This window comes from Nicotiana tabacum, chromosome 19 (genome assembly GCF_000715075.1).
Source record: "Nicotiana tabacum cultivar K326 chromosome 19, ASM71507v2, whole genome shotgun sequence".
NCBI classification, from domain to species: Eukaryota; Viridiplantae; Streptophyta; class Magnoliopsida; order Solanales; family Solanaceae; genus Nicotiana; species Nicotiana tabacum.
Window position 1 is genome coordinate 75,252,355 of NC_134098.1, and position 72,089 is coordinate 75,324,443.

General features: G+C 38.2%; 4 protein-coding genes across 5 annotated transcripts; 2 read left to right on the plus strand and 2 right to left on the minus strand.

Moving 5' to 3' along the window:
• Window positions 1-1,675: 1,675 nt before the first annotated feature.
• On the plus strand, window positions 1,676-3,636 carry LOC107784554 (scopoletin glucosyltransferase-like). Its single transcript, XM_016605700.2, has one exon. It carries the CDS (start codon window positions 2,043-2,045, stop codon window positions 3,471-3,473), a length of 1,431 nt encoding a protein of 476 aa, XP_016461186.1. The 5' UTR covers window positions 1,676-2,042; the 3' UTR covers window positions 3,474-3,636.
• A 113-nt stretch (window positions 3,637-3,749) lies between these two features.
• On the minus strand, window positions 3,750-10,593 carry LOC107784555 (CBS domain-containing protein CBSX1, chloroplastic). Its single transcript, XM_016605701.2, has 8 exons — window positions 10,175-10,593; window positions 9,721-9,808; window positions 9,531-9,595; window positions 7,190-7,238; window positions 5,541-5,593; window positions 4,816-4,931; window positions 4,474-4,531; window positions 3,750-4,380 (listed from the first exon to the last, which is right to left on the minus strand). Exons 1-8 carry the CDS (start codon window positions 10,394-10,396, stop codon window positions 4,309-4,311), a joined length of 723 nt encoding a protein of 240 aa, XP_016461187.1. The 5' UTR covers window positions 10,397-10,593; the 3' UTR covers window positions 3,750-4,308.
• A 28,710-nt stretch (window positions 10,594-39,303) lies between these two features.
• Window positions 39,304-46,859, plus strand: LOC107784553 (polyadenylate-binding protein 8-like; the record flags this gene model as incomplete). The annotated part of the gene is given in 9 exon segments (NM_001325380.1): window positions 39,304-39,672; window positions 41,104-41,222; window positions 41,339-41,995; window positions 42,101-42,178; window positions 42,270-42,359; window positions 42,874-43,011; window positions 44,237-44,416; window positions 44,489-44,692; window positions 46,369-46,859. Coding segments are annotated over 9 exon segments (1,950 nt in total). The 3' UTR covers window positions 46,612-46,859.
• Window positions 46,860-47,750: 891 nt separating this feature from the next.
• On the minus strand, window positions 47,751-56,989 carry LOC107784552 (putative E3 ubiquitin ligase SUD1). 2 transcript variants are annotated; one of them, XM_075238015.1, is made up of 9 exons: window positions 56,467-56,989; window positions 53,055-53,744; window positions 52,053-52,820; window positions 51,753-51,964; window positions 51,279-51,632; window positions 50,038-50,195; window positions 49,787-49,950; window positions 49,555-49,701; window positions 47,751-48,558 (listed from the first exon to the last, which is right to left on the minus strand). In XM_075238015.1, the coding sequence occupies exons 1-9, from the start codon at window positions 56,800-56,802 to the stop codon at window positions 48,064-48,066; spliced, it is 3,324 nt and encodes a 1,107-aa protein (XP_075094116.1). In that variant the 5' UTR covers window positions 56,803-56,989; the 3' UTR covers window positions 47,751-48,063. The 2 variants fall into 2 exon arrangements, with proteins under 2 accessions (XP_075094116.1, XP_075094115.1); XM_075238014.1 differs by having other exon boundaries at window positions 50,038-50,198.
• Window positions 56,990-72,089: the final 15,100 nt, after the last annotated feature.

Genomic DNA, 72,089 nt, shown 5'->3' on the forward strand with positions numbered 1-72,089 from the left:
TGGGTCCGATCTCATTTTTTGTGGCCACTTTACCTTTGGTCCGAGTTTCTCCAAGGCGTAGACGATCTCTGTAGGTGATACACAAAAATTGTGAGTGGATAGTAAATGGGGCATAGCTCTCTCATTTCGGTGAGTCCCTGTTCTTGATCGGAGTGGGATCTCTTCTGACATCATTTCTCTGATTTTTTCTGGATTCTGCTTGCACTAATATGAGTCGAAGAGTCGACCTATTGAGGTCATTTTTGTCTGCTCGGACTTCAGCACAGTATGCATTATGTATTTCGTCCCAAGTTGTAAGGGGATATTTCATAAGCTGACTTAATAATTTTCTTGTCGCCCTTGAACCATTTCTACTCATCCCGTTTTGAAAAGCAGCTACCGCCATTCCTTTTGATACGTTGGGCAAAGTCATTCTTACTCGGTTAAAATGGACGAGGAAGTCCCGCAGTCCTTCTCCCGGGGACTATGTGATAGCAAAGATGTCATTCACTCTTGCCTCGGCCTTGTTGGCCCCGGCATGGGCTGTCACGAACTTATCAGCCATTTCCTCAAAGGTTTCGATGGAACGTGCCGGCAGTTGTGAGTACCAGGTTAATGCACCTCCCGTGAGGGTTTCGCATTTCTTTAGCAGAATGGAGGATACTTGTTCCTTGGCTAGGTCATTGCCTTTCATGGTGGTGACGTAATGGGTCACATGATCCTCGGGGTCGGCTGTGCCATCGTATATTTTTAGATAAGACGGCATTTTAAAGGTCTTTGGTATTGCATGTGGGGCAGCGCTATCACTGTATTACTGCTCGACTAACCGACCGGCATCTCTCTTCGGCAATAACTTAGGAGTGCCCGGGATTTTATCGACCCTTTCTTGGTGTTCTCTCATTTGGTCCCGAAGTGCCTTGTTCTCGTTTTCCATTTCTTCCATCCTTTTCAGAACGGTTGTGATAGCGTCGTTGCCTGCATTGTTAACAACATTGTGAGTAATACCTGTTGTTGTGGGTGAAGGAGAAGGTTGATCATGTTGCTCGCCCGCTGATGGTGCAACACAAGTTCTCGCATTTACTGCGGCAGCGTCCTGAACGGGTTTATGGAGGACACTGGTTAGTGTATCAGTTAGCCAGGCCTCTAGGAGCTTCTTTATTGCTGGTGGTGTCTCCTCTCCCACGGATATTGAGGCTGTCTTGCCAAGGGATTTTGTGATGCTGCTGTGGGGAGGGGTGATCCACCTCGCCTAGGAGAGGCATTGGGCGTTGTTTCCTCGTCCATTGCTTCGGAGCCTTCGTGGATGATGTCCATGAGGTTTGTTGGGAGGTCACTCATTATTCTCGTTCTTCCTTCTTCGTTACCTTCCATGTCAGATCTACATGCAGAACAAGATATTCTTGTTTATATATATATATATATATATATATATATATATATATATATATATATATATATATATATATAAGCATGAAGGGAAGTAGGCACTAACATATGTAGCTGCTAATGACAAAATGTTTACAGGAATTTTTCAATTGCATGGCCTAGGACACGAAGGCACAGTTGAATTGCAAGTTCAAACCTTTTTACAGAGATTTTCGTGTTTGAATAAAACGAGTGTCCCAATGGTGAAAGACCATCTGCATCATTTTTGGTGCTTTATTAGCAACTTTATCTGACTTGTCTTTTTACAATGCAATGAAAGTTGCATCTCAAGAAACTCCACTCTCCACCACTGGCCCTCCTTAGCCCATTTATGCTGATTGCATGTGCCTATTCGACCCCCCTACCTGTACTCTGCTTCCCCTTAACTAATTGATTAGTTCTTTTCCTGAAGATCAGTCTTGTCTCATAATGTTTCAAAAGGAAAGTTGAAAAGTAGTGTCCAAATTCAACTTCTCCAGTCTCCACAAATCCCACATGCATATAATAAGCAGTGAAAATCCACTAGGTGCATCAGTAACTCTTATAGTCTTCAGATAAAAGATTGAAAAGAACCAGATAGGTTTACTCTGCTCTCTGTGTTTTGCTGCAACAACTTTCTTTCGTCCAAAAATTTCAACATGAGTCATCGCCATTTTTTCTTCTTTCCTCTGATGGCTCATGGCCACATGATTCCTACGCTTGATATGGCCAAGCTCGTCGCTTCTCGTGGTGTTAAGGCCACCATAATCACCACACCTCTCAATGAATCAGTTTTCTCCAACTCTATTCAAAGAAGCAAGCAAGTGGGAATTGAAATTGACATCCGTTTGATCAAATTTCAAGCTGTTGAGAACGGCTTGCCTGAAGGATGTGAGCGCCTTGATCTCATCCCTTCCGATGACTTGCTAAATAACTTCTCCACGGCTACAACTATGATGCAAGAACCATTTGAGCAGCTTCTTCAAGAATGCCGCCCCAATTGTCTTGTTTCTGATATGTTCCTTCCTTGGACTGCTGACAGTGCAGACAAATTTAACATTCCAAGATTGGTTTTTCATGGCACAAGCTACTTTGCACTTTGTGTCGCTGATAGCATCAGGCATTATACGCCTTTCAAGAATGTCTCCTCTGATTCCGAAACTTTTGCTGTACCGAATTTGCCTAACCAGATCAAGCTGACTAGAACACAGTTATCCCCATTTGATCGAATCGAGGAAGAGGAAAGTATGTCCCCAGTGATAAAAGCACTCAGAGATTCTGGCTTGAAGGGCCACGGAATTGTCTTCAACAGCTTCTATGAGCTTGAACCAGATTATGCTGAACATTACACCAAGGTTCTGGGTAGAAAAACATGGGCTATTGGCCCACTTTCTCTGTGCAACAGGGACAGTGATGATAAAGCTGAAAGAGGGAAGAAATCCTCTATTGACAAACACGAGTGCATGAAATGGCTTGATTCGAAAAAATCAAGTTCCGTTGTTTACATTTGTTTCGGAAGCGTAGCAATTTTCACTGCAACACAAATGCGTGAACTAGCTATGGGAATTGAAGCTTCTGGACAAGAATTCATTTGGGTTGTTAGAATAGAACTAGACAACGAAGATTGGTTGCCCGAAGGATTCGAGGAAAGAATAAAAGAAAAAGGTTTAATCATAAGAGGATGGGCACCCCAATTGTTAATTCTTGATCACAAAGCTGTGGGAGCTTTTGTTACGCATTGCGGATGGAATTCAACGCTGGAAGGAATATCGGCAGGGGTGCCAGTGGTGACATGGCCTGTGTTTGGGGAGCAATTCTTCAATGAAAAGTTAGTGACTGAGGTTTTGAGAACTGGGGTTGGTGTTGGTTCGGTTCAATGGAAGAGAATAGCTAGCGAGGGAGTGAAAAGAGAAGCAATATCTAAGGCAATAAAACAGGTCATGGAAAGTGAAGAAGCAGAGGGATTCAGAAACAGAGCCGAAGAGTACAAGGAGATGGCTAGGCAGGCAGTTGAAGAAGGAGGATCATCTTACTCTGGATTAACTAGTTTGCTACAAGACATAAGTACATATAGTTCGACAAGTAATTAAGTAACGATTTATTCCTATCACTCCACTAGTACAAGTCCAAATAGATATGACCACCAATCAAGAGCCAAAAAAGAAAATATGCATAGGATGTATATCATCTTTGTAATTTTTGGTGCACTCTTTCTATATGCTTATTTAATCGTTATCGTTTCCCTTCATTTAATCGTTATCTCACTCTTTCTATATGCTTATTCAATCGGATAAACCTTCAGGTTCTACATGATTTGTGATCATATCTTGATGAACATAAACATTATGGGAAGAAGAAACATCAGATTTGAGAAGCCTTACGTGTTACATATATTTATATTATGTTATGTGTACAATAAGTGGAAGTATCTTCACAACAAATCAAACCATAAACTCTAATTTTACCACTATGGGAGGTCGAGTTGTCAAACTATTGTGTTTGTATTACATTACGTAGAATATTGTTGAAGTTCTCATACTACTACAAGCTTGAAAACTAACAAATGGTACATAGAGCATCGGGGCACCATCCATATGGAAGCCCCACCTTATAGCAAACGTTCGCTACACAGGGGGAATTCAGACTCTGTAAGGGAAGCTCGATTTGGTGAAACCCACAGAAATAACCAGATATGAACAAGAATTCCAGACAGATGTCTTTCTTCGATTTTGAGCTCACGAGCATCATGTTCTTACTTACCAGCAAGTACTCGGGCAAAGTAATCCCCTGCTTCCCCCTTCTCCCGATGATGCCACACTCGGCACAGTAGGAAGCCAAGGACGATAAAATGGAAGAGAACATATATTAATATGGTAGCTTCATGACTTGACATGAACAAACAACTTTCGCGCTGGAACCCAGGCGTCATTGTGTATCAACAGTACGTTTTATTTGTAGAGCAGCTCTAACAACATTGCCCCTTGTGATAATCCCAACCTTCACATTTCAGTAAACATGGCTTCATCAGAAATTAAAAGCTGCTGGCAGCTGCACTAAAAATCCAATAAAGAGAACAAGAAGGCAAATTACCAGTTTGCCATCAACATCAACAACAGGCAGCCGCCGGTACTTCGTTTGGAGCAACAACCTAAAATCAGCAGGAATTTATCTCATGATGTCAACTTTACAGTTAAATCGCTAAATGAATAATCCAGATTCTCATTTAGTGATTAGCAAGAATACTATAGTCGAGCGGAAGGAGAAAAGATTAGCAATAATCCTCTGCCTTAAATTACATGTCTCTTGCAGCCTTCCCAAATAGAATAGGTATAAAAAAGAAAAAGGCATTAAAAGGAATTTGACTAACCAATTGCACTAACTAATTGGAACCTTATTACAGCTTAATGAAAATACAAAAGCTTGTTCAATTACCTCGCAGCATCTTCAAGGTTGGTGTTTTCACGGACAGACAATGGAGTTGGTGTCATGACATCGCCAACAACTTTTCCATTAGTTTTGCTCAGTAGCTTCTGAACCTCATTAAACGTCTACAGAATCACAGAATCAAAGCAAGAAACTCAACAAGATAAAGAAGGAGCTAAAACATTATTCATGGATTCAGAATTTCCTTGTACGCTACATACTGACACCTACTTATAGTAATCTCTAGAAAACCTTTTTTTTCCTGTCACCGGTGAGAGAGAATAATCTCTAGAAAGCTCTAACTGGATGTAATTCTAACTCCACCCACAGAATGAGAGCCAACCTCACAAGTAAAATCTGGTCTAAATACTTGTAATACCTTGCACTCGCCAAAACTATTTCCTAGCATGATGACTTAATTCTTCAGGTCCTATTAACAATCCGTGAACGTGGTGGCATGCAGAGTCAAATTAAACTAGGAATGTGCTTAATCTAAGAAGATGATTCACTGATGTTTCAGCTAACTTTTTCAAAGAAAAAAAGGAATCACTATATATGATCATAGAGCATTCTTCACATCAAAACTATGTCCTAAACTATTATCTCAGCTCAGAGCCGAAACAAAAATATAAAATAGAAGTGCAAACATGAAACCATATTACAAACCACAACAAGTATAATTATTCGGTAATGAAAAATGTTATCTACTATTAGAACGAAAGATTATTACATACCGTCCAAGTACTGTCAACATCAGGAAACAGATTTGTATCAGCTTGGCCAGTTCCTATGATAAACATTTAAAAAAATTGAAAAACAAAAGAAGAAGAAGAAGAAGAAGAAGCAGTAAGAGAAATTGCAGGAAAACAGTGTCACTTCTATTAATGGATGGAAACTGATATTTTTAACAATGGTTCAACTTAAGGAAGCACACAAAGAAACAGTAACCACACATTCATCAAAAGTCAAATTGGTTACTATATCTCACTCATCATAGGAAAAAATTTACATGCATGATCTCAAAGTTCTTAAGTAGTCAAAGTAGAATAAATCACGAAATAGGGACCGCAAGCCTGATCTTTTCTCCTTCTCTTAGCTCCCCTCACCTCTCCCTCTCTTCTTCTTCTTTTTTCCTTCTAAAGGGAGAAACCTCGCTCTCCTCTAGCTGATAAAGAATTATTGGATACCTCATTGCCAGCTCAGCCACTATAGACTTGCTGCCCTAATCATAGGTATTCCAGCATGCACTTTTCACTGCATATCTGAAGAGTGTGTTATGTCCTTCAATTTTTTTTCTTTAATATATAGTCGGCTGAATTTTAAAGGTTTAGCTCAGTAAGATTACGAACAATGTTCAATCTAAACTTCAATCATCATTAAAGCAAGTCTCATCTGATTAAGGTAAACATCTGCTGATGAATTCAATGAAGAACTAATGCTAAAGGACATTTTAGAAGTTAGATTACAAAAGCCTCCTGCTATACGGAGCTATTGCTGAGCTATCTCTCGAATACTTAGTCAATAAAAGGTAAGTAGTGTGTTTAAAATTTAAATAATGTTTCTATTAGTAGAAATTGTCCAGACAAAAAAGAAGTTTCATGTTAGCTATATGGACGAGGGAATTCCAGTCGTACAGTAGAATGCCCCAGCATGCAGGAGAGATCCTATAGGTTTGCTTCTTTATTAAACAACCTTTGATTTTGTTTACTCCTTGACTGTTGTAGTTTCGAAGCACTATATAAATGTTACTTATGTCAACCCCTTCCCCCAGGACTCCGATCATATTTTCACCAACAAAACCTGAAAAACTCAAGCGCCAAAAGACCTGTCTGGATCTGTCCAGGTTTAGATTCCCCATTAAACGAGAGGAAGAAACCTTCGCTTGTTTAACATTACAAGCCTCGTTAAAAATTCAGAAGTCATATACCATCCATGCAGTCTCAGCAGTATGTTATGTGACCCTACCAGAATAGGAATATCATTCTTGACAAGCTTATGGATTCCTAGCTCCGTTTAAGACTCAATATTTTTATTCATAATAGTGAACAACTCATTGAGAACTTTGGACAGCTTGCTTTTTGAATATAATGACGTGCAAGTATATCTTTTCTTATTTCTTATAAGAGTAATGGAGTACAAATATTATCCTTGATATTTAATTTTTTTCCTTGATATTGTAAGAATAAGATAAATGTGATGTTTAGATATTTACCGATTCAGTAGTTTCCGCTGTCAGGAAAACTACCCAATCATAGCTACTCTATTATTGCTCATGAGCATCACTTAAACACGCTCAGCACCAGAATACAGCATTTAGAGAAAGTTCCCAGACGAGTAATAAGGTTGCAAAAGCATAAATTTGTTCACAGACGCTCAATGATACCTGATATAGAGTCAAGTGCCAGTAGGTCATAATCAGAAACAACGCCAACCTGCAGCAGAGTGTCATCTTCTGTCACTGCATTTTATAACTTGATCTAAAAGAAAGCATTATTATTAAAAGAGAGAGAGAGAGAGAGAGAGAGAGAGAGAGAGAGAGAGAGAGAGGGGGGGGAGGGATGGGGATGGAAGAGTTCATATTCAAAGAAAAGATTTAGGATAGCTGTCACAAGCAAGACAAGCTGTCCTATACATACAGGGTCAGAGAAATCATACAACAACTACTACTATGCCTCAATCCTAAATTAGCTGAAATCTGCTATATGAGTCCTCATCATCCATTTTGCTCCATTTAAACACGTCTCAATTCAATATTCAAAATTTAGATTCTCTAAATTAGAAGTTCTCTATATTTGCTACTGGCAAGTAAATCTCTGACAAAATTGAAAGACTCCAAGCCCATATTGGACCTAGTAAGCATTCCAACATGACTAAACCTTAAATCCAAACTAGTTATTATCGTCCATATGGATCTATTGTGCTATTCTTCGCTAAGTCTTGCATGAATTCCAGGAAAAAATAATTTTTTTCTTTGCAATATTGTATATGATTACTTACTTCTTATGCATTGAAGCGACGAGGACCTGAATTTCAATGGAACATAGTCGCAACACCACTATGTCACTTACAAACTATCTTGCTCGGACTCTCCAAAAGTGTTGCCGCACCCGTGTCGGATCCTCCAAAAATGTACTAAATTTGGAGGATCCGACACGCTCCGAGTAACATAGCTTACAAATGCCTTGTCGTGTATTTAAGTTGTCTCCAAATAAAATTTCACCTGCAGCTCAACGAAAATTGTATTTCAAGGCGGCCAACGCGACACTTCCGCTTCAATGACTTGGACAATAACATGTACTCTTGAGGCCAGAGGTCCATACTATGGGTAAGCAAGTGGACGGCAAGCGCATACATCGCACCTGAACTCTGACTTAGAGGAATTCAGTCATAATCCAACATGCGGTAGCTTTGCAGCAGTAGCTTGTCAACCAAGCGCGATGACCAATTTGTGTGAATCAATGGTGCCTCTCGTACTAGCTTAAATTACTATAGAGAGACAGTCATTGGTAGGTAAGACTAACATGTCTCACCAAAAAGTATTTTTGTTATAACGCGGATATTTTCTCCAAGCCCACAAAGAAGAAAAGGATACATACTATAACTCTTGCCTTTCTACCAATCCACCACGCCAACTTCTCTACCCCCAACCCCACCTCTGTCCTGATCCAGTTATTGCAACAAGATATGCGCGAGCCAAATTGAGAAGTTAGCTAGTCTAACATCTCTGAATTGCTTTGCTGATCATAATTCTGTCATGGTAGTCTCAATCAGCAATAGGGTTGCATATACCATGAAAGCTCCCCTTTCAAAGGGAACAAGGAGAAGTGGAGAGCCCAGGTCAGAATACTATGGTGATAAATGAAGCGTCTTTCATATGGGAGCCTCCAGACATCTCTAGCCTTTTATCTGAGGATTAAGTTGCTTAAACAGTTTGAAAAATACCAAGTCAGATTAGAGAAGTCAACAGAACTCCTATTGGACTAGCCAGTAACTCTCCTTCCTAGTTCTAAGAAAATACCTGTGAATTAATTGACTAGCCACAAAAAAAAATTCAAGAAGAAAAGATGATAGAAGATATGACATGTCTTTGGATTCACTGATCAGGAAAGCTGCCCACAACCTCTCAGCTCATTGTTTCTATACTGCCGTGGCTAACATGAAACTGCATGTTGGAAATTGTTAACATTCAGCTTACACTTAACCTAGTGAAGAGGCACCCTGGCACAAGGTATCATCTCGATTACAGGAATAAACTTCCCTCTCATCTGTTCATGGAAGAAGCCAACTATGTGAGGATGATTGCCGCCACCTATGCCCCACAATAAGGACAAAAAATGAAGGAGAAACCTTTCACATATTAGTGTCCCTTGCTTATACTTTTCACCCACAGAAGATCAAACTGTCCTTGTTTGCATTTTAATGAGAATATCTAACGCAGGCAAAAAGGAAAATTGACATCTTCCCAGCACTTATGGAGGAACCACTTTACAAGCATTACAAGAATATCTTTTTTATAAGGTAAATGATTTTATTAACAATGGGGAAACCCCAACATTGCAAGAATATGATCTCTTTATCAGAGCACAACTTAAAACGGAAAGATAAGAGAAGAAATATGCAGTGAAATAAAATGGAAATACTGATCATCCGGAAAATACTAGATTATGTTGGCCATTAACATTAATCTTTCCAAGAAATGATGGAAGTCAACTAAGAGGAATTACCAAATTCCAGTCATCGTCAATTACAGGAAGCCCAGTAACTCTCTTTTCCACAAGCATCTCAAGGGCTGCAGGATCAAAATGCAGAAATAAAGGAAAACAGAATTATTAGCATGTTTACGCTTTAATTTATCAAAATATATATGTGTATATACGTTTAGACTTTATACTGGGGAAGCAAATCCAGAAGTACCTTCACCAACTTTAGTTGTAGGTTTTACTACATGTAAATCTTCTTTCCCAGTCATAAAGTCACCAACTGTGTAATGTCCATCTCTTGGCTGAGAAATGAAAAGTAACTCATTAGGTTGACCAAGTCACAATGGAGAATTACTCCTACCAACCAAACTAGCAAAATAAAGAAACTCAGCCATGAATTTTTTTTCTAATATAATTTTCTTAAGAAGAAAAACTAAGACCTATTTCTCTCGAAACCAGGTACCGTAACAGAGAGCTAGCTCACCTTAAACGGATCAGCATAATCAAGAAATATTCATTTCACTATGGTTAATGTTTGTCGATACGGTACAATAAATGAGTGCAATATGGCCGTTAGTGACCTAAACGGAGAGCTTCCGTGTGTAAATCCGAAACATAACTAACGAAAATGAAAACACTAAACAACGAATAGCAAAGGGGACACTTACAGGCTGAGAATTCGAAGTAGCAGCAGCATTAGCAGCGGAAGAAGAAAGAGACGCCGGCCGGAGAGATGGAGAAAGTTTCGCTTGAGGTAAACATCGACGAAATTTAGCAACGGATGGATCTCCTGTATGGGGACGGGTGGAAGAAGAGAGCATATACGGCAAAAAAGGAGAATTGAGGACAAAAGTCGGAGAAATTGAGCTAAATTTGAGAATGGACTCCATTGGAATTGAAGGATGTGGAAAAATGTTAAGTTTTGGTTGAATTGAGTTGATCTGATTCAAAGAAACCACATTGCGCGGTTCCAGTTGTATGTTTGGTATGCTTGATTTAGAGAATTGTGAGGGAAAGAGAAGAAGAGTCGCTTTTTGACGACGGAATAAAAAGCGTGGCGTGTGAGAGTTTCTTTTTTTGCTTTTTTTCCTCAATCACGCCGTTAGTCCGTGACCGTGAGAGTTGAGACACACAACCCGCCAAGTGGGTCGGTGGGAAGTAGGAACACTGGATAGTTACTCCGCCCGACCCGCCCGCAGTCCTGGAATGCTAAATCACGTGCCCCGCTCTTTTTAGTACTAGTTTCTCGGCGAGTCATGTATTACATAACTTTATTGAATAATATCAATATTATCCAAACAAAGATTTTAAAAAATGCACATGAAAGAATAAGTACTATATAAATTTATTTGGATGATCGATATGGCTCATTGTATGAGATAATTGAATATCATCTAAATCTATAAAGATAAATTCAAAGTTTAATTAAATACATATGATTTTTCAGCAAAATCTCCCCATAAAGTAACAATTGATGATCATACCTAATTTTTAACATAATAGTTTTTTACATTAATTTATCTATATTGTATATTAAATGAACATTTTTCATAAACTTATTAATTTTAACTTACCTTTCATTTGTAAATATTATCGCTCTTCGCATGTTTTGTTCTTCTCCAATAAGTGATTTCACTATTACTAACATGCAAATTGTATCTGAAAAATATAGTTTAAAATTAGCAATAAGTATCAAGTAGTAATGTACAAAAATAATTCATAAATTCCTATGAAGAATTACCAAAGACAGTGCCATCACTAAATTTTTCCTCCTCTTCCAATAGTACAAATTTGTTAAAATTTTAAAGTGGGAATGTCATCATCATATTCCTTTAAAATTAATTTGTTAGTAAAAATTATTTCAACTTCTTTGTACACTAAAGAGTGATTATCTTAACACGATCTAATAAGTTATTAACAATATAATATCTCTTATTTTATTCAAAGAAGTCCTTCCACTTTAATTTTCAACATAATTATTTGAAAAATGATCACTCAAATCTTTGTCTCCTATTAAGGATTTATCCAGTAGATGATGTCATTAATAAAAGCAATATAAATAAGTCAAGAATATAATATAAATTAAAAATGGTTTTACCTCTTCATTACCTAATATTATAGACCTAAAAATACCTTCATGTTTTTATATATGTATTATTTATTGAATCTCTTCGAGTTATTAATACTTTTATCACTCATTCTACTCAATAGTTTTGTAGCTTGTTATTAGGTACACATTATTTCTATAATTTTTATTATGATTATAAAATAGGCTATAATAGTATAAAATAAGTTCTATAATTTTTATTATGATTAACGTTCTTGTTTGAAATAGATATGATTCAAAATAATTTTATAAAATATTCTATCTACTTTTAATTATTTCAATATACTTTTGTGTATTCAGTTGTTGTTTGACTTTACTTAAGAACTGCATATGCACTAAATGTTTATCTTCCTTTTAACTGTGCCTCTGACTATCACCCTTATACATATTCATTATAGACTTGACTACTGGATTAAAATATACCGAAAAATCAATAGCCATGACCTTTGAGAGTCGATTGTTGGCACTTGGCACCACTCACTCATTTGTTACAATTGCCACCACTTCATAACTCAAACCCTTATTTTTGTACTCAAGTCAGTAAAATCATGAATTTAAAGAAACTATTTAGATACTATGTGTCTGTGCCAAAACCTTTAGCAACCTGCATCGGCTCATTTTGGCTTAAAAGTCCTTGTGAAAACGTTGTATCGAATTACTGCCGCCGGATATCTACAGTAATTTCTATACCCGAAATGAGTAGTCCGTTTGGATACAGCCTTAAAATAATCATATTTTTTCTTTCACTTTAAGGGTTCCAGAAAGGTTGTTCAACATTTTAAAACTTAGCGTATAATATCTTAATTTTACGAAAATGAGCAAGTAGCAGAATCTTCATTTAGTAGTGATTCTTTTTCGAAGAGAAGTAACCACATGTAAATACAAGAATACTAATCGTCAATTATAATCAGTCTAACTTTTGGTTCTGCCGCTTCTAATAAGTAACAACATCAAAAAATTTGATATATCAAGTTCTTCATTCCAAATGGACAACCTATCCTGCAACTACTCACACCCTGCCACCCCTCTGTTTCTTTGGAGAATCATTACTCTTTTATACTTTTAATTAATTAATTTTTGTTTATTTTAGACATGTTAGATTTTTTTTGATGTTTTCTTATTGGTTTTAATGAATAAATCTCGATAAACATCTCTGACAACACACATAGAGATTATTTTCAATCAGAGAAATGCAAAACATCTTCAAGCAACCAGAAGAAACTAAATCAACAAACACCCACAAATAGATCGTAACAACATAAGCCAATAAAGAAGAAAAAAGAATACGATTTTGACTTACTTTTCACTTCATGAAATTTTAAAATTGACAGTGAGTTCTCTTGGGAAAAAAGATCGAGATTAGAGTTATATGTTTGGCCACTGGATAAATTTAGTGAAAGTTGGAGGAAAGAAAATGAGGTTAAATGGCAAAGAAAATCAGTAGAAATAGAAAGATAAAAATAAATGAAGAAGGGACGCAATGGTATATGAAATATGAGTCAAAACAAAATTTTGAAGTGGTGGCTGTTCATTTCAAGAGTACAATCGCATAGCATAAGAAATGTTTTTTTTTTTTTGAAAGTAGGATGTTTAGATTATTATTAGCAGGATATTTTTGTAATTTAACTTTTAACTTAAAGCCTTCCCACTTTTAATATAGTACTAGTAATAAGGTACGCGCGTCGCGAGTGTATCTATATCAAGAAAGTTAAACTTTTTAAAATAATATAAAATAGTATATTCATAACATATATTTATGATATAAAATAAAAATTAATAAAAAATTACAAGTTCTTAAAAATAATAAATATTAATCATATTTAGGACTTGATATTAATCTACTTATCAATGAAAATAAACTTTTTTAATATTTTTAATAATATTTAAAATTTGTGATTGAGTTATAAACTAAAAATTAACAACAGATAAGTTCCTAAACTAATAAATGTTGATTGTTATAAATCTGTATTGTTGTAATAAACAATTAAACTTTCTGAAATATATAAACAAAACAGAAAGTTAGTAATACTTGTTTGACGAAATAAATTCTGAAAAAACAATATATGAATAAATCGAGTCCGAATACACAGTGTGTCCTTAAAAAAATTATTTCCCTCAAGTACCCGAGGTGCTGGAATATATCCTCCCAGGATAGAACGATTTAACTCACCGGAGTGTTGGTACCAAATGCCGGTGAACAGCGAGTCACTCGAAGGCTGTAAAACACACTGGATTTTTTGTGCAGAAGAAGAAGAAGAAGAAGCTCAGAAAATTTCGTAAGGAAAGATTCTGGGATTCAAATTCTATTTATAGAGTTGCTGGCATTGTTTCTGAAAAGGTTTGCAACCTTTCAGAAACAGCCATGGCTGTTGGAACAGGATTGTTTGAAATATTGCGGAAAAATAGATTTAAAATAATCCGGAAAAGAAAACGGGCCTGACTGGACCGGATCGCGGGTCATGGGTTATTCCGGATTGAATTTTTTGTTAATTATTTATTTAATTAATTAATTAATTGAAAGGAATTTTGTCCAAAAAAATTAATCAATCAATCTTTGACCAAATCCGAAGTCGAAGCCGAGCGAGCGAGCGAGCGACGACGCGAGGCTTGCCTTCTTCTTAACTCTTTAAGAGGTAGAAGAAGAGCAATTATATATATACCCATCAAAAGCCTTTTCTTCCTCCAATATGGGACAATGTTCCTTTCCTAAGGAGGGAAACTCAAATATTTCATTTTTCCCTCCATTTCTCATTCACCCTCTCTAAGCTACACAAACTTAAAATCCCAACAATTCCCCACATGAATGGGGAATGGCTAAAAAATAAAGGAATGCACGGATGCGTGTGTGTTTTACATGCAAGAATTAATTGCATCTGGATAAGTAGGTTTCCCTTTGAACTTTTCGTAGTGAACTTATATCGGATATACTCGGTCAATCGGTAGATTTGATATCTTTGAACCGTCGAGCTTTGTTGTATACCTAGATAACATAAGTCACACAATCAATTCTTAACCATCTATGGTTCTCACGGTTATGTTCGTTTCAGCCATGAACACCGCCTGGTTTCATGAGTGCTTAGAGAATGGGCCTTTACTTTCATTCCCCTTGAAGCGGCTTACACTTCACACTCACATAGGTGATTTCTAAACGTGTAATCCTATAGACATACTATCTGGTCATTTCCTGCCACACTTAGCAAATCATTAAAAAACCTTTAAACTTTGTTGACTCATCAAAAAGCCTTAATGCTTTACCTAGATTTCTGAACATTGTCTTCATCACGAGAATGTGTTGAGTTATTTGACAATGTTGAACTGTCATTCATAATTCTATTTGATCTCTTTAAACCTAGCTCGTGGGATCTCCAGTCTGCTAGGTAGAGTTACCGCCATGATGACTTGTCCTAGACCTTAACCCCATTCCCTTTGATGATCTTTCAACTGCCTATCTAGATAGGCCTTTTGTAAGTGGATCCGATACGTTATCTCTTGACTTTACGTAGTCAATTGTGATAATACCACTAGAGAGTAGTTGTCTAACGGTATTGTGTCTCCGTCGTATATGACGAGATTTTTCGTTATACATAACGCTCCCTTCCCTGCCTATTGTCGCTTGACTATTACAATGTATACAAATAGGTGCCAAAGGTTTGGGCCAAAATGGAATATCTTCCAAGAAATTCCGGAGCCATTCAGCTTCTTCACCGGCCTTTTCTTATGAATTCAGACTCTATTGTAGAACGGGCGATGCATGTTTGTTTGGATGATTTTCAAGACACTGCTCCACCCCTAATTGTGAAAATATATTCACTCGTGGTTTTAACTTCAGATGATCTAGTGATCCAATTTGCATCACTATATCCCTCGATCACGGAGGGATATTTGTTATAATGCAAAGCATAATTTTGGGTATATTTGAGATACCCCAAAACTCGCTTCATTGCCATTCAATGTATGTGATTAAGATTACTTGTAAACCGACTCAGTTTACTAATAGCACATGCTATATCTGGTCGCGTACAATTCATGATATACATCAAACTTCCCAATACTCTTGCATAATCCAGTTGTGAGTCACGTTCACCTTCATTCTTTTGAAGTGCATAACTCATGTCAATTGGAGTCTTGGCAATTTTGAAATCCAAATACTTGAACTTGTCAAGTACCTTTTCAATGTAGTGAAACTTTGATAATGCTAGACCTTGTGGAGTCTTGTGAATTCTGATTCCTAAGATAACATCAGCAACTCCTAAGTCCTTCATATCGAATTTGGTAGCCAACATGCACTTAGTAGCATTTATATCTGTCATGTTTTTGCTCATTATCAACATGTCATCAACATATAAACAAACAATGATTTCATGACCTGGAGTGTTTTTAATGTAAACACATTTGTCGCACTCGTTGATTTTAAACCCACTTGCCAACATTGTTTGGTCAAATTTGGCATGCCATTATTTGGGTGCTTGTTTAAATCCATAAAGCGATTTAACAAGTTTGCACACTTTCTTTTCTTTACCAGTTACCACAAAATCCTCAGGTTGTTCCATGTAAATCTCTTCCTCTAATTCTCTATTTAAGAAAGTTGTTTTAACATCCATTTGATGGATTTCAAGACCATACACGGCGGCTAGTGCCACTAACACCCTAATAGATGTTATCCTCGTTACTGGCGAGTAAGTGTCAAAGTAATCAAGGCCTTCCTTTGACCGAAACCGAAGCCGAGCGAGCGACGACGACGGCGCGAGGCTTGCCTTCTTCTTAACTCTTTAAGAGCTAGAAGAAGAGCAATTATATATATACCCATCAAAAGCCTTTTCTTCTTCCAATATGGGTCAATATCCCTTTGCCAAGGAGGGAAACTCAAATATTTTATTTTTCTCTCCATTTCTCATTCACCCTCTTTAAGCTACACAATCTTAAAATCATGATAGGATTTTGGATCACTCAAGTGATTTTTCATCCACTTTGCTCCCATTACTTAATTTTGTCAAATAAGTTCTTATCTTACATATTTTTAGTTTTATTCTTTCATTTTTTAAGTTCTTATTTTGGCAAATAAGTTTTATATGAGATTAACAGTATTTAAATTCTAGAAAAAAACTTCTTGTTGATAGAAAATACTATTATTTTTGGTTCTTTTTCCTGGTTGATTGTGTTAACTACTGAGTCAAATGATCGGCATTGGGCAATCTGGAAAAAAAAATCCTATTTTTTTTTAAAAAAAAATAACAATTAATAAGTATAAACATTGAATAGAAGAAATAGTCCACCTGATTGAGTGTCAATGATTCAAAAATTTATTTTGAGTGAAAAAATAAAATTTTAAAATGATTGAATAAAATTTAGTGTACAGGGAAAATCTCAAAACAATAGAAAAATATTTAATAATAAAAGAAGATGAACAAACGAGAATTAATAATAATAAATTACAATCCTGAATAGACTTTCAATTTAGATAAGATGTCTCTCCTAATATTTTATAATAAATTAGTTAATATATAAAAAACAATATGGAGTCATATGTTGGAAGGGGTGAAAAATGAAAGAAAATAATTAAATACAACTTATTTAGAATACATGTTGTCTTATGTCTCATCCACATTCCTTCAAGCACAAAACTATTCAACTTGAAGCAATAAGGGTTAAAGATAAGTTGATTTCAAACTTCGAAACAATAGGCATAATTAATTAAAATACTATGATTTTGAAATCATTCAAAACTATAAATCTTGTTGAAGTCTAAAATGCATATTAATACCTCTTAATTCTGTCTAGAACACCTTTTTATTAAAAAAATTTAAATTAACATACAACTTTTTTGTTTTTATAATGAGTATTATGCATATTGGTGTCTCTTTGTTTTTTCTCTTAAATTTATTCTTTCTTTCTTTCTTTCCCTTTTATGAGAACATAACCTTATTGTTAGATAATTGAAAGAAGAAAATTTAGAATTTAAAACACATATATTATATAAATAAATGAAAAGTCAGTGAAATAATATAGGAATAAGAATTTTTTTGGTCAAATCTTTCTAAGATTTTGTTTATAAGAATAATCATTTCCTATAAGTTATCGGAAGCTTCAAAGTAATTAGCTCGTTCGGAACTTAAGTTTTTCCTTTTCGTTTATTAGGATTATTTTAGGTTTATGTTGTCTTTCAAGTATAACTTTTTCTAAGTTAATAGTATTTTTATCTTTTTTGCTTATACATTTTTACTGGAGTTTAAAGTCAGAAATATTTATAATTCTTATATAATTCAAATATAAAAAAGATTTAATGACTAAATATTAGAGATTTAATCAAATGACTATTTTATAATAGTAAAAAATTAATCAAATGGCTATTTCTAGATATTAATAAATAATTAAATAACTATTTCATCCAATGTCATATTTATTTTAATAAATTTTAGCTCACAAGTCTTTATGGATGGGAATACTAAATCGAAAAGAAAAGAAGATGAGTGAATCCTAATCCCACACAAAAACTAAAATCAACCGAAACCTATTGTTGCATGATATGACATAACATTTAATTAAGAAAATCTAAAAATACATAGTCACATCAACTTAAATTGGACCATTACGATAAATAATTTTTACATCTCATGAAACTTAAACTCTTTCTTAAATAATAATAATAATAGAACGTTACTTTCTTATGACTCCAATTAGTATCACTATTATCAATGATCTAAACGATCATTTATTCAATTACATATAGTCAAAACTATGCATGCGATAATTTTGAATAATTCACCTTTCCTTTTCCATGATGAACTATTATAACGCACGAATATTTCAATGACTACTAATTAATCACTAAATTTAAATAGGACTGAATTGTTAATGTTGCAGCACATCTCAGTAATAATGATTTAATTAGGATATGCTAGGTTTGTTAAATCGCACAGATAATTCAAGAAGTCTTTCAAATATAGACAAAATTAAATAATTACATTCCATTAATAAATTATCTATAAATATTAGTCAAGAATTTATAGAAATAAAATCTTACTTGATTTTAAGTTCTTAAATATTAGGAGTTTTTACCTAATTCAAACAAGGAAAAATTTAGTAGTAAATTTTTAATTAATTTCAATGTCCTAAATAGTAGGAATATAATTAAATGACTATTTTGTACGGTGTGAACTCTATTTTTAAATGGTAAAAAAGGCGAACGATATTTCGCTAAGAGCCTTCGTACTTTTAATATAACTAATCTTAGTGTACACGTGTTGCGCGTGTTTCCATCTCAATAGTAATTTCTCTCAAAAAAATATAAAATTATATTTGAGTTATAAAATAAAGCACTATAAGCTTCTGAAATTGATAAATATTGATCCTATATAGCTAACTCAATAAAAGAAAAAAATTTGTTCATAAAAGTCCACATTAATTATTCAATGTATTCACCTTAAATTATTTTCTAATTTTCTAATTTTATTAGTTAAATCATAAGTTATCGTGCTTCCTTTAATTTCAGTAAAAACACATAGTTCTTGAAGATTTAGGATTTAAGATTTTTTTTGAAACACATAGTCTTTTATTACGATTCTTTAAAGATCTATCAAATAATATAAATTAAAAAATTGAATCATATGTCTTCTGAGTTTATATTCCTTCCAAGGTTTCAATATTACCCTTGTAGTGAGGTTTTAGTTGTTGAAATAAGAAAATAATATGATTTACATAACGTTGTCTAAATGTGTGTGGGGAAAGAAAATATTACTAAAATATAAAAATTTAATAGGACGAACGAATTAGTATAAAAAGTTATTGAATTTATGTAACGACTCGACCGGTTGTTTTGAGAGTAATAACCCGATCCCCTATTTACTGTTTTCCCGTACCTTTTTCTGCTTAGGTGACTTGCCGGAAGGTTTTGTTTTTGATTTCATAGTATTTTGGGACACTTAGTCCCTAAATGGAGGTTTAAGCCTTAGGTGATTTTGGATTTAGGGACATGTCCAGATTGTGCTTTGGAGGTCCGTAGCTCATTTAGCCTTGAAATGACGAAAATCGAATTTTTGGACTTTTGGACCGGTAGTAGAATTTTTGATATCGGAGTCATTTTCCGATTTCAGAAGTTGGAATAGGTCCGTAATGTTGAATATGACTTGTGTGCAAAATTTGGGGTCAATCGGACGTGGTTTGGTTGGTTTCGGCGTCGGTTGCCGAATTTGGAAGTTTCAAGTTCTTTAAATTTGAATCGGAGGATGAATTATGATTTTAGCGTTAGCTGATATGATTTGAGGACTCAACTTAGTTCGTATGGTATTTTATGATTGGTTGGTATATTTGGTCGAGGTCCCGGGGGCCTCGGGCGTGTTTCAGATGCTCAACAGGTCATTTTTGGACTTAAGGAGTTGACAGTTTTTGCTGGTGTTCTGCAGTTAGTTTCCTTCATCGCGATCGCGTGATAAGGCTCGCGATCGTGTAGAGTAATTGGGAGACTAGCTGGTTTATCTCTTCGTGCTCGCCAAGAATGGGACGCGATCGCGTAGGTTCGTCAAGTTATGCATCGCGAATGCGTGAGCTAGGCCGCGTTCGCGAAGAAGAAATAAGACAGCAGTGGAATTGGGTATTGTTCTTCGCGATAGCGTGAGGTCAATCGCGGTCGCGTAAGTCTGAGGAGCTATTTCATCGCGTTTGCGTGGAGAGTTACGCGTTCGTATAGAGTAAAATAATGGGGCAGCGAAGTTGTTCTTCGCGATCGCGAGGGTGTTTCCGCGATCGCGATTAAAGAATCACTGGGCAGTGTTAAAGTCTCCAAAAAAATGGGGTTTTGCCATTTTATCAAAAACTTGAGTTGGGAGCTCGAATTTTGGACGAGGTATTGAGGAATTTTCAGAGATATCGATTGGGTAACGATTCTTAACTCCTTTATGATTATATTCCACTAATCTATGGTTGATTTCATCATTTAATTTCGAATTTTTGGGGTTGAAATTGGGAAAATTTTGGAAGAACTTCTTCAATAAAGATTTCGAGTTTTGAAGGGGATTTGTGGTCAGATTTGAGTAAATTTTATATGGTTAGACTCGTGAGCGAATGGGCGTTCGTATTTTGTGACTTTTATCCGATTCCGAGATGTGGGCCCCACGGGCAATTTTTGAGTTAATTTCGAAATTTTTGTTAAAAATGTTGATTTCGTTAATTAGATGAGTCTATTATTGTTGTATTTATATTACATAATTGCTTTTGGCTAGATTTGGGCCATTCAGAGCTGGATATTCGTGGGAAAGGCATTGTGACCGATTAATTGAGCTTGACTCGAGGTAAGTGGCTTGCCTAACTTTGTGTGAGGAAAATCCCCTTAAGATTTGGAACAATTGTGATATGTGAGCGTCGTGTACGTGAGGTGACGAGTACGTACACGGGCTAGTTGTGGTAAAACCTGATTTTCTTACTGAGCAACAACATGTTTTCCTGTTACTTTGAGATATACCATTTTAATGAGTACTAATCTATTTTTATTCTTAATTGAGTTATTCCAATATGTGTAGCTATCATGTTTAGTCTAATACAACATGTCTACGTGTCTTAATTGTTTATGTGAATTCTGTGCAACATGCTTAGTGAATTCCCTGTTTCTTCCCTGACTAGTACTTAGTCTAAATCGTAAGAATTTCGTGATATAGTTGCATTTCTATCGTTCGCACTGCATATTTACTTTGGGACTACGGAACGGTAATCCGGGAGATCCCCCTTGTACTGCATATTTACTTTGGGACTACGGAATGGTATTTCGGGAGATCCCCCTGTACTGCATATTTACTTTGGGACTACAGAACGATATTTCGGGAGATCCCCTTGTCTTGCATATTTACTTTGGGACTACGGAACGGTATTCCGGGAGATCCCCCTGCACATTTATGTTTGGGACTACGAGACGGTATATCGGGAGATTCCCTGTTGTGTTTCTGTGTACTGATATGTTACCTTCTATGAATTCTTTCTTGTTAAATTTCAGTTTTTATTTTACTGCGATATTTCATTCTTGCCTTGCCTTATTATTATATATACCAGTAGGGTCCTGACCTGACCTCGTCACTACTCGACCGAGGTTAGGCTTGGCACTTACTGGGTACCGATTGTGGTGTACTCATGCTACTCTCTGCACATATTTTTCGTGTGCAGATCCATGTGCACCTTATCATCCGCACTATTAGTGAGTCGGGACAGCCTTGGAGACTTCAAGGTATATCTGCCGCGTCTGCAGACCTCTAAGTCCCCTTCTACTCTTTCTCATGTCCATTATCTTCTATATTTTTCCTTGTTAGACTCTGAAATATAGAGACACTAGATTTTTCTTTTTGTAGTTTGTGATTCACGATGTTCCGGGTTTTGGGATTTGTTGTGTATTTTTAAATAGTCGGTTAAATTTATATTTGTATTTTATTATTTCGCAAAATATTAGGCTTACCTAGTTGTAGAGATTATGTGTCGTCACGATGTCACACAGAGGAGAAATTGGATCGTGACAATTTACTAAGTATGTATATATATATATAGTGAATTTTTAAATCTTAAATAATAATAAAATATTTGCACTACATATTTATTCACTACAAAAATTAATTTTAAAAGATAAAAAGTCAACGAACATTCGTGTTGATGTTTTTATAATATAAATTTAGGCTTGTACGATTTAGTATGATTAAATATGGTATCAAATAATTATTTTGTATGCTTAATTGAACATGGATTAACTATTTTGTATGATTAAAATAAGAACTTTTAAAATGCATATTTAATTGTTCCGCGTTGCAATAATTTTAATTTAAATATTAAATATATTAAATAATTTTAATTTAATATGTTATGTCCCCATATTTCAACTTCTTATTTACAAATCAATTGTATTATGTCGCGCATACCATTGTACAAAGGATAACTTGGATTGGTGTGATTCATATGAGATAAAATATTTATTAATTTTATATTCCTAAATATTAGGATTTCTACCTATTTTAATAAGGAAATATTTAATATATAAAACTTTAATTGATACCAAAGTCCTAAATATTAGGAAAATAACTTAAATTATAATTTTGTCCATTATGAAAGCTGTTTTTAAAGGATAAAAAAGGCGAGCTACATTTCGCTAAGGGTCTTCGTACTTTTAATATAGTATAGATAGATAGATATAGATAGATAGATAGATAGATATAGATATAGATTAAAAAAATAGTTTGTATTTGTTTATTTACTCGAAAAGTCATTTCGAGCGTCAAATTATTAACCAAAAAAAAATGATATGCAAAAGTCAAAATCACAAAGTAGAGAGATGGAGCAGAATTACGAGACTTTGATCATACAGAATAAATGAGGTTAGTTTCCGTTCATATTGTGAGAAATAATTCTAAGAATACAGTAGGCCTTGGACATCAATTTTGTTTTTCTTCTTTACGAGTAGTATTTGGAGTTAAAGCTGAAAAATAACATTTGAAATTTGAAATTATATTTGGACATGCATTTCACTTAAAAAACTGTTATAGTTATTTGACCCTAAATTTAGATATAGGGTTAAACAATTAGATTTTCTTAACCATATAGGATTATTCTTAGCCAATAATAATACCCATTAGCTTATTTAATTAGTGTCGTGACAAGATGTTACCAGATCTGTGGTAACAATGATAAATATATAATAATGGATAACACTTAATGGCACAAATAGCAATAAATAATATATAATGGTATTTATGTAAATATATGTAACAGAGATGATCGAAAAAGAATAGGTCGTATAATATTCTTTCTAACAATGATAAATGATTGATAAGCCTTGAATATTCGGACTTCCTTGGATCGTGGGAGAAAAGTTAGACATGGATCTCAAGAAAAATGTGCCTTTTGTATGTATGTAATAAAGTAAAAATCTCAAAGAATGTTAAAACGTTCTTTTACAAATGAGTGTCCAATCCCCTCTATAACTACGTCTCTTTCTATTTAAAAGGGGATATGTGCCACAAAACTCAAAAAGTACGGATCCAGAGAATATTCACTGAAATATTACTCCGTTATTTTAAGATCTTATCTTAAAACTAGTCGTTATTACACCGTTTAAGCAGAGAGTGCTTATCCTCGACCGTGATGTCTGCTGACTCCTCGACCTAGCCCTTAATCTTTTGTCAGATCACTTCAACCTTGAATCTTTCGTTGGTTGAAGTCATATTGTTGACACGTAGCAATCCTCGAAGGCACTCTTAATACTGATGTGGTCTAAATATAATTAAGATATACAGTTAGTCCCTCCGCTTGTTGAGGTCGTCTTCGTGGGAAAGTTCAATAAACGAGTGACATTTGGTTCAAGAGAGGGAGTGATGTCATGACGTCATGCGTCATGATGATGCTTGTTCCCAACGCACCGCGTCGATTTGCGTGTGACCTTTGATTGGACCTGTCGTTTCGATTCCGGTGCTAATTATGATGAACCGTTTCTGGTTTGGTGCTCATTATGACAAGTTGTTTCGAGTTTGGTGCCTCAATCTCTATAAATAGGGATGGCCAAACTTAAACTAGGAACTTTTATTCTCCAAAAATTTGAGACCTCAAACTCTTCTCTCTGAACCTCTCCTCTCAACTTCGTTGTTGTTTACTGTATCTTAGGCTTTCTTCCTAGTATTCTTTTTTACTTTCTCATAAACATGTTGAATCTACCATCTGATGTTGGTGAAGGGGGGTCACGACATTCCGTTGGCGGTGGTGTTCCCTGCTCGCGGAGAGAATGCAGTTGCCACCGCGGAAGATGAAACTTTTTCATCGGTGGAGGAAATCATCCCCCGCAACCCTGAAGCAGGTTCGATTTCCAACGATCGCCGGGCGCGGTGCCTGGAAAATTCCTGTCGACAATGGGCCCAAGCAGTTGGCTAAATTTAAAGTCAAGTTTGGCCTTCCCGACCATATCAAACTGATCCCCGCTGATGGGGAAGAAGTACATGTTCATCGCCCCGGGTATTGCGCTCTATACGCTTACCCGTTCATTATCGGCTACTCTTTTCCTCTTCTCCCATTGGTGGAGGAATTTTTTCACTACTACGGCATCCGCCCCGCTCAGCTCACCCCTTACGTTTACAAGGTCATCAGGATATTGACCAAATTTGTCGAGCTTGTCGGGGTCGAGGTAACAGTGCAGCATTTGATGCACCTCTTCGCCCATTGCTTCTATAGGGGGCGATGTTAAATCTTCATCACTGTAGAGGAAAGTGCTTGGTGGTGAAGATAGATGACAAGGCCAGTCGCCAATTCTGGCTTGATTTATTTTATGTCAGGACCGAGGACGTCGTGGCTAGCGTTGACGGCTTCCCCGAGGCTTGGATTCATACACGTAAGTTTCCCATTTCCTTTTTCCTCTTTGCATTTTTTGCCTATTTTGGGTTAATTAAGTGATTTTTCCTTCCTTGCAGCCAACAACTGTCCTCCCCCTTTAGCCGTACGCATCGCAGGCTGGGTCGGGCTAATTCTCCCCCACGCTGTGGGGATTCGCGACTGGCCGAGTTTTTTTAAGAAGTTCAGACTTGCTCTCCCCTCCACAGGTAACTTCTCTTTTTTGCCTTGATCGTCGCGTTTCTTTGTTGTATGTTGGCTTGCTTTTTTAACTTCTTTTTTTTCCCAAGTCCAGTTAGAGGGTCTTCTTGAAGGAGCCGGGCACCTGTGCTCTCTTTTAGGAGGAGGGCTGCTATGCCTTCAGCTTCTGCTCCCGTCGTGGCTGCCGAGCCTCCTGTGTCTGCCCCCCGTCCTGGCTGCTGCAGCCCAAGAATCTACCCTCGTCACGGTTGTTGCCTCTACTCCTCAGTTATTTTCGATGATTGATGAGGACGACGAAGCCTACCCTAGTGATTGGGATCTAAGGCGTCGCAAGAGGACAGCCGTTGATGCCGGAGGGGAAATCCCGGTTGCCGTCGACTCAATAGAGAATGACTTGGTTCTTAGATAGACGATGACGATCCATATTGAGGATGATGTTGGGGTAAGCACCGAGGACCCCCAACGGGAAGAGGTGGTTGTTGACGTGCTAGTGCGTCATGAGGGGGACGGCAGTGGCAGGGACAGTTGATGGCGACCGCATACTTTCAAGGCAAGAGAAGGCCTCATCCTCCAAGGGTGGCAATGGATGTTTCTTCGTCAGCCGATGATAAAGGAAAAGTCATCGCTGAAGATTACGTCAGATCTGATCCCGACATGGACCTGGACGAGTTGAGAATGATCGACGAGGGCCTCACCCAACTCGAGGTGAGGATGGATGGGGGTTCTAGGACCATCATCCCAATGGACCGTGATACCGAGGAGGTAGTCCCTCTCTCGATCCTCTCTGTTATGAAGCCAAGGGTGAGACCCTCAAGAAGATAACTAACAGTACTTTGTCCAAGAATATCGTCAGTCTCGCTCTCAGGGTAAGTCATTTCATTCGCCTTTCTCCTTATGCCTTAGCTTATTTTTAGGTTCTAACTTCTTTTCTTTGTTTTACAGACTGTCATACTAGAAATCGAGAGCGCTCGGAGCGAGAAGATACGTAAAGAAATTTACGTGAAGTTGAAAGGAAAGTATACAACGTGCCGGGAGAGGTACCTGGAGCTTCGAGAGCGGCTTCGTAAGGGAGGCGATGTGCTGGCCTTAAGAGAGGATTTTAAGAAGAAAGCCGAAGAGCTGATAGCAGTCGTGGAAAAGTTCAACGTCCTCGTGGGAACGTTGAAGACAAAGGAAGAGGAGCTGGAGCTTAGTAAAGGTGTGGAGGCCTAATGCAGCGACCTTCAAGCTCAAGTAGTCCAGTTGCAAGGCTAGTTAGACGAGTGCCAATTGCAGATAGAGGCTCTTAGGGGTGAGATTGTCGTGAAGCAAAAGGAGCTCGAGAAGGCAGAGTTTTCTCGGTTGGATGCTCGGAGGAAGGTAGAGATCCTCGAGCTGGCAAACAGAACCCTTTGATCTGAGCGAGAGACTGACCTGTCAACGGCAAGGGCTAAGGAGGACAGTTTGAAGATAGGATCGGGGAGCTGGACAAGGAAACCTCTGAGCTTTATGATCGATTCGCCGCTCTGGAGCCCGAGAAAACCCAACTGCTTACGCGACCTTCTTCGTCTAATGCTTCTGATTTCCCCAACGTCCCTCGGTAGTTGTATGAAAAGCGGATCCATGTTGAAGCTCGACTGGATGTGTTTCGTGACTTGCATGTGATGGGCTCCGTTTCTGAGGTGACTTTTGAGGATGCTTGAGTTAAGGCTCGCGAGGATGAGGAAGAGGGCATAGATCGGCTCGAGGACCATGCATGATATGATTCTGTCTACCCTCAAGGTGAGGATGCTGGAGGTCGAGATGGTAAGGGTGTTGAGGTATATGATGGTGATGTGTAGTAGTTTTCTTTTAACTTTTTTTTGTGTATTTTTGTTGGCGTCTCTAAGTGCCTTTGTAAAAAACTCTTTATCTATGAATATCAAAGTTGTTCCTTATACTTTTTTTTCAGTCATGCGATTTATTTCTATACTTGTATATTTTTATTTATGTTGTTTGTATGTTTCGCTTTTGTCCTTTTTATTGTTGTCCCCTTCTAGTTGATTATAGCCTTTTGAGTCTAATAACAGTGAATCATATAGACCCTAAACATATAGGTTCTTTCTTAATCGAGATGTGGCCGAGAGCCGATAGTTTTTGTTCGAACTTGGTTGAATAAGTCGTGGCCGAGGGCCGATAGGTATTTGTTCGAGTTGAGTCAAACTTAACCTTTCATTAAGTCGCGACCGAGGGCCAGTAGGTGTTGTTCAAACTTAGTCGGGCTTACCCTTTTATTAAGTCGTGGCCGAGGGCCAATAGGTGTTGTTCGAGCTTGGTCGAACTCTACCTTTTGTTAAGTCATGATCGAGGGCCGGTATGTGTTATTCGAGCTTGGTCGAACTTTACCTTTTGTTAAGTTATGGCTGAGGACCGGTAGGTGTTGTTCGAGCTTGATGAATTTAAGCTTTACTTAAGTCGCAGTCGAGGGACTAAAGGTTTTGTTCAAACTTGGTCGAACGTAATTTTTTATTAAGTCACGGTCGAGGGCCGGTAGGTGTTGTTCGAACTAGGTCGAACTTAACCTTTTGTTAGAGCAGTTTCGCTAAGTGTGAATTTCTATTACTTTGACATTGTTGTTCTGATTATATTGTTTTGCCCTTGGATATTTTTTGGAGAGAATTACAAATTTTGGGCATTGGCTGGCATTCCAATCCAGTCCTGGTATATTTAGTCCCTTCATTATTCGACTTGGAGAATCTTGAGTAGTCGGGCAATGAAAAAAAAAGAAATCAGTATGTTCTTCATATACTATGACTCTCGTCGCCTCATTAAAAACCTCCTTGAGAAAACCCTAATGGGACAAAACTCAAGTGAGGAAAAAAAGAGTACGACTTGGGGGCACTTCTTATTTTCTAGAAGTTGAAATATTTGAGGCGGCTGATATTCCAATTATTTGGTAATTGTTTTCCCTCCACTGTCTCTAGTTGGAACGAACCCTTGTTCGCTTTGCCTGTAATTTTGTATGGTTCGTTCCAGTTGGTTCCTAGTTTTCCTTCTCGTGGATCTCTGTTTGCTTGGGTTTTGGCTTTGAGTACGTAGTCCCCGATTTTGAGTGGTCGGACCTTTGCCTTTTTGTTGTAGTACCGTTCCGCCTGCTATTTTTGGGCGACCATCCTTATGTATGTCATATCTCTCCATTCGTAGACCGCATCTAGCTCTTGTCTCCTACTCTCGTCGTTGCTGGTACCGCTTTCATGGGAGTATCTTAGGATGGGTTCTCCGACCTCAACCGGTATGACTACTTCTGTTCGTAGACTAGGGAATACGGTGTCTCTCCTTTTCTCGTCTTCGGGGTGGTTTTGTGCGCCCAAAATACTTCTGGGAGTATTTTTGGCCACAATCCCTTGGTTTCTTCAAGATTCTTCTTCATGGTGTTTAATATGGACTTATTGGAGGATTCTGCATGCCCGTTGCCCGATGGGTGATAAGAAGTTAAAAGTATCCTCTTAATGTGACATTTCTCAAAGAATTCAGTGATTTTCTTTCCCATGAACTGGGTCCCGTTGTCGCAGCTTATCTCCTTGGGTAGGCCGAACCAACAGATGATGTTTTTCCATATGAAGGCGATTACCTCTTGTTCGCGCACTTGGGTGAACGCTCCTGCTTCCACTCATTTAGAGAAATAGTCAGTTAAAACTAAAAGAAATCGTACATTACCTCGCCCCGGTGGGAGTGGACCCACGATGTCCATTCCCCATTTGATAAATGGCCATGGAGAGGTGACCGAATGGAGGTGTTCGCCTGCTTGGTGAATTAGTGTGGCATATTTATGATATTGCTCGCATATCTTCACAAATTCTGAGGCATCTTCTTCATGGTAGGACAGTAGTACCCAGCCTGTATGATACACCTGACGAGTTCTCGATCGCCAGAATGAGCGTTGCATCGGCCTTCATGGACTTCCTCGAGAATGCGCTGGGTTTGATTTGGACTAAACACTTCGCCAGAGGGCCGTCATATGTTCTATTGTACAAGCCGTTATGAAGAAGGTTGTATCTGGCCGCTTGCATTCTTAGTTTTTTAGCTTTTTTTTTTGTCGCTCGTGAGGGTGCCATCCTGCAAGTAGATAATAATACAATTGCGCCAGTCACAAGTCAAACTTACAGATTTTACCTCGATTTGGTCCAGTTACGAGTTGAGGAGATAGATTACGCTTTTATTCCCGGGCGTAATGCTTCTAGTGACGGCGGCCAATTTGGCGAGGCTATCTGCTTTGATGTTCTGAGCTAGCAGGATCTGGTTGAGCTGACATTCGTCAAAATTGGGCAGCAGCCTATAAATCTCGGCTTGATATTTTTTGCAACCTTTGTTTCTTGATTTGGAAAGTCCCTGTAACTTGGTTGACCACGAGCTGAGAATTACAACGGAGTTTCAGTCGCTTTGCCCTATATTTGAGTGCTAGACTCAACCATGCGATTACGACCTCATACTATAGACTAGCGAATTACTTCGTCGTTAAGTACCTCTAGTACGAGTCCCAAAAGCATTAGATGCGCCATCGATGTACAGGACCTAGAGATCTTGCGTTTGAAGAGAAACTTGAGCGGCTTCCTTCTCGACCTCGGGCATTACCTTTTGCGCTAAAGTGTGAGACAAAGTCGACGAGCACTTGCAACTTTATCGTTGTTCGAGGTGGTATGTGATGTCGTGCTCGCATAGCTCGATGGCCCATTTGGCCAGCCTCCCCGACATCTCGGTTTTATGTAAAATTCTTCTTAAAGGGAAAGTGGTAACGACCGAGATAGGGTGACACTAGAAATATGGTCTAAGCTTTCATGAAGCTACGGCCAATGCCATGGCTAATTTATCGAGGTGTGGGTACCTCGTCTCGGCATCGACAAGTGCTTTACTGATATAATAAATGGGAGATTGTGTACCTTTGCTTTCTCGAACCAGGACCGCACTTACTTCTACTTCGGAGATAGCGAGATAGACGAGAAGGTGTTCCTCGGGTTCAGGCTTCGAGAGTAAAGGTGGTGATGACAGATACGCCTTCAGTTCTCGTAGTGCTTGTATTCACTTGGTCATCCACTCGAGGCCGTTATCCTTTTTTTTACGCCGAAAAATTTATGACATCTATCGGACGACCGTGAGATAAATCTCGATAAGGCAGCGATTCGACCAGTCAATCTTTGAACTTGCTTCTTAGTAGTCAGTTGTTCAAGTATCCCATCGATAGCCTTGATTTGATATGGGTTGACTTCAATTCCTCGATGTGATACTAAGAAACCCAAAATATTTCCCGAGTCTACACCAAACGCGTATTTCTCGGGATTTAGTTTCATCCCGTACTATCTTAATATGTCGAAAGCTTCCTTCAAGTGGTCGATATGGTCTTTTGCCCTCATGGATTTGACCAGCATGCCGTCAATGAATACCACCATAGTCTTGCCGAGTTGATCTTTGAACATTTTCGTGACCAACCTCTGATAGGTGGACCCTGCATTATTCAAACTAAACAGCATGACCCTATAAAAATATGTTCCCATATGGGTGACGAACGTGGTTTTCTATTGGTCCTCTTCTTTCATGAGTATTTGGTTATAACCCGAATATGTGTCTAGAAAGCTTAGCAGCTCGTGCTCGTCTGTTACGTCAATGAGTTGGTCAATATATGGCAATAGGAACGAATCTTTCGGGCATGCTTTGTTTAGGTCCGTGAAGTCTACACACATCCTCCATTCCCCATTTTTCTTTTTGACTATCACCACGTTGGCTATCCATTTGGGGTACTTCGACTCCATGATGAAGCCATTTGCTAATAGCTTCTCCACTTCCTCGTGAACGGCAACGTTGATGGTGGGGTTGAACTTTCGTCGGACCTTCCTTACCGGAGGATATAAGGGGTCGACGTTCAATTTGTGTATGGCGATCTCTTTGGGGATGCCTGACATATCTGCATAACTGAAAGCAAACAAATCTGCGTTAGTTATTAAGAATTGACTAAATTTACCTAGTTCTCGGAGTTTACAATCGATGTAGGCCTTTTTGTTGGGATCACAGTGGTCTAATTGAACGGTGTCGAGGCCCTTTATAGTTTATTCTGAAGCTTCGACCATTTCGGGGTCCATAATGACTTCCCTAACTCCTTCCTGTGGTGACCTTGACCTTGCTGATTGCTATGCTTCTTTTTCCTTATCTTTCTTTTGTTGAGTTGTCGTGTTGTCCATGGCGATGCAATAGCATTCCCGGGATATGCGTTGTTCCCCTCGTATGCTGAATATTCCCCGAGATGTTGGGAACTTTATCACTTGGTATAAGCTGTAGGGGACGACTTTCATAGGATGTATCTATGGTCGTCCCACTATGGCATTGTATGCAGTGGCCTGGTCCATGATATGGAACGTTGTCTCTAGAGTTATGCCACCGGTAAGGAAGGGGAGTGTAATTTCTCCCGAGGTCCGCTCAACTGCATTGTTAAAACAGGTTAGTGTGATGCAATGTGGCACTATCTTATCATCGAGTCTCATCTAGGCGAGGACTCGGGGATGGATGATACACGCTCCACTCCCATCATCTACCATGATAAGTTTAACTTCAGTATCTAAAATTCGTAAAGTAATGACTAAAGCATCATTGTGAGGGAAAGTCAAACCGTCGGCATCTGACTCGTCGAAGATATCCGTCATACTATTCGCATGTGATCGATCTTTTGAGTTTGTGGGTGGCATTGAACTTGATTCCATTGATAGAGGTGTCATCGCTACCTCCAATGATCATATTGATGGTTCGAGCTGGTGACGGCGGCTTCGGCGTGCCTTGAAGTTCCCGACCCCTAGAAAAAGGTGCTCATTCCTTTGTCGCTCAACAGCTCTTTAAGGTGCCCTTGCTGCAATATGTTTGCTACCTCTTGCCTTAGGGCGATGCAATCTTCTGTTTTGTGTTCGCGTTCCAGGTGGAATTCATGGAGGGCGTCAGATTTCCCGGTGTTCAGATCAGACCTCATCTTTGGCGGCCACTTTACCTTTGTTCCGAGCTTCTCCAGGGGCGTAGATTATCTTTGTAGGTGAAACACAAAAATTGTGAGCAGATAACAAAGGGGCATACCTTTCTTGTTCATGTGAGTCCCTGTCATCGGTGTAGACGGGCCATTGTCATGGCGAAAGGAAGGAGGGGCAGGTGCCCTGACATAGGGCTGATATTGTTCCCTGTTTGGCCGTGAGATTGGGTAATCCCATCCTCGTGTTATCTCTTCGTTCTTTCCTGGGCTCAGTTTGTACCACGATGAGTCGTCAAGTTGGTCCGTTGAGGTCCTCATCATCTTCTCGGACCTCGGCATAATAGGCATTATGGATTTCGTCCCAAGTAGTTGGAGGATACTTCATCAACCGGCTCAGCAGGTTTCTTGTCGCTCTTGAACCCTCTCTACTCAACCTATTCTGGAAGGCTGCGACTGCCATCCCTTCGAACACATTTGGTAAGGTCATCCTTACCTTATTGAATCGGCCGATGAAGTCTCTCAGTCCCTCTCCTAGGGATTGCTTGATGGCGAAGATGTCCTTTACTCTCGTTTTGGCTTTCTTGGCCCTGACATGTGCCGTCAAGAATCTGTCGGTCATCTCTTCGAACGTTTATATGGAGCGGGCTAGTAGTCGTGAATACCATGTTAATGCCCCTCTAGTGAGGGTTTCGCCGAATTTCTTTAGCATAACAGAGGACATTTGTTCCTTGGTGAGGTCGTTGCCCTTCACGGCGGTGACATAATGGGTCACATGGTCTTCTGGGTCGGTTGTCTCATCGTATATTCTGAGATACAACGACATTTTGAAGGTTTTTGGTATGGCATGTAGAGCCGCTTCCTCGCTATACAATTGTTCTACGAACCTGTTGGCGTCCATTTTTGGCAGTAACTTAGGGGCACCCGATATATTGTCTATTGGTTCCTGGTGTTCCTTCATTTGGTCTCTAAGAGCCTTATTCTCATTCTCTATTTCTTCCATTCTTTTCAAAATAGTAGCGAGGACGTTGTCACTTGCACTGTCAGTAACATTGTGAGTTATACCTAGAGTTGGAGGGTCTGTTTGATTGCCATGTTCGTCCTCTCGTTGTACCGTGTGGGCTCTTATGGTTTCTATGGTCATGCATGAAGCTTGTTTGTTGAACACGCTTACTAGGTTATCGGTTAGCCAGGCTTCGAGGAGATTTTTCATGGTAGGCGGCGTCCCTTCTCCTATAGACATGGAAAGTCCTTTCCCATTTGGTTTCATTGTGCTGCAATAAGGGGGAGGCGACCTCTCACGCCCGGGGGAGGCGGTGGGCGTCACATCCTCGCCCTGTGTTTCGTAGCTCTCGTTGATGTCGTTCATGAGGTTACGGGGGACGTCATCTGTCGCCCTAGCCTCGTTTCTTTGGTTACCTGCTATGGAAATTACTGGACGTGAAGGGAGGAGAAAAACTCTGTGGCTCATTAGGTTAGCAAGTCACGCGAGTTATAGATCTAATGGAAACTAAAATATTAGCTAAGAAATCCCCACATACGACGCCAAACTTTTTGACCCAAAATTTAGATCTAAGTTTAAAAAATTAGATTTTCTCAACAATATAGGGTTATTCTTAGCCAACAATAATACCCACTAGATTATTTAACTAGTATTGTGACAAGATGTTACCAGATCTGTGGTAACAATGATAAATATATAATAATGGACCACACTTAATGACACAAATATGAAGTGAATGGCATTTAATACTAATAAATGATATATAATGGTATTTATCTAAATATATGTAACAGAGATGACCGAAAAAGAAGAGGCCGTATGATATTACTTCTGACAATGATAAATGATTGATAAGTCTTGAATATTCAGATTCTCCTTGGATCGTGGGAGAAAAGTTAGATACAAATCTCAAGAAAAAGGTATTTTTTGTATGTATGTAATAAAGCAAGAACTTCAAAGAATGTCAAAGTGCTGTTCTTTTATAAATGAGTATCCAATTCCCTCTATAACTATGTCACTTTCTATTTCTAAGGGGATATGTGTCACAAAACCCTAAAAGTACGGATCCATAGAATATTCATTGGAATATTCTCTTTAAGGTCTTATCTTAAAACTAGCCGTAATTACTCCATTTAAGCAGAGAGTGCTCGTCCTCGACCGTGATCTCCGTTGACTCCTCGACCTAGCCCTTTATCTTTTGTCAGATCACTTCGACCTTGAATCTGTTGTTTGTTGAAGTCATATTGTTGACATGTGGCAACCATCGAAGGCTCTCTTAATGTTGATATGACCTAAATATAACTAAGATAACTTTTGGCCTATACAGTAGTTTTGTGAGTGAGAAATTTCTTTTTGAAAATTTTGATTTAAAAAATTTATTTTCGAATTTTTTTCAAAAACTTGCAAAATTTCAAGGACAAACACATTTTTTTTTTGAAAAATAGGACAAAAAAAATTATGGACAAAGGAGGCCATAAATTCCAGTAATAGTATTTTCTCCAAAGAAAAAGTAAAAAGTTGTGTGTGACTCTACTTCTAATGAGAGTTTTCCAACTTTTTCGTCAAAATAGAGAAATACTTTTTACATAAACCTGGCCAATCACCATAACTCTCCAAAAAAAAAAAACATTTTAATTTAAATAAGTATTATTTTTAATTTTTGAAAAACTTATTCAAACAGTCAATTGGTTTTGTGGATCTTTACAAACTTGTTTTTAGTTTTATGACCCTAACTTTTTTTTTTTTTATACATGGGAAATTTACTTTACACAGAGATTTGTCTTTCACACATGAGAGATCTAAAAAAAATTTATTTTCTTAATTTTAAAATTGAAAAAAGGCACGATGTACAAATAGCACATATGTGATTTGCATCCTCGTACGATGCAACCCGATCCAATAATATATATATATATATATATATATATATATATATATATATATATATATATATATATATATAAAAGTTATATTCGACTTGTATTGTTAAGCATAAATAAATAAATTATCACGTTGGTTGAAGTAAGAAGTAGGAAATGTAATTTTTTATTACCGCAATATGCCTATACTTATAGTGTGATGGATCATCTTAGAAGTCCGTTAGTAAGTACTATCAGTGATAAAGGAACTAACCATTATCATTCAATTGAATTCCGATTAAATCAAAAATAAAATAAGCTAAGCTTCAGTGTTTTAAAAAATGGAGGTGTGAAGCAGGGAGTTTTACTTTGTATGGCCTATTTCTAAGTTCTAATTAAGAAAAAACAAAATGAAATACAATCAGAACAAAATAGTGTTGCTTACTCGAATAATGTTTATATATTAAGCCAATAAATATTACTCCGGCAATTATTAAAGTTGGACTAAGATACTATCAAATTGTCAAGTTATTGTTCCAAAACAAAATTTTAGTGAGAATATTTGATAGTCAAATCTAATAATTTAACTTCCTTAATTAAATTAGGACATATATTTATGTCACCTATATCACACGACATGGCATCCTTCATCAATCTAGCTCAAATTACATAAATATAGAGGAATCAGATCATAAACATTAACATTTTAAATACTTGTTAAATTGTCATTATAGTTTAACATGCGATAGCAGGTTAATTATTATCTTTTATCAAGTTACTAACCAATATTTATTATAAAAATTTATTAGAGATTAACTTATAAGTAATCTAATTATATAAATATATTTTAAACCATTAATGCATATAACTTAAACTCCAATATAACCAGTGATTTATATTTATTATTAATTAGTTTATATTTATTTTTTTATCATTTCTTTACCAAACCAAAGTCAAATTTATGTGCCTGTAATATTCCGATTTTAAAAAAACATAATGTGGCACCTCTTGCAAAATAAGAACAACCATTTATATTTTCTCTTTATTTTTGGGTACCCTTTTCGCCTTATTAATCTATTTAACATGTTTTATCAAGTTTGAGAATAAAAAGAAAATGAAAGATAAAAAAATTGTCTTTCACTTTTCAATATCTTTCCTTTTTCGAGAACTATTTATTTTACACTTTTTACCGTTTTATTTTCGCTTACATGAAATTTATGCAATCTCTTTAATCATGCTTGCTATATATACATTTTTGTTTTCTCACTCGCTAAAAAGGAAAAGAAAATTAATTCCGAGAACAACTGAATAGAGTGAAGTCAATTATTGTGTATCGTTTCTACCACATAGATTTGAGATTGATCATCATTTCTTTTGTTTGTTCCATCATGAAAACAATGTTGCTTGCTCTTCTTGCACTTTGTATCTTGTTGGAAGGACTTCATTTATTAGTGTCTGAAAGCTTCCTGCAGTTTTGATCGTTTTTCTTATTTTGTTTTTCAGGATATTATTAAAGAATTTGGCTGTGTGATTCTTTTTGGTGATCACAGTAAAACCTATGGTAGGGGCTTCTTCTTCTAAGACGAAAAGACGACCAGAAGATGATTTCTTTGATTTTGTCATATCACGGTTTATTAAAGATGTTTTTGATGAGAACCCATTTAAAAACCAGGTATTTTCATTTATCTACTTTATTATTCCTTTTTTATTTTGTGTGTGTGTGTTTTGCTTCCAAAGAGTTTATCTTTCTTAAAGAATTTGATAAGATGTGGTTGCTTTTCAAAAACTTATAAAATAACGTTTCTCCAATGTTGCCAAAACACTAAAGGGCTGCTTGGCTGGTACAATAAGGGATAATAATAATCCCGGGATTAGATGCAAAATTATTTTATCTCGCATTTGGTTGAATTTTTGAGTTTGAGATTAGCAATCTCATAATTAATTTATATAATAATTGTGATATTATTCTATTGGGTGGGATAATAATCTCGGGATAAAGCACTACAATGACAAAAATGCCCTTTTAAGGCTTTTCCCCGATGTCCTTTAAAAAATTTGAAGTTGAAATTAAAATAAAAGTTTACCCCAATTTATCTAGTATATTTATCAAACACATTTTATTTTATACCCGGCCTGTATATCTCATGTTTAGTCTGATGAACCAAACATCTTACTAAAAATATTTCCACTAAATAATTTCACGACTATTTAACTCCCGTATTATAATTCTGTTATTACAATCCCATAATAATATATTTCCCAACCAAACGACCCATAAGGTTGCCCCCAATAGTCTATAATCGATATACATGAAAAACTTTATCATGCTTAATGAAATTATATTTTTATCATTAATCATTGATTTTATGCACTTTATTTACTATTTCACAACACATAATAGGTTAAGAACATATAATATGCTTTTATCGTGCTCGAGGATTAGAAAGAAAAGTCAATTATGATATTTTGAGATTTATTGATTTCTTAACAAAAAATTATATTTTATTTTCTGAAAGAGTTTTTATTGATTAATAGAGCAATTCGATGTAAATTCGAGTGGAATTCACAAGACGATGACGATCTCTCTATTTATGCATATAAACACAAACTAAGAACTCGTTTGGTCATAAATTTTGGTTATTTTTTTTTAAACAAAAAAATTAAAAACATTATTTGTTCATGAAATATGATTAGTTTTTTTTAAAAAATTAATCTTTTACAAGTTTTCCAAAACTAGTTTAAGGTAGTTTTTGGGTGAAATTTTTTATTCCACTTACAAAATTTTAACTTTTTTTTTCCAAATAAAATACATATCCAAAAAGAACTTTAACTTCCAAAAATTATTTTTCAACATAACTTTCATTTATTTCCTCCAAAATTCCACCAAATTTATATACAAACCCTAACTAAATTTGGCTTCTTTCAATTTATTTTTAGCGTCTTTCAGTTCAATAGAGGGGTTCTGTATAAACTATGTTGTGATTCACAAGAACATGATAAAATAAGTATATTATAGTATGTACTTGTTCTGAAAATTTATTTAAATATCTAAGCTAGCGTTTGGCCATAAATTTCCAAATTTATTCTGAAAAATCTAATTTGGGTGAAGTTTGGTTTGAACATGAAAATGTGTTTGGACATCTGTTTTGGGTGAAGTTTGGTTTGAAAAAACATGAAACATGACTTATACCCACAAGTTCTAAAAACTATCACAAATACCCAACAATTCCGTTATCAATAACATTCATTATATTATCGCAAACCATAGTCATGAATATAAATAAATTTGATACAAAATTATCATTTTTATAATGAACTACATGATACACAATCAGATGACCGAGAAGACGAAACACCACCGTTACAAAATAATAAATGGTGAGCTCTTTTATAAAATACAAAAGTTTGGGGCAATTTTTTAAAAATATAATAGTGATATTTTGGCCCAAAGCCAGCTATTGAGCTGGGTTTGAGATTTGGGATTTTGCCAAAATATAGGCAAAATCTATGGCCAAACATGTGTTTGCCAAATAAATTCAAGTTTATTTTGGCAAAATCTATGGCCAAACGGATCCTAAATTTAGCGACCTTTTATCTCCCTATCTCTTATGAATCAATTGTATTTACGAAAATTTATTTTGTAAATTCATTGATACAACTGCACATAATACAGACTAATTGACCAGTTCTTAAATATAAAAAGGAATTTCAATGAATTAATATAGTGACCAAGATATTATAGATTTAATTTTAGTATATTAGGAGTTTTAATTTTATTTGAAGCTTTCTAAAAAGGAAAAAACCCGACAGAAAGTTGAATGAGTCGCTCATCCAACCAATAAGAAGTCCTCTTATCGCAACTGCCAGCTAACAGTAGGGATTACATCAGACCACGTCAAGTGGGACCCTCTCCCTCCCTAATCGAACGGCGTATATTTTGCTCCGTAAATCATCTTAGGGCTTTGGCTTTGCTTACACACACAAAATCCCAAAACCCAAATTTTTACTTCTATAAGGCAAAAAAAAACCTTCCCAATTATTCTTCTTCTGCAATTTTGCAGTTTAAAGCTGCCCCTATATTTTTCCCCTATATCTTTTTCTCCTCCCTCTTTCTTCCTTTTCCGGCCTTGCCGGCGGCGATCCCTTCGTTTCCCGTCGGATCTCCGACTTATCCACCTTCCCTCTCCTCTCTTTATCATCTATCCAGAAAAAAAGAAAAAAAGCTAAAAAGAAAATCTATTGGAAAAATTCAAAATTTACTAGGGTTTCAGTATCTTCTATCTCAAAATTCTCAATCTCATCGAGTTTGATTGATATCGGCCTTTTATTTATATGAGATTTTGTATCTGCGAATAAAAAGAGGAGAGGGAAGTCAGAAAAAAAAACAAAAAAATCGGAAAAAGTTTGAAAAAGAAAATTATCTTTATTATTTTTTTTTTGTTTTTTTTTGTGTTGATTTGAGATGGCACAGGTTCAGGTGCAGCAGCAGCAGCCACAGGGTGGTGTGAATAATGCTGGTGGTGTGAACAACCAGTTTGTGACGTCACTGTACGTGGGTGACCTTGATGTCAATGTGACCGATTCACAGCTGTATGATCTGTTCAATCAGCTGGGGCAAGTTGTTTCGGTTCGGGTTTGCAGGGACTTGACTAGCCAACGGTCGCTCGGTTATGGTTACGTCAATTATGGGAACCCTCAAGATGGTTCGTATGTTTGACTTAGTTTTGTTATGTGTTAGCCATATCTTTGTTTAGCCACATGAATTATTAGGATTCATATAGATGACTCCAATTAGCTTGGCATTGATGCGCAATTGTTATTGTTGCTGGTTTTTGGGGTTCCTTGTATGAGAAATTGTTTGAACTAGAAATCGCTATTACGAATTGTTTGATGGCGTGCATTGAACTTCAGGAAATGTTGTGAGTTGTGAGTGGAAAGTGTAAAGCAATGTGTTTTGGTCGTGAATTTCTTTAAAGTTTTCGTTGAGGTGTCTATTGTTCACACGATTTTTATTGTTAAGTGTTTTGTGGTCCAGATGATCTAAGTTCCGAATTGCTTTGCAAGCTGTTAAATTGTGAGGGAGAAAGATGCTCTTTATTTGGGTGGGGGGGTGGGAGCGGGGGTGGGAGGTAGGTGAGGGGGTGTGCTGGTCCCTTTTTCATGTTTAAACGTAACTTTCTAGATGTGTCAACTTCCAGCCACTTTGATAAGAAAATGTCATATGTTGGCCCGGACACCACCGTCATAAAAAAGAAGAAAGTGTATTCTTTTATGTGCGCATTGCTTTTTAGAAAACTATTTGGAAAAATAAGCTGCTGATTATCCTATTGTATTGCAACTGTAATTGTTCTGCCCACGGTGGCTCCTGCTTTGGCTTAGCAGCCTATAATATGTGAGGCGACAAAGCAACTTAGTCGGACAAAAGCAAAAGTTACAACAGGCTGGATATTTGGTATTTTCAACTATAAGATTAGGTTGTTTCTGTGTGAACTATAAGTCACGGCTTCGAGCCATGGGAGCAACCACTAATGCTTGCATTAGGGTAGGCTGTCTACATCACACCCCGTGGGGTCCGGACCTTCTCGGGACCCTGGTTGAACGCGGGATGCTTTGTGCACCGGGCTGCCCTATCTAGAAGATGAAATTGCAAATCTTGGATATTCAATTTCCCGTAGACTTTGAGCTCTTTTCTTATTTGAGCGCAATGAGATTAATTTTCAGTTTGACTGGACACCTACTTTTGCATGCATTGATGCGTGCCTGAGTCCCCGATTTCATGGTTCTGAATTGCATGTGTTGATATCCGTGGTGTGGGTGGTGTGGGGGCTAGTTTGTGCGCTTATTATGCTATCATGTCAACCATAATTTTCCAAGTGGAATGTAGTGCAACTTTAACTACTAAATCGTTTTCTTATAGTATTTTGCCTGTACATATACTAGTCATCAAATTTTTCATGTCCAAAGCGCTACAAAATGTTAATCACCATCACCAATAGCAATACAGAAAGACAACATGCTGTTAGCAAGTTATCCGTCTCTTTTTCTTTTCGATTTTTTACTTTGTTTCTTCGACTATTTTATTATATTTTTTCTTTGGTGCCTCATCAACAGTTCAATTATCTTATTTGTAACAGCTGCAAGGGCGTTGGAAGTGCTGAACTTTACTCCTCTCCATGGAAAGCCAATCAGGATAATGTACTCAAACCGAGACCCAACTATACGAAGAAGTGGCAATGGGAACATATTTATTAAGGTCACTTTATTGAATTTATAGAGAGTTTTTCTTGTTTGATGGATTGGTTAACTTATTTATAGCTTCAAAATATTCTCAAGTCTCAACCTACTTTTTTTTTGCCTTTTGTTTTGCAGAATTTGGACAAGGCAATTGACCACAAAGCATTACATGATACATTTTCTGCATTTGGAAATATTCTCTCTTGTAAGGTAGCTGTGGATTCATCTGGTCAGTCCAAGGGCTATGGGTTTGTGCAGTATGACAGTGAAGAAGCTGCCCAAAAAGCTATTGAGAAACTGAATGGTATGCTGCTGAATGATAAGCAAGTATATGTAGGACCCTTCGTTCGTAAGCATGAAAGAGATATGGCTGTGGATAAGACAAGATTTACCAATGTATTCGTGAAGAATTTATCTGAATCAACGTTAGAGGAAGAGCTCCGGAAAATCTTTGGTGAATTTGGTGCTATTACTAGCGTCGCAGTTATGAAGGATGAAGATGGAAAATCCAGGTGCTTTGGATTTGTCAACTTTGAGAATGCTGAAGATGCTGCTAGAGCTGTTGAAGCTCTGAATGGTTACAAATTGGATAACAAAGATTGGTTTGTAGGAAGAGCTCAGAAGAAATCAGAGAGGGAAATGGAATTAAAACATCGGTTTGAGCAAAGTGCCAAGGAGGCAGTTGACAAATCACAAGGTTTAAATCTATACATAAAAAATTTAGATGACAGCATTAGTGATGAAAAGCTTAAGGAATTGTTCTCTCCGTATGGCACAATCACTTCATGCAAGGTAAGCTGCATTATTTTTCTTTCAAAAATTTATACAAGCCTCCAATTCTGATATATGCAATTTGATTGGAAGTGTGGTTGTTTTTTGATGTTTGCTGCTATACAGGTTATGAGAGATCCTAGTGGGGTAAGCAAAGGATCAGGATTTGTTGCATTCTCAAACCCTGAAGAGGCTTCAAGAGCGGTGTGTTCCTTAACCATTCTAATACAGTTAGTAAAAGTCAACTGAACATGGACAGGGTAGAGTTTGAACTTTTAACTGTTTTTCTTCACAGCTTTCGGAGATGAATGGAAAGATGGTTGTTAGCAAACCTCTGTATGTTGCCCTTGCGCAACGCAAGGAAGAGAGAAGAGCAAGGTTACAGGTATTTTTATTTGTCTCTCTTTTTTTGGGCTTAAACAATTGAAAAATTATGATCTTCGTCTCTATTTAATGCGATCTTCTTTTTGAATTTCTTTGTTATCCAATTTTGACTTATTGGCTTTGGCACTTCTGATTTAATTAGTAACCAAATATTTCACCATCTTAAAGATTTGTGTTTGTTTATAATTCATTGAATTTCTTTTGAGTCTTTCGAAACTGACCTAACAATACCATATAAAAAAGAGAAAGCCTTTAGTTGGTTGTTACAACTGCTGATTTTTCTAGAGAAAATGTGTGATGAAGGTGGGATGAAAGAGCAGTTGGCGGAGGAGAGGGTTGGGGAGTTGAATTGAGGTGGCTGGGTGCCAGGACATAGAGGGATCTTTTGGATATAAGCTCTGCTCCATGCTTGCTAGATATATTGATTAGGATGCGTTTACTAACTTACCTATTTACTAAATCCTTTACATGATGATACTAATACAGTTTTATGTTTCATTTGTTTTAAATTGTAGGCTCAGTTTTCTCAGATGCGTCCAATTGCAATGGCATCTTCAGTTGCTCCTCGAATGCCGATGTACCCTCCTGGCGGTCCTGGTCTAGGTCAACAAATATTCTATGGCCAGCCACAACCAGCTATGCTTCCCCCACAAGTAATAAATCGTCGTGTATATTCTGTTTTAACCTTTGAAACTTAGGGATTCTCATTTTTTGTTATTAAGGGTCGTTTGGTAGAAGGTATTAGAAAAAACAATGCAAGTATTAACTTTGTGCATTTTTTCAACCTATGTATTACTAATATTTTTATTAGTTATACATCCTATTTGGTATTATTCTATGTATAACTAATACACAGCAAACCATGGTATTAGCAATGCAAGGGTTTTTAATATTTGCAAAGCATTGTTAACGACATAATTGCCCCTCAAAGTATACAAAGTTAAGAATGTGGTGGGTATTTTTGTAAACAACTAATTTTTTAAGAAATTATGCAATGCTTTAATACACCCAACCAAACAGTGGATAAGCAATAATCTCTGCATAACTAATCTCAGCATTGCTAATACACCCTATCCAACACTATTTTTATACATCCTACCAAACAACCCCTTAGTTTCTTACTTTGACAAGTGGTTTTCAATATTTTGCTAACTGACTGGTAGTCTCAAAAGTTGTATGTCCTGGATTGTCTTTTCTGTGGAGTTGGTATCTTGTGCGATGGATGTGGTTGGAAATTCGTGGAGATTAGAGGATACGAGTTTAAAATTCCTCATTTTGTAATGAGAGCTCTTAAGATCCTCTACAAATTTTTCCGAAACAGGCAAAACATATTTTTGATATGTGGATCATGCTGATACTTTGATCCTTTACTCTGCTGATGTTGTCTGTGCCTCCAGCAAAATAGTCATAGTTGTTAGATACAGAGATCAGTGACCTTGCAGTCTATTCTTCCCGACATTGTTTGGATATTGTCTGTGATCTTCTTCACCGGATGTTTATTTAGCCTTCAAGTCAGATGGCTTTACAGTTGTAATGTGAGTAGGAGGCTTATTAGGCAGAGAATATTGATGAGTTGCTGATGCCTGGTCCCGTAGTAGTTATAACTCTATAGTTTGGAAGGTAATCTGAAAAGAGTGGAGGGAGGGAAATATAAAGAGTGAAAGAACATTTCAAAAAAGGATGAGAGTAAAAAGAAACTCCTACAGTTCTTGTGTCTCACTTCATTTTTCTGTAGTCAAATTGCATTTATATATTGCCCTTCTTTGAGTTATAGTGGATCCATATTGGCTGACTGGAATTCTTTATCCGAACTAATTTTGGATTGAGGCATCGCTGATAGAATTTAATGGTGCCCATCTACTTTTCTTTAATTGTCAGGCTGGTTTTGGATATCAGCAGCAACTTGTACCTGGAATGAGGCCTGGTGGGGGACCCATGCCTAATTTCTTTATGCCCATGGTTCAGCAAGGGCAGCAAGGTCAACGTCCCGGAGGCCGACGCGGAGGTGCTGTTCCATTGCAGCAGGGCCAGCAGCCAGTTCCATTGATGCAGCAACAGGTTTGTGGCAAGTTTTGCTGTCTCTCTGTGTGATGCGTTTATAGAAGTGCTCAAAGTTTGCTTTCATGGCAGATGTTTCCAAGGGGGCGTGGATATCGGTATCCTCCAGGACGTGGCCTCCCCGATGTAGCTTTTCCAGGTGTAGGTGGTGGCATGTTCTCTATCCCATATGATATGGGTGGCATGCCTGTTCGTGATGCAGGAATTGTTCAACCTATTCCAGTAGGGGCTTTGGCTACTGCTCTGGCTAATTCTTCTCCAACAGAGCAAAGGACGGTATGGTTCTTTCTTATAGAAGCTAAAACCGATCCCCAAGAACATGAAAGTAATTGTTTCCCAAGAACATGAAAGTAATTGTTTCCCAAGAACATGAAAGTAATTGCCGCTTCAGCTTTCCTCTTCTGGTTTCTGTTTCATCACCAGAAATATTAGCTTGATCTTCCTTCCCAAAGAGATGAAATTTGAAAGAATTTCTTGATCAAAATAAATTCTGAAAGGGGTAGGAAAACAGAGGTTCTATCGTTAGAATACTGAAGACCTTAAATTTCACCTTTCAGCCCCTAGCTTTTGCGGTATCTGAATTAATCTTTCCTATTAAACTGAAATAGTATAAAGAGCTTGATAAATATAAGTTAGCATGTCCATACAGTATTAGCTCTACTTGAAGGTAGGCTTGGTTCCTATAAACTATGGGTCAGAAGGTATTATGCTGGTCTTTCATTTTTTCTTAAACATTCTCCCTTTGGGTGTGTTTGGTACGAAGGAAAATGTTTTCCAATTTTTCAATGTTTGGTTGGCTTAAATGTTTTGAAAAATATTTTCCCCTATCAACTCATTTTCCAAAACCTTTTTTCAACCTTCCCCACCTTATTCCCCATCCCCACCACCCCACTCCCACCCCCACACCTCCACTTACCCACCCCCACCCTTTTTTTTTATTTCAACAAATGAGTATTTTCTTTTTCATGATATTAACAAAATGAGTATGTTTTTTTCATGATGTAGAAAAAGTATTTTCTTTTTTTTTTCCAATAAAATGATTACTTTATTTTCATGTTGTAGAAAGATTACTTTCTTTTTCAATATAAAAAAGAATATTTTCTTTTTAGTTATAGAGCATTAATTTCAACGTCGTTTTGCGTAAAAATGTAAAACATCACACTAGTTCCTTTGGGTTTGTGTGAATTTTTAGAAGAATAATTAAATTGTTGAAATCCTGAATACATTGGGTATTTGGGGGGGGGGGGGGAGAAGGAACATGGGGACTTGTGGAAAAGGGGTGAGGAGAGTAGCATTAAAAAATATTTTCTATTCTCTAGCCGAACACTAGAAAATATTTACCGGAATTTTTTTTTTCGCTCACCAACCAAACAAGGGAAAATAAGTGATAAAACCACTCATTTTCCATGAAAACGTTTTCTAGGACCCTTTATCTTCCTTTGTTCACCTGAAGAGTATGAATTAGGAATTGGCAAAGCTCAACAATATCAGTAAATTGTCAAATGCATACTAATACCTGATCATTCCAAATTTGATGAGAAATATTTAATTATTTTCAAAGCTCCAGCCTTTATTTTGACGTATATTTACCCAGAAGCACGACTAATTAATTCTACCATTCTCTCGAACTTTGATTTAAAGCTGACCCAATCTACAAAATGTGGCGGAGGGAGTATTATTTGATTGCTTATTGAGGACATGTACTTTTTTACAGCACTTTACGTTTGGAGGATGAGGTCTGAATTCTCATTGAATTTTTTGAGATGTCCTACTGCTCTCGTGTTTTTTTTTTGTTTTAAAAAATAAAGTCCTATAAAGCAAAAGGTGCCTTCAATTGTATGCAACTTTTCTTGGCACGACTAAGTACCAACAGAACAACAGAGGTTGCAATGCTGACTGTGTGGACTATGCTTTAGTTTCCCCTTTGAACAATTTATATGGTTTGTCTGCAGATGCTAGGTGAAAACTTGTACCCCTTGGTCGAACAGCTGGAGCCAGAAACGGCTGCCAAGGTGACTGGCATGCTCTTGGAGATGGACCAGACTGAGGTATTGCACTTGCTTGAGTCGCCTGAAGCCCTGAAAGCCAAGGTTGCAGAGGCTATGGAGGTTCTGAGGAATGTTTCTCAGCAGCAGTCGAGCAATCCGGCCGATCAGTTGGCTTCATTGTCACTGAATGATGGTCTGGTTTCTTAAGTTCAAAAATATTTAATGCTCTTCACCGTCAAGTACTATTCATCTCTAGGGTGATTTCACTTTTGGATTTTCTTCACCTAGACAATCTCTTAGACTTCATTGCTTGACTAGCATATTGTTGGGGTTGCATTTCGTTTCAGTTTTTGGAGTTTCTCAGACAACTGGTTTACCAGAACCTTTGCGCTGGTACTTTTATTTATGGCTTTTGACAACTTTGGATTATTTCTTTGGTTTACTTTTTTGGTACATATGCTTGTGCAAGGTTTTCTCGTTGCTAAGCAGGCATCTTCATCAGATGCTTAGAGGGAGTTTTCTTTTTAATTTATTTATATTATTACATTAGGGGAAAGGGAAAGGAAACGGGGAAGGTGCTGGTCAACTAAGCTGGCCTCTACCCCAATGCTTAGTGGGGTGTTAGTAAACTTGAGATCATGTTTTCCATCACCTGAATTTTCTTGTGCTTTTTCAGTTTAATTGCAGATGCAAGCTGAAAATTTAACCCTAACATTCTACTTATGTTATATTGAGGAATGGAAAAATAAAAAGAGAAACATTCTACTTGCAATTCTTATTGACACCTTTAAATAGTTACTGATAGTGATCTTTGAATCTATATTATCATTTCAACATATTTGTATTTCCATTCTTCATAAGTTTTGATTAAATCTCGAGCGATGTACATGTTAAACGTACTCCCTTTGAAAGAATGAGGACGTAAAAATAAAAGGGCTCTTGTTAAAAAAAATAGTTTTTCCTATTTCAATCCCACAAAAAAATTGCATTTTCATCTCATCTCAAGCTTGAGAACCTGGCCAAATACAAAATCCTATTTTACGTTTCACAAATACTCCAATCTCCAGCACCGTAGTCCTTTCCTTCTCTAAGACGAGGAAAATAATTTCATTACCATCTTCCATATATTCATCCTTCTCAAATATGGCAGGATTCCATTATTTGCAAATACCTGCTCATATTATGATGCTTTTTTGCTTCACTGCCAAATTCTTTCAGTTCCATTGTATTGAATAACCACTGCCTTCTCTAAGTAAGAACGATTAACCCAGTACAATACTCAAGGACGGAAGGAGAGGAAGACAAAATCACCTGTTCCCTCTTACATATACATTTTACAAGTGATAGATTAGAAAGGACTAATATTATTTGCCTTTTCCTTCTTGTGCGTACAATGGAAAAGAAAAAACAAAAAGATACTAGACAAACTAGACTTTCCTGAAATATTGATCACTAATTAGATCAGTTCCGAGTAAGAAAGAGTACACATATTCACAAGAAGTAAATATTACCATAGAGAAACTGATCAAAACTATTACAAGTTGGTTTCTCTATTGTCGAAAGGCAGTATTATAATCCATTTGCAATCTTGCTCAGCCTCCTCTAACCCCACCTCCACAACTTTATTCAGCAGCTGAAGGATCAAGATTGGTACACACTTTAAGCATCTTGCGTAACACCACGCCTGTGTCTTAGTCCTACATCAACAACCTCTTGGACATCCCCATTCACTATAGGAATCTCTCCCTCTCTGGACAACTCTACTTCATTTTGCCTTCGCTCTACCTCTTCCCCAAAATTATGAAGTCTACGGCCAATCAAATAACGGTCATCACGTATAGAATTGTGGAGATTGGTGAACCATACGTGGAAACGCTTAGCACAGAAACATAACAGACTGAAGCCAAGGCAGCCAAGCCAAGCAAATCGGTAAACGGCAGAGTTGACAAGCAAGGGGTAACCAAATATTGGGAATACACCCTTGGCTAAAACATATGGAACACACAATGCCGTAAGCAGCTTCATGATAATAGGAAGGACAATCTCCCGAAGCACCCAAAAGCCTTGCAACCTAGAGAAACCGTTTTCCCTCACCCTCTCAAATTTCAGCCGCCAGCTCTCATCCACCAGTGGCATCATATGATCTAGCATAACCTGCTTTGCGGAAATCAAGTCAAACAATTAGTAAGGTATATAAAATGCTAATGTGAAATAACTATCATGTACAGTTACACAAAGAAGGGGATACTAGTCGCCAAACGACTTATCCTCATTAGTGAACCGTCTCTGCATGGAATGCTAAACATGGCTACTAGAAATATTAAATATTCTTGTTATCGCTTCAATTCAACCAGGGATATGATTTTTTTCAAATGGCTGCAGCATCAAGATCTAGATTTTTCTGAGCAAGCTCAACCAGTTCACAGTTTAAAGTTCAGCATGGAATAACAGGTCCAAGAGAAGGACTATTTTGTTGTATTTACAATTGCTTTTATTCTTTTATTGAATTGATCCCACCAGAACAAAATTCACTTGATCGATACATGTACATACACCTAGCTGTTCAATATCAGAATCTGACAAATCGAACCAAACCAGTTTTACTAATAGATGCCCTAATATGGTACAAAAGTTTGCTTTAGCTAAATGATCCAATCAAAGGAATAATTGGAACAATGGAATCGAACTGCACCTACACTTGACACCTATCGTAATGATAAACGGCTTGTCTCACGAATTTTCATAAAAAGGACTCAATCGTATGGATTTGTAAAATACAGGATTGGATTAAACAAAGTGGTATCTCAAAAATCCTGCTCTATAGTGAAAATATTGCTCCCAAATGAACAATATGCAGAAATTATAGGGGGAACAAGAGCAAATCAAACCATAAATTAATAGACCCCCCCCCCCCCACCCCCACCCCCACCCCCAAAAAAAAAAACCCAAAATATTCTTTTGAGGAGGTTACAAGATACCACAAAAAGGCAAAGGACATGCTCCAGGACGAATGCGTGTAACACCAAAGATTCAGATTCAGTGAGGAATTAAGAAGACAGGTTCAAGCCCTGCCTATCAACTAGTGTAGATAAACATGTCAAACCAAAAGCTCATAATGCAACTAGAGTAGATAAACTATATGACACTTACCAGCCTGGTCCAGATCTTTAGAAAGATTAGTCCTAAAGCCCAATCCTGATAAAGAAGGAAGACCGGGCTTTCGTCAATGGGAACTCGCATTGGCACAATGACCAGAAGTTCAAAAAGCAGCCCAATTAACACAGGGATAATAAGAATCTGGAAACAGAACCAGCAAAACAATTAACATTATGAAAAAAGAATTCAGGAAGCAAGTATTGAACCAAAATGAAAGGTGCCATACCCATATTGACAATAGTGCAGAACTCTTCAGAACAATGACGCACCATTTCCAAATTTGGTTCATCAAAACTGTAACCCTCCTAGTCCTAATTTGATCAATTGAGTACCTCACTCCAGCAATCGCAGTCCAGATGGCATAACTTCCAATTACAAATGCATACAAATCTGAAAAGTCAAAACAACAAACGGATCAGCATTTTTATTGTCGGGGTGAAGGGCAGAAACCAACTTGGACCTGATTGACAGCAATACCATTGCACTTGATTCCATGTGTTATTGGTAGCAGCGGGAGGGAATTGAAGAGCGCACGTCCAAGTGAAATCGGTACAATTATGAGGGCAGAATTAAAAAGGAGGAGAGTCATCCAAGCCACTACCAACAACAGAACGATACGGAGCACAAAGGCGTACCTGCTAAAGAATGTTCCAAACAACATAAGACTCTTGCTAAAAGTTTTTTGACGAATTTAGACAGAGTATCACTATTTATGACTTAATCACTTGATGCTACAGAAACTAGCAACAAGAGCTATGATTGAAGGCAATAAGCAGTGTAACACAATTTCGTCCAACAAAACAAAATTAACAAGCAAAGGGAAGTTGGTCACATATGGGAGTCCAGATGAAAAAATGAAGGCCCTAAAGATCATACTTTTTTGTTTAGAAAAATCACCCTACCCTGACAAATATCATGACCCAAAAAGGAAAACTATTTACCTACTCCAGGGATAAAAAATGTGTGCAACCTTCCCAAATAGAATGAATATGACACTCATGTAGGAAAAAAACCCAAATATAAGAAACAGCGAACCAACAGGAGACTTAATCACACCACCATGATTTATGCTTAAATAATGAGTCTAGATACCACGATAATCCCTTTGTGGAACTGATTGCACAGTCTACACATAAGTGATTAGCTAGCTAAATACCACAGTCCACAACAAACACTAGTCTATATACAATTGCCAAATGTACTATGAAGATTGCCGTTAATGAAGCTCATCTCGGAGTGTTTTTTATTTGATTTGCCTCACATTTGGAAAGAGGCTAGTTAATATTCCGCTTCACTTCCAATCTATATGACATATTTTCTGATTTGCGAAGCCAAAATGTTTGACACTGTTACCTGATAATACTATTTATTCTATACAACTTTCAGAGTTTCTAAGAATTCGAAGTTCACTTTACTATGCACATATTAAACTTTAAAGTGATGTTTTACCGATCAAGCTAACGACCATCCTTTCAACATTTTCTAGTACAATTATTCTAGGAATCTTTGTCCAATCAGACACTAAATGAGACAGAACAAAGAGGACACTCATAGAAAATAAAAAAGAGCCTGATGTTCATTATCTCCTGAAGCAAACCAGCACTAAATGGCTTTAAACATACTAGTGAATGACTCAATTTGCCAACATAAGAAATGTTTAATTTGTTCATTGTCCAATAAAAACAGGATTAGTCATTGTGGAGCATAGTTTAACTTACTCGGTATCCGCTTGTTCGTCAGTGTCATACTCTTCCACAAAGTTGGTATTAGCTGCTGCATGCCTAGCTCTATTATCAGGAGCAAAGCCAGCCAAGGCCCGATCTGGTACACCATGCGCGGCTTGAAACCACTCCACCCTTCCTTGGTCGACGTTCCCATTCTCTTGTCCACCATTATCCTCAGGTCGGGGAAGTAAGAAATCAGTAAGACCAAGAGCCCAGCCCACTGCAGTAAACCAATAGCGGAGCAGAGACTTGATTGTTGTACGCAGCTTAAAATGCTCAATTGCAAAGGGAATACAGATTTGGAAGAGTAGCATGTCGGCAGGTATTTCAGTAAATGGATCAGATACACTGCGAAAAGAATAACAGTTCTGTAAGTTCACCAAAGGGATGAAAGCTCAAAGTTCGAATTCACATATCACATAAATATTGAAACCAAAATCAATTGGGATAGACAGGAAACAATCTTACGAGATATCTAGTGGGAAAATGGATGGAGCCATTCGCATGGCAAGTTTGACAGGCAGATACACGAGCATCACTATTAAGCTTCCATAGACTGCAACTGACAAAAGCACTCGACGAGCATGCTTATGTACAGGATCATCGATCAAATCCCGGAATGGGTTGTAATTGGGGTCTGCCGGATCTCGAAGAAAGTAAAGCACTCCATTACGCAGGACCTATAAAAAGAGTGAGGATAATTAATAAAAGAAAACAATTAATGATAGAGATGGGCTGGAGACACAGTAAGTCTAATTGGAAATTTACCCCTCGAAGAAGGCTAACAAAGATACTTATTTGTAGCATGTAAACAATCCCTACAACCCAATGAACTAATGAGCTTGCCAATGGAGATACTGAAAAGAATTCCACTCTTTGTGTGATCGACTTCCCAAACATTCTAATGGTGCAAACATCCAGCCACCATCCGCACATCAAAGGGAAAACCCCAAGTTCAATGACAAGGAGGAAAGCAACCTTAATCATAGTCATCAAATGCCTCATAGCTGCTACAAATTGTCTAAAGAGGGAGGGAATGGTTTCTGCAATGGAAGCAATACCATAGAATCTCCCCAACGTCAAAGGCTCTCCCCTGGTGTACCGGATTAAAGCAACTATCCCGAGGTAAAAGAAGACCAGAGAAAATATAAATATGTAGCCAACGGCAAGAGTTGTAACATCAGAAAGCCGGGATGTTCCAACAGCTGACCCTTTCAAAATATCAGCAGACACGGTTGTGCTGAGGTTGTTTGCCGCCTCACTCAATCCAGTGGTATTTGCTTTTAACATTTCTGTGGCTTGACCAAGCAAACTGCTCTCTTCGTTAGCAGGAGTTAAGTTTGCAACAGCAGTCCACGCACTACTCAAAGTAATATTGGCCAAGGAAAGTGCTGTTTCAGTAAGTGGCATAACAGTGGACAATACTGGATTGCTTGCAGAGGACAAAAGCCAAGACAAATAATAGAGTATAATTCGTCCTAATGAAAAGGGAACAAAGATCACCACTCCAAGAAATATCATATTACTCGCAAGAACCTGCACAGAACAAGGAAAATCACCACATATCAGTTAATTACCCATGTTCTGCTTGCAGACATGAGAATGTGGTCTTTTGCAGAACGAGAGCTTAAGAGAGTTAAATCATTATCATAGAGACAAATATTCACCAATCCGGGTAAGAGTATACTTAATGACTGCAGTTTTTCAGTTTTCACAGTTAAAAAGAAAGGCCAAGCATGTGAAAGGTGGCAAGTGAGAACAAGAACATACAGTAAATGCATTTTCAACGAGATGAAACACAGGACCCTGCATGCCAACAAGCTCATCAAAAGGGACATCTTCTGCACCATCAGCATCATCCAAACCATCAAACATCTGTTCGACATGAGCTTCAAGCCTTGCTGCCTGCATCTCCCAACGGGCCGCAACATTTTCTGCATTTCTCCGGATTATCTGGCCAGCTCCAACAATCCCCTGTGCACCATTAGCATCTTCCCCGTTTCCATCAGCTAAATTTCTGTTAGCTGGAACAGCAGGTCTTCTTGGAGCACGGGCAGCATTTCTGTCCCCATCATCTTCCCTGTCAGCTTCCTGTCCCCCAAGTTCGCGCAAATGTCTGAAGTAATCCCTTAATGAAGTTGCCCCAAGAAAGATGAAAACAATGCTAGCAGAGAGCAGAAACCCATGGAGACAGTCAGTAAGAATAATGGTTGTGGATAAGTGACCCAAGAAGAGTCTCTGAGCTTCTCCAAAACTTCTAACAAAAGCCAACCGCCATATCCAGAATGTAATGAAAGGTATTATGATGAGCCATACAGAAAGCACAAAGCTAAGACGCAGGAAGAATTGCAGGACATGGCAGGCTTTCATTGCCATCCCAACCACAAACTCTTGAAAAGGGAGCCTAGCCGGAGCATTCTCAGCATAAACTGGCGAAAAGGAGAATGCATGTTTGCATACCTACGTTAAAATAAAGGAAATTAGTCAGATTCCACCAATAGAGTGATGACCCTAGGTGAGAAATCAAGCAATCTTTCAATAGCTATGTGATGCAGTATCCAACCACAATCTTGTGTAGAATCATTTATGGTCAATGTTAAGTCTAAGTGATTTTCTAATCATACGCACTTCCAGAAGTCAGAAAATTATATATTGCTCATATTCATTTAATAAGTATGACTATAAAATTCAAGTTACAGCTTTTAATGATGAGAACAAACAACAACACAACACTATGCGTCAATCCAAAACTAGGTCGGCTATAAGAATCATCATTATCCATCTCACTCCATATAGACTTGAATCATCCCAATTTCCAATAATGTGGGGTTATCCAATACTGACAAGAGTGGGTTGCTATAGTGGTGAGCACCCTCCACTTCCAACCGAGAGGTTGTGAGTTCGAGTCACCCCAAGAGCAAGGTGGGGAGTTCTTGGAGGGAGGGAGCCGAGGGTCTATCGGAAACAGCCTCTCTACCCCAGGGTAGGGGTAAGGTCTGCGTACACACTACCCTCCCCAGACCCCACTAGTGGGATTATACTGGGTTGTTGTTGTTGTTGTTGGGGTTATCTAATACTAGAAACTCTTTATATTTTCTATTTAACATACAAATCTCTAATAGACTGAAAAAACTCCTGCCAACACTGAATCTAATGTAAACATACCATCAAGACTAAGCCTTACACCCGATTAGTTGATATCGCCAATATGGATCTTTGCGCTTCTATTATGTTGTATTTTCTTGCTAAATCTTACATACATCCTGAGAGATTGTAGGTTTTCTAATACTACTTCATTCCCTGTGATTTTGGTCCATCTTGTCCCCTTTTAAATCCGTAAATCATCCTTGATTCACACCCTACAAACCGAAGGATATGGAAGTCTATATGTCTATATAGGACACGACTATATGTTTGTTACTTACACATTCTATCAGAGATGTGACCATTCCTGATCTTGTTTAATCTTGTATGATTGTACATCCATGTTAACTTCCACATTTTTACTACACTTGGACCTTAAAATCCCATTATTCACTCCCCTATAACATTATTGGTCTTATAACCATTTTACAGTAAGTAAACTCCAATCATATGACATTCCCGTAACACTCCTACATTTCAATGATTTACGGCAATTCTACTGCTAAAATCTCATCTAGCATACTAGAGCAGCTTAAATATCTAAATTGTCAACATATAGGCACCACAATTCCATCTAATTTGACCTCAATCTCATCCTTCTTATGTTGGCTAAACTTGCAGTTTATATATTCTATCACTTCTACCCTTATTCTCTAGAGTACTTCTCCGCATTTCAAGTTTTTCATTGACACCCTTGCTAGTTTCATCAATAGACACAATGTCATTTGCAAATAGTATTCACCATGGTATCTCATCTTGCAAACTATCTTTGGCTCATCCATTACAAGGATAAACACGTATAGGCTCAATGCAGATCCTTGACATAAGCTCACGTTAATAAAAATTTAATATGTATCTTCTAACAATGTTCTCTCACTTATGATAGCTCATCTTGCATATCATGTATGGTATTTATATAGTTGATATGACATAACTTCATCTTCCTCAACAACCACCAAAAGATTTTTTTGACACTCTATCATACAATTTCATCACTCTTGTAGTGCGTCCCTAAATCAACCAACGCTATCACTTTTTAGAAACTTTCATCACATGACTCATAAGTTCAATTCTACGAGATAAGTACAAACTCCTAAATCAAGGTCAATTCTACGAGATAAGTACAAACTCCTAAATCAAGGCTCTATCACTCTTTAGAAAGTTTCATCACATGACTCTAAGTTCAATTCTACGAGATAAGTACAAACTAATTGCAAGATTTTTTTTTGAGGTGAAACTAATTGCAAGAATTTTAGTACTCGATTTTGAGACTATATTTGAGAATAACATGTTTGACAGCCTGACACTCATATTAATAGCCTGGCATACAAACAATATTACAAACATTACTTACTGTATCTCAATAAAAGAACAATATTGCACCCTTAATATTATCCGTGACCAACCCTTTTATAAACTGGTCATGTTCACGTATAAATGTAATTCTCGTTATGGTACTCCCCACCACCACCCCAGTTTCACCTTAGCATTATACCAGATGATCTCCTAAAAGTATAATACATAAATATTAGAATGTCCTAATATAATGATCCTACAATCCTATACATGGCAAGAAGATGTGGCTTTGTTTTGCGATAAAGGGGACAAGAAAAGCAAGTAAACTATAAGAAGTGCGTCAATAATGTGAAAATCCTACTTATACCTTGAAAAAGAAGAGAGATAAATCTACAAGTACGCAAAGAAGATTCCGAACACACCAAAAAAATTAAATATTGAAAAGGATATTGTGCGGATTAAGTGAAAGATCTAATAGTAGCTATAAGCAAGCCATTTTTTATAAGGGTAGCCACCAAACCATGAATTACTAGTTATTACCCTATTAAAATTGAGCTTGCAAAGCTGCACTAAGAAGAACTTCCAAAACTGATAAGAAATTTGTACTTTGAAATGAGCAAAACAATCCCTATACCGCACTAAATATTTAACTAAAAGCTTAAACCTTTTTAAGGAAAGACCTAACAATCTTCAAATTGAATAACAAGAGAACTTAATTTAACCAAAAAAAAAAAAAACGAACCTCGCATTGGCGAGCGTTACTGTGATTAAGCCATTGAAGTAAGCAATCCTGGTGAACATACTTTATGCTACCGCTGCAAGCACAAGGATACCGCAGGGGATTATCGGCCTCGCCAGGGTTCCGACAGATCCGACAAACGTCCTCTTCTTCTTCGTCGTCCTCATACCTGCTCGTAGCCACAGCATTCGAATCCTTACAAGTCACCTGCGCCGGAGACAACGCAACTGAACCCGAGGAAGAAGACGAATCGATCGCATCAACGGAGGATGAGCGTTCCGCCGGAGAAATTCCCTCGGCGCCGTTACTAGACGCCGGCACCGCCGTTGCGAACTCCATAAGCGAATAATCTCCTTCGGTTTCCTAGGGTTTCTATGAGATCGTGACGAATTAAAGGAACTGTGTTTGGTTTAGAAGAGGATGAAGGATCGTGGACGAAGGGAGAACGTCGGTTGTGTCTGATTACGATTTTGTCCCTCGATATTTATATTTACGCGTCTGCTTATTTTTCTTTTGATTTTTGGTTGATGATAACGAGGATTTCGCATATGTTTTTAGTCGGCGAGTAGTTTGGTATATTACGCGGGAGAAAGTGATTGATCAGTATTGCGTTGGAACAATGAACAAGTGGGACCTGATAGAATTATATTTAATTTTTTATTACATGAACTTAAATTTATTTTCATGTTTCAAATTTTAAGCAGACGTCCATTTTTTTTAAGGCAGACCAATGAAGCGATCCAAATATATTGAGTCTATGATAATAGGTGTAAATTAAAATGGATAATGCAAATTTAAGTCATTAAATCAACTTATTTTTGTTTTACTATTTAAGTGCAAATATTGTCTGTCATTTAAACTGAGTGCCAAAGAAACATTATCTGAATTCTTTTTCTTACATTATTCTGTCCCTCTTCTAGTACGCAACAGAGTTTTTTTGCTCTAGTGAAAACTGAGAATTGCAATGAAACCATTTGCAGCAAGGTAACGGCCAATGCAGCTATAAGGTAAAGGTTAAAAGAGAGGGAGAGAACAAAATATGCATGCTAAAAAATATTTCCTTTTCTTGGGACAATCTATATCTATATATATATATATAATTGTGGGAAATAGAAGTGTGAGGTGGCACCTCTCTTTGGCCAAGAAACTCACATATCTTTTTTCTCCTTTTTTGAGATTTTCCCTCTCATTTTAACACAATAACCCAGTATTACATTCAAATAATTAGGGTGTTAATTGTATCCGAATAAATGAAGAAAGAGGGAAAACTGTTTCAACTTTTTTGTCAAACGTGCCGTTTCAAAATTGTATCGAAGCCAAAATGTTTGGCTTTTTAATTTCTATAATATTAAAGGTGCAAGGTATCTTATATAAAGAGAATTACAGAATATCTGAATTCAATCTTCTAATTATAGCCACCCACCATAATGATTTCATACTCAAGAAACTCTCAAAAGATTTGGGATGGATTCTACCCTAGCTTTATCACCACGGGCAAATTGTGATTGGGGAACAAGCCAAGAAGATGTCATGACTTACTTTTGTTTCCTGATTACTTCGGATATATTTTAATGGTGACTTGTGATTATTTTGCAATATAATATTCATTCATAATGCATGTGTTGTCGGGTATAACTGTAACTCAATTTCCTTGAGAAACTAGGTTGTTTGAATTCAAAAGGTGCACGATGTATAGCTTTGGACTTGGACGCCCCCAAGATAACAAATTTTGTGCATATATTTCAGCCATATGAGTTTACAAGGAAGCTATGTCACGATTTTAGTTAAGTCATGCATTCTATTTTTTTTACTGCTAAGCGAAAGTTATTGTATTGCATGAAATATACTAATTGCATTTGCAATCAACTCTTGGAATAGATTGAAAGAGATATACCTTTAAGATCTAGATTATGTTAATGGAAGTGTTTTGTTTTTATTTCGTCTTCACCTTGTATTTCTTAATTTAAAAAATACTCCGTTCTCTGCAAATTTGATACCTAGAGTTTGATTTCACTCGACTTTCTGATTCATCTGTGTTGTATGAACTTTCTGATTCATGATGTAACAGTTCTATTATCTTGAAGTTTGGGTTTTGTTCCATTTTTTGGTTATGTTATGTTCTTTCTTAAAAGGAAAGGTTATTCTTTCTATTTTTCTAGATGATAAATGAATGTTGAAAATAATACTTTCTGTTCTTCAAAGTTCTAAGAATAAATACTCTTTTATTTGGTGTGTAATTTAGGATTTAATGTTTCTGCATATTATATTATTGAAAAGCTTGGTTTTGAATCTTGTGAAAGTTGTCCCATTTCTTCATCTCCTTTTTAAAATAGGTTTCCCTCAGCTTTTAACTTGTCACAATCCAAAATCTGACATGTCGTGATGTCGCCTATCTCAATACTAGGCAAGCCGATAACATCGATAACCCCCGATTTTCTTTAAGTTTGAAAACATAATATCTAAATTTACCGAAAGAAAACTCACAAATACATATATAAACACTCCCCAAAACTTGGTGTCACTGAGTACATGAGCATCTATTATGAATACAAGTCTGGAAAATACGGTCTATAATAGTCTGAGACCAAATACAATAAAGAAGGAGATAGGGAAGGTGAGGCAAGGTCTGCAAAACACGACAGCTACCTCAGAATCCCCGGAAAATCAAATGCGCGAAAGAATCAACACCCGCTATGTCCGGGAATACCTGGATCTGCACACGAAGTGCAGGGTGTAGTATGAGTACAACCAACTCAACAAGTAACAATGATAAATAAGGAACTGAAAATAGTGACGATCTATACAATTATAATTCATTTTCAGTAATTCCATCAAAGAATAGACATACTTTCAAATCCAGCAATTTAAGTCAAATCAATTTATACAGTTCAAGTTCATGTAATCCGGATATAAAATATTTCAGAGAATTTCACAACAATGATGGATAGCAACTAAATGCAACAACAATGAAAGCAAGTACAGCCTCTCAGGCAACAATCACTCAACTCGTCACAACAGCTCAATCACTCGGCTCTCAGCCCTCAGTACTCACACTCAATGGGTACCCGCGCTCACTGGGAGTGTACAGACTCCGGAGGGGCTCCTAGAGCCCAAGCGCTATAATCTGCATGGACAACTCACGTGCTGCACGGACAACTTACGTGCCATAATATAAATATCTGGATCTACACGGCCAACTCACGTGCTGCACGGCCAACTCACGTGCTATAGTATAATATAAGGATCTGCACGGCTAACTCACGTGCTGCACGGCCAACTCACGTGCTATAGTATAATATAAGGATTTGCACGGCCAACTCACGTGCTATGGTATAATATCTTACAATCAGGCCCTCGGCCTTACTCAGCCATAAAGCTCTCCAGTCTCTCGGGCTCTCAACAATCATAAAATTAGCCCAAACAACAATGATGTGATACATCAATAATGAACAATAGAGACTGAGATAAAATAATCAAGTAAGTTGTGACTGAGTACAAAACAACAATTTAAGCAGATAATTCAATATGTACACGACCTCTGTGGGTCCCAACAATACCAACATGTAGCCTAAACATGGTTTCTAGTATGACTTATAGTCAAGTTTCCACAACACATAGAGAGCACATAACTATCAACAAGTTATTCAGCTTTACAGTTCCCACGGGACGGACTAAGTCACAACCCCCTCGGTGCACGCCCATACACCCGTCATCTAGCATGTGCGTCACCTCCAAAATAATCACATGACACAAAATCCAGGGTTTCATACCCTCAGGACCAGATTTTAAACTGTTACTTATCTCAAATCGCATAATTCTTTATTCTACAATGGTTTTTCCTCGTGAATTGGCCTCTAAACGCCTCGAATCTAGCCACAAATAATTTGATTCAGTCAATAAGATTTATTGGAATTAATTCCATAAGAAAATGCTAATTTTTCATAAAAATCCGAAATTTAGCTCAAAAATCGCCCGTGGGGACCACGTCTCGGAACTCGACAAAAGTTATAAAATCCGGAAGCGCATTCAACCACGAGTCCAACCATATAAATTTTGCTCAAATCTGACATCAACTCGACCCTCAAATCTCCAAATTAAACCAAGAGGGTTTTCACAATTTTCCAACTTAATTCACCGATTAAATGTTAAAAACGACCATGGATTAGGGTAATTTAACCAATATTGAGTCAAGAACACTTATCCCGTTATTTTCCTTGAAAAACTCTCAAAAATCGCCTCTTTCCGAGCTCCAATCCGTCAAAAACAGAAAATGGGATGAAGTCCCATTTTCAGAACTTAAACTCTCTGCCCAGACATTTGCTCTATGCGATCGCAAACATTCCTACGCGATCGCGAAGAATAATTTTTCATCGCCCAGATTTAACTCAACGTGATCGCGGACTTTTCCATGCGATCGCGATGCACAACATCACTGACCTACGCGATCGCGGACCTAACCACGCGATCGCGAAGCATAAATGCGTGGTTTCCATTTCTGTCCCATTTCCTCTATGCGAACGCGACCTTCTTCACGCGTTCGCGAATAACAAACTCACATTGCTACGCAATCGCGTCCCGCTTCACGCGATCACGAAGCACAAAATGTCACTGCCTCAAATTAACCCTACGTGATCGCAGATATCCCCACGCTATCGCGTAGAACAAAACCCCCACTGACCAACTAAGCCTACGCGATCGCAGACGCATACACGCGATCGCGTAGAAGGAAAACAACATCAGATATCAGAAAATTCCAGCAGCTGTTCAAGTCCAAATTTTTGATCCGTTAACCATCCAAAACTCACCCGATCCCCTCGGGACCTTAACCAAATATATCAACAAGTCCTAAAATATTATACGAACTTAGTTGAACCCTCAAATCACCTCAAACAATGCTAAAACCATGAATTACACCCCAATTCAAGCCTAATAAACTTTGAAATTTCTAATTTTTACAAATGACTCCGGAACCTATCAAATCACGTTCGATTGACCTAAAATTTTGCACACAAGTCATAAATGACATAACGGAGGTATTCAAATTTTCAGAATCGGATTCTGACCCCAATATCAAAAAGTCAATCCCCCAGTCAAACTTTTCAAAAATTAAAATTTCGGCATTTCAAGCCTAATTCCACCACGGACCTCCAAATAATTTTTCGGACACGCTCCTAAGTCCAAAATCACCATTCGGAACTATTGGAATCATCAAAATTCAAATCCGAGATCGTTTACACATAGGTCCATATCCGGTCAACTTTTCTAACTTAAAATTTTCAATTATGAGACTAAGTGTTTCATTTCATTCCGAATTCCTTCCGGACCCGAACCAACTAGCCCGGTAAATCATAACATAACTATAAAGCATAAATTGAGCAATAAATGGGGGAACGAGGTTATAACAATCAAAACGATCAGCCGGGTCGTTACATTCTCCTCCTCTTAAACAAATGTTCGTCCTCAAACGGGTTTAGAATAATACCTGGAGTCTCAAATAAGTGTGGATATTTGCTCCGCATCTCCTGCTCAATCTCCCAAGTAGCTTCTCCGACTGGCTGGCCTCTCCACTGCACCTTCACTGATGCTATGTTCTTTGACCTCAGCTTTCGAACCTGCCGGTCTAAAATAGCCACCGGCTCCACATCATAAGTCAAATTACCATCCAACTGTACTGTACTGAAATCCAGAATGTGATACGGATCCCCGACATATTTTCGGAGCATGGATTCATGAAACACTGAATGAACACCTGAGATACTAGGTGGCAAAGCAAGTTCATAAGCCATATCTCCAATCTTCTTAAGTATCTCAAAAGGCCCAATATACCGAAGGCTCAACTTGCCCTTCTTCCCGAACCTCAACACACCCTTCATTGGTGAAATCTTGAGCAGAACCTTCTCCCCAGCCATGTAAGCAACATCACGGACCTTCCTATCAACATAACTCTTCTGTTTAGACTACGCCGTGTGAAGCCGTTCGTGAATCACTTTGACCTTCTCTAAAGCATCCTGAACCAAGTCAGTACCCAATATTCTAACCTCACCCGGCTCAAACCAACCCACCAGAGACCGACACAGTCTCTCATATAAAGCTTCATACGGAGCCATCAGAATGCTTGACTGGTAGCTATTATTGTAAGCAAACTCCACGAGTGGCAGAAATTGATCCCAAGAACCCCCAAAATCAATGACACAAGCGTGTAGCATATCCTCCGATATCTGAATAGTGCGCTCGGACTGTCCGTCCGTTTGAGGGTGAAATGTTGTACTCAACTGAACCTATGTGCCCAATTCTCGCTTCACTGCTCTCCAAAACTATGATGTAAACTACGTGCCCCGATCTGAAATGATGGACACTGGCACACCGTGTAGGCAAACAATCTCGCGAATATAAATCTCAGCCAACCGCTCCGAAGAATAATTAGTACCAACTGGAATAAAATGCGCAGATTTGTTCAACCGATCTACTATCACCCAAACAACATCAAACTTTCTCAAAGTCCGTGGGAGCCCGACTATGAAGTCCAGGGTAATAGTCTCCCACTTCCACTCCGGAATTTCAAGTCTCTGAAGAAATCCTCCCGGCCTTTGATGTTCATACTTTACCTGTTGACAATTTAGACACCGAGCTACAAACCCATCTATATCTTTCTTCATCCGCCTCCACTAATAGTGCTGCCTCAAATCCTGATACATCTTTGCGGCACCTGGATGAATGGAGTACCGCGAACTGTGAGCTTCCTGGAGAATTAACTCACGCAAACCATCTACATTAGGCAGACATAGCCTGCCCTCCATCCGTAACACCTCGTCATCTCCGATAGTGACTTCCTTGGCATCACCGTGCTAAACTGTGTCCTTAAGGACAAGCAGATATAGATCATCATACTGGCGCTCTATGATGCGATCATATAAAGAAGACCGAGAAACCACACAAGCCAAAACTCGATTCTGCTCGGAAACATCCAATCTAACAAACTGATTAGCCAAGTCCTGAACATCCAAGGCTAAAGGCCTCTCTGCTACCGGTAAGTATGCTAAGCTGCCCAAACTCTCCGCCTTATAACTCAAGGCATAGGCCACCACATTGTTCTTTCCGGGATGATAGAGAATGGTAATGTCATAATCCTTAAGCAACTCTAACCACCTTCGCTGCCGCAAATTAAGATCCTTTTATTTAAACAAATGTTGTAGACTCTAATGGTAGGTATATACCTCACAATGGACACCGTACAAGTAATGCCGCCAAAATTTTAAGGCATGAACAATAGCTGTTAACTCAAGATCGTGGACTGGATAATTCTTCTCATGTACCTTTAGCTGTTTGGACGCATAGGCAATCACCCTACTGTCTTGCATCAGCACTGCACCGAGACCAATATGCGATGCGTCATAATACACAGTATAAGACTCTGAACCTATAGGCAATACCAATACTGGAGCTGTAGTTAAAGCTGTTTTGAGCTTCTGAAAGCTCTCTTCACACTCATTCGACCACCTGAACGGAGCACCTTTCTGGGTCAATTTAGTCATAGGCGATGCAATAGGCAAGAATCCCTCCACAAAACGACGATAATAACCGGCCAAGCCGAGAAAACTCTGAATCTCAGTAACTGAAGATGGTCTGGGATAATTCTGAACTGCCTCTATTTTCTTCGGATCCACCTTAATTCCTTCACTGGACACTATATGTCCCAAGAATGCCACCGAACTAAGTCAGAACTCACACTTAGAGAATTTGGCATAAAGTCTCTCTTCTCTCAGCCTCTGTAATACAATACACAAGTGTTGTGCATGCTCCTCCTGTCTACGTGAGTACACCAGAATATCATCAATAAATACCACTACAAATAAATCAAGCTATGGCTACAATACACTATTCATCAAATGTATAAATGTTTCTGGGACATTGGTTAGCCCAAAAGACATCACTAGAAATTCATAGTGGCCATAACGAGTTCTGAATGTCGTCTTTAAAATATCCGAATCCCGAATTTTCAACTGGTGATACCCAGATCTCAAATCAATTTTGGAGAACACCCTCGCTCCCTGAAGCTGGTCAAATAAGTCATCAATATGCGGCAAGGGATATTTATTCTTGATTGTAACTTTGTTCAACTGCCTATAATCAACACACATCCGTATGGTACCATCTTTCTTTTTCACAAACAGGACCGGTGCACCCCAAGGTGACACATTAGGCCTAATAAACCCATTTTCAAGGAGTTCCTGAAGTTGCTCTTTCAATTCTTTTAAATTAGCTGGTGCCATACGATACATAGGAATAGAAATGGGTTGAGTGCCTTGCACTAAGTCAATACCGAAATCAATATCCTTGTCGGGCGGCATACCTGGCAGGTCTGCAGGAAATACATCCGAAAAGTCTCGCACGACCGGTACTGAATCAATAATAGGAGTATCTGTATCAACATCTCTCACAAAGGCCAAATATGACAAGCATCCCTTTCCAACCATACGCTGGGCCTTCAAATATGAAATTACCCTGCTAGGAACAAGATCTAGAGAACCCCTCCATTCAACCTTTGGCAACCCCAGAATCGTCAACGTCACAATTTTTGCGTGACAGCCCAGAATAGCACGACATGGAGACAACCAATCCATACCCAGGATTATATCAAAATCAACCATACCGAGTAATAAAAGATTAAATCTAGTCTCCAATTCCCCAATAGTTACCACACACGACCGATACACACGATCCACAGTAATAATATCACCCACCGGTGTAGATACACAAACAGGTGAAACTAAGGACTCACAGGGCATATCCAGATAATGAGCAAAATATGATGATACATATGAATAAGTGGAACCAGGTCAAATAATATAGAAGCCTCTCTGTGGCATATTGAAACAATACTTGTGATCACTGCATCTGAGGCAACAACATCTGGCCTGACAGTAAAAGTATAGAATCGAGCCTGCCCGCCACCTGATCAGCCTCCCCCTCTTGGGTGACCCTTAGCTGCCTGACCCCCACCCCGAGCTGGCCGGGCGGGTGGTGGAACTGCTGATGCTGGTGCCGTCAGTCGAGGACTCTACTGTGGAGCCCCACTAAACAGCCTAGGACACTCTCTCTTGAAATGACAAAATTCTCTGCACTTGAAACAACCCCTCCTCTGATGGAACTGCTGCTCCTGATAACCCGAGGAATTACCTGCAGAAGCCTGAGCGGACAAGGCATAATGAGAACTCTGCGCTAGTAGTGCACTGAATGAAGACTGGCCTGAGTGAGCACTATAAGAATCGTGGCTAGCTGATGCACCATGATGAGTTGGACGACCCGTCTGAGCGTGTCTGTAAGAACGACCCCTACCGCGGTAAAATTGACACCCTGAAAGAACACCGCTGTAATCACCTGGACCACAAGGCCTCTTAGCCTCTCTCTCTCTCTCTCTCTCTCTCTCTCTCTCTCTCTCTCTCTCTCTCTCTCTCTCTCTCTCTCTCTCTCTCTCTCTCTACGTTCCTGGCTACAAACCATCTCTATCTACCGAGCAATCTCCACTACCTCATCAAAAGTAGCACCAGATACTCTCTCCATAGTCATAAGTAACCACAGCTGATATGTGAGGCCATCAATAAACCTCCTAATCCTCTCCCTATCAGTGGGAACCAACCAGACTGCATGACGAGCCAACTCAAAAAATCTTATCTCGTACTGTGTCACATACATATCACCCTGGCGAAGCTGCTCAAACTGTCTGCGCAGCTCCTCTCTGCGGGACTAAGGTATGAACTTCCCCAAAAAGACCACGGAGAACTGCTGCCAAGTAAGGGGTACTACGCCAACAGGCCTACGCCTCTCATAAGTCTCCCACCATATGAGTGCAGCCCCAGAAAACTGAAAAGTAGTGAATGAGACCCCACTGGTCTCCAGAATACTCGTTGTCCGAAGCATCCGTTGACACCTATCCAGAAAACCCTGAGCATCCTCTGACTCCACACCTCTAAAAGATGGATGTCGAAGCCTCTCAAATCTCTCAAGTCTCCTCTGCTCATCATCTGCCATAACAGGAACTACCAGGGCCTGAGCAGCTGCAGCCGGCTGGGCTGGTAGTGCCCCCGGTATCTGAAGTCCCTGTACTACCTGGTCTGGAGTACAAGCAACAGGGGTATGAGTACCTCCCCCGGCCTGAGAAGTGGCAGGAGCGGCCTGAGCCGAAACCACCTGAGCTAGACCAGTGCAAGCTACCAATATCTGGGCCAAAGTCTCTTGAAGGCCTGGAACCTTAATAGGCACAGCCGGTGCCTCAGCTGATCCTGTCAGCTCAACTATATCTGGAATCTGCTCCTGAGCTGGAGCAACTGGTGGTACTACAGGTGTTGGTCCAACTGTGGTACGAGCTACACCTCAACCTCAACCTCGACCCCGGCCTCTACCACGGCCCCAGCCTCTTGTGGCCCTAACTGGTGGCAATGGTGGCTGACCGTTCGATCCGATAGTACGTGTCCTCACCATCTATGAGAGAATAGATTAATAGAAATTTAGTTTTCGGAATCAACAACTTCGCACAACAGAATACAAGAAAGTAAATTTTTTTTCCTAAGGGTCCTGCAGCCTCTCGAAGATAAGTACAGATGTCTCCGTACCGATCCGCAAGACTCTACTAAACCTGCTCATGACTCTTGAGACCTATGTAACCTAGGCTCTGATATCAACTTGTTGTCACGACCCAAAATTCTACCTTCGGACCGTGATGGCGCCAAATATTTCACTTGCTAGGCAAGCCAAAATTAGAATAATATTATTTATTTTAAAACAATTTTTAAATTTATTAATAATCAAAGAAACAAATGCGGAAGTAAAGTCTGAAATGTAGTGAATAATCCATAAAAATAACGGTGTCTAAATACCATCCCAGAATTGGTGTCATAAGTGCACGAGCTTCTAGAATAATACAAATAAGGGTCTGAATAAAATAAAGCTGTCTGGAAATAAACACACAACTAAAGTAAAGTAGACGGGGACTTCAGAACTGCGGACGCAATGCAATTATACCTCAAGTCTCCTCTGGTAGCTAAAATTCGATCAAGTCTATTGTACGCAGCTGGGACCAACTCCGAAATCTGCACAAGAAGTGCAGAGTGTAGTATCAGTACAACCAACCCTATGTATTGGTAAGTGCTGAGCCTAACCTCGACGAAGTAGTGACGAGGCTAAGGCGGGTCACTTACATTAACCTGTACAAAATATAAGTAATAATAACAAAATAATAAAAATAAATCAGGTAACTCATTTATAATAATTGAAGCCAACTCAGCAGTCATAACCCATTATTATTTCAACCAATTTCCGTTGCAGCGTACAACCCGCTCTCACATTATATTCATATTCAATTCTATTGCGGCGTGCAACCCGATCCCCCAATATATATATATATATCGACTTTTAAGCAAGTCTGTTGCGGCGTGCAATCCGATCCCCCAATATTGACTTTTAAATAAGTCTGTTATATATTTATTTCAATCAAATATATATATAGACTTTTAAATAAGTCATTTTAAACAACTCATAATTGTAATAAAAATTGCTCCAATAAATACCACGTTCAATGAGAAACTATTAAGCATCAAGACACACAATAATTATAATTTATTTATGAACAAACAATGGCAATTAGCAATTACTTGTGAAAATCGTGGAGAAAATAGGCAGTTTAATATTTAATATGCTAAATGTCAAATAGCAATTAAGACACATAAGTCAAATAAGCATGTACAATTATTACAGAAATTCAAGAAATAATATTTGACAAGGAATATGAGTGAAACAATTAATATAATAATTCATTCATAATTTAAAACGATTTATAATTTTCAAATAATTATGCAAACAATTAATTTGTCGACGTATAGACACTCGTCACCTCGCCTATACGTCGTTCACATGCATTTCATATAACAAATAATTTAAGAGTTCTATTCCCTTAAGTCAAGGTTAACCACGACACTTACCTTGCTTTGCAAATTCCAATAAATTATTCGACCACATTCGAATTTGTCTCCAAAAGCATCAAATCTATTCACAAACAATTTGATATACTCAATACGGATCATAGGAACTAATTCCATATGAATTTACTAATTTTCCGGATAAAAATCCGAAATTCATTAAAATATTCGATTGTGGGACCCACCTTTCAAATCTCGAAAAAACTCACGAAATCTGAACACCCGTTCCGCTACGAGTTCAACCATACAAAAATTATCTAATTCCGATGTTAAATGGACCTTCAAATCTTAAATTCTCATTTTTGGAAGATTTTATAAAAATCTGATTTTTCTTCCATAAATTCACGAATTCATGATGTAAATGAGTATGGAATCATGAAACATAATCAATATAGGATAAGTAACACTTACCCTAATGTTTTTCCGTGAAAATCGCCCAAGAATCGCCTTATCCGAGCTCAAAAATTGGAAATGGTTGAAAATGGGTCGAAATCCCATTTCTAGAACTTAAGTTCTATTTTTCAGATTTTTATTCATCGCGATCGTAGAAATTCGTTAGCGATCGCATAGAACAACTTTGCCCAGATTCATTTTACTCTTCGCGATCGCGAAGCACGTTTATTTTTGCACAGGCTGCCACTTTGCTCTACGCGAACGCGACATCACATACGCGGACGCGAATCATAACCCGCGAACCGTTTCATGCGAACGTGAAGAACAAATTTGAGTACCCCAGCTTCTGCCTCATTTCCTCTTCGCAAACGCGAGGACTCGATCGCGAACGCGAAACTTTGTACTTCGACCCTTCGAGAAAGCGTGCCCTCTATCATGAACGCGAAGCACAATTGTGCCAGTCCAGCCTTCCTCTTCGCGATCACAGGAATGGATTCGCGATCGCGAAGCACAAAACATCAGATGACATCAGAAGCTAAAAACCAGATTTTCTAAGTTCAAAATCATCCCGTAGCCTATTCGAAACTCACCCGAGCCCTCGGGGCTCAAAAACCAAACATGCACACAAGTCCTAAAATATCATTCGAACTTGCTCGCACGATCAAATCGCCAAAATAACACCTAGAACTATGAATCAGACACCAAATCAAAGGAAATTTTCAAGAAAACTTTAAAACTTATATTTTCACAATCGGACGTCCGAATCACGTTAAATCAACTCCGATTCTCACCAAATTCGGCAGACAAGTCATAATTATTATAGTGGACCTATTCCAGGCTCCGGAACCAACATACGAGCCCGGTGTCAATAAATCCAACATCAGTAACTTCTTAAAAATCATTAAGCTTTCATCTTTTAATTTTTCATCAAAATTTCATATCTCAGGCTAGGGACCTCGGAATTCAATTTCGGGCATACGCCCAAGTCTCAAATCACGATACGGACCTACCAGAATTGTCAAAATACTGATCCTAGTCCGTTTGCTCAAAATGTTGACCAAAGTTAACTCAGCTGAGTTTTAAAGCTCTATTTCACCTTTTAGTCCATTTTCACATAAAAACTTTCCGGAAATTTGTACGGACCACACACGCAAGTCGAGGAGTGATAAAATAGTGCTTTTTGAGGTCTTAGAACACAGAATTAATTATCAAATTTAAAGATGACATTTTGGGTCATCACATTCTCCACTTCTAAAACAAATGTTCGTCCTCGAACGGAGTTAGAAAAAGTACCCGAGCGGGAGAAAAGGTGTGGATATTTACTCTGCATGTCTGACTCGGACTCCCTGGTAGATGCCTCGACCGGCTGACCTCTCCACTGCACCTGAACTGAAGGATAACTCTTAGACCTCAACTGTCAGACCTGCCAAGCTAGAATAGCCACCGGCTCATCCTCGTAAGTCATATCTTTGTCCAATTAGACTGAGCTGAAATTTAACACTTAGGACGGATCACCATGATATTTCCGGAGCATAGACACATGGAACACCGGATGAACCGATGATAAATTAAGTGGTAATGCAAGCCTGTAGGCTACTTCACCCACCCTTTCAAGAATTTCAAAGGGTCCGATATACCTAGGGCTCAACTTGCCCTTCTTTCCGAACCTCATTACACCTTTCATAGGTGAAACCCGGAGCAATATTCTTTCTCCAACCATGAATACAATATCACAAACTTTACGGTCGGCATAAGTCTTTTGCCCAGACTGAGCTGTGCGAAGTCGATCTTGAATAACCTTGACCTTATCCAAGGCATCCTGTACCAAATCGGTACCCAACAACCGAGCATCTGAAGTTGTTGGGTACCGATTTGGTACATCGGCCAACTGGCGAACGGAATCGCCTTCCGTATAATGCCTCATATGGAGCCATTTGAATGCTCGACTGGTAGATATTATTATAAGCGAACTCCGCAAGTGGCAAGAACTGATCCCAAGACCCTCTAAAGTCTATAACACAAGCGCGGAGCATATCTTCCAATATCTGAATGGTGCGCTCTGACTGTCCGTCTGTCTGTGGATGAAATGCTATACTCAACTCAACCCGCATGACTAATTCATGCTGTACAGCCCTCCAGAAGTGTGAGGTAAATTGCGTACCTCGATCTGAAATAATAGACACGGGCACACCATGTAGGCGGACAATCTCACGACTGTAAATTTCAGGTAACCGATCTGAAGAATAGATGATTGCCACTGGAATGAAATGTACTGACTTGGTCAACCTGTCCACAGTGACCCAAACTGCATCAAATTTTCTCTGAGTTCGTGGGACAAAATCCATAGTGATACGCTCCCACTTCCACTTAGGAATTTCTAACTTTTGAAGCAAACCACCAGGTCTCTGATGCTCATACTTAACTTGCTGACAATTCAGATACGGAGCTACATACGTAACTATATCCTTTTTTATTCTCCTCCACTAATAATGTAGCCGCAAATCTTGATACATTTTAGCGGCACCTGGATGAATAGAATACCTGGAACTGTGGGCCTCTTCCAGAATTAATTCACGAAGCCCATCCACATTAGGCACACAAATACGACCTTGCATTCGCAGAACTCCATCTTCCCCCATAACAACCTATTTGGAATCACCGTGCTGCACCATGTCCTTAAGGATAAGTAAATGAGGATCATCATACTGCCTCTCTCTGATGCGCTCATATAAAGCAGACCAAGCGACTGTGCAAGCTAGAACTCGATTGGGTTCTGAAATATCTAACCTCACGAACTGATTAGCCAAAGTCTGAACATCTGCAGCTAACAGCCTCTCACCATCCAGAATATACGCAAGACTGCCCATACTCACAGCCTTTCTACTCAAAGCATCGGCCACCACATTGGCCTTTCCGGGGTGATACAAAATGGTGATATCATAGTCTTTCAACAATTCCAACCATTTTCTTTGCCTCAAATTAAGATCTTTTTGTTTGAACAGATACTGAAGGCTACGATGATCAGTAAATACCTCACATGAGACATCGTAGAGGTAATGCCTCCAAAATTTCAGTGCATGAACAATGGCTGCCAATTCTAAGTCATGGACAGGATAATGCTTCTCGTGAACTTTCAACTGTCGCGATGCATATGCAATCACCTTGCCATCTTGCATTAATACTGCTCCAAGCCCAATGTGAGATGCGTCATAATATACCGTATACGATCCTGAACCTGTGGGTAACACCAACACTGGCGCC

Excerpts from the sequence above, each read along its gene's own strand:
- LOC107784554 (XM_016605700.2), top strand. The coding sequence starts at position 2,043 with ATGAGTCATCGCCATTTTTTCTTCTTTCCTCTGATGGCTCATGGCCAC.
- LOC107784555 (XM_016605701.2), bottom strand. The coding sequence starts at position 10,396 with ATGGAGTCCATTCTCAAATTTAGCTCAATTTCTCCGACTTTTGTCCTC. Across the intron at positions 9,809-10,174 it reads CTACTTCGAATTCTCAGCCT|CCAAGAGATGGACATTACAC; the intron begins GTAAGTGTCCCC and ends TTCATTTCTCAG. Across the intron at positions 4,532-4,815 it reads AACCTTGAAGATGCTGCGAG|GTTGTTGCTCCAAACGAAGT; the intron begins GTAATTGAACAA and ends TGCTGATTTTAG.
- LOC107784552 (XM_075238014.1), bottom strand. The coding sequence starts at position 56,802 with ATGGAGTTCGCAACGGCGGTGCCGGCGTCTAGTAACGGCGCCGAGGGA. Across the intron at positions 53,745-56,466 it reads GTAACGCTCGCCAATGCGAG|GTATGCAAACATGCATTCTC; the intron begins GTTCGTTTTTTT and ends ATTTTAACGTAG. Across the intron at positions 49,702-49,786 it reads CTGCACTATTGTCAATATGG|ATTCTTATTATCCCTGTGTT; the intron begins GTATGGCACCTT and ends TTCTGTTTCCAG.